At 35.6% G+C, this 72,089-nt stretch overlaps 1 protein-coding gene across 3 annotated transcripts; it reads left to right on the plus strand.

The window, feature by feature from the left end:
• The first annotated feature begins 21,156 nt into the window (after positions 1–21,156).
• On the plus strand, positions 21,157–56,438 carry lin-28 (protein lin-28 homolog). Of its 3 annotated transcripts, none has more exons than XM_074095342.1 (6): positions 21,157–21,476; positions 23,879–24,025; positions 49,342–49,472; positions 51,791–51,948; positions 52,849–52,969; positions 54,576–56,438. In XM_074095342.1, the coding sequence occupies exons 1-6, from the start codon at positions 21,470–21,472 to the stop codon at positions 54,654–54,656; spliced, it is 645 nt and encodes a 214-aa protein (XP_073951443.1). In that variant the 5' UTR covers positions 21,157–21,469; the 3' UTR covers positions 54,657–56,438. The 3 variants fall into 3 exon arrangements, with proteins under 3 accessions (XP_073951443.1, XP_073951442.1, XP_073951444.1); XM_074095341.1 differs by having other exon boundaries at positions 21,162–21,476; positions 51,791–51,963; XM_074095343.1 differs by lacking the exons at positions 21,157–21,476; positions 23,879–24,025 and adding an exon at positions 30,538–31,041 and having other exon boundaries at positions 51,791–51,963.
• Positions 56,439–72,089: the final 15,651 nt, after the last annotated feature.

A 72,089-nucleotide genomic window follows, 5' to 3' on the forward strand; every position in this document is an offset into this window, starting at 1 on the left:
GAATAAGTACCTATTTATTTATGATTCCATAAAAATGTGAAGATGTTGCAAGTAACTTTGTCTAAGATAGTGACTTCGAGTTCACGCGCTCGTTGATGTCGTTTGTATAAGAATCGATCACGACTTTCTGGCTCTTTAATTTTATCGATGTTAACTCTATTGTGAAGTATAATAAAATAAACAGTAAAATGGTATGGAAGGGTTGCTTATTATTGAAAACCTCAGATACCCCAACAGTCTTATTTTATCTTAAATTAATGTTAACAAAAAATAATTGTACGTTTTGCTAAAATTCAAATTGAATCCTAACTCTACACACGACACTTGTGCGTACTTATTTACGTACTACTTTGAAAAAGCCCGTATCTCAAAATCGATAATTTTACTGAGTGAACTTTATGACCCTTATTTCCAGAGTCAATTTTGTTAACATATTGATTTGACATACGAGATACATATTGATTTGAAAGTAGTGACGATATGTAGATTGTCAGCTTTTTCTTAGCTTGATCAAGTTCAAGTGTGGAAGAAAAATAAATAGTTAGTGTATTTATAAAAAGTTAAAATTCACGTTAATGTCACTACAAGATTACATGTATCTAAAGAGAACAAAAGACGTTCACGTGAAAATTAAATGAACTAGACTGACCTTTTCAGTAGCTAACAATTTTTGTGCATCTCTATAATAGAATTTTCTTTTTATATCCTTTTTGCGAAGTGATATTACGCATGTGAATAAAGTTATCCATGTAATCCTAAAATATGTTGCCTTCGAGACTTATTTTTAATAAAAGGGAAAATTATTAAATTAATTTCGCTGAGTATTGTTAAATATTATGATAACGTCGCGTAATAGCGACTGTCACATAATTATCACAAACTATATGAGGGACTTCACTAATCACCGCGTGCACTGAGCTTCGTGATGTGAGGTACGCAGTTGTTGTCAAGCGTAAGGCCGGGAGATTGAGCGGACGCAGCAGCCATATTGCCATCCTATTCTGAAATGCGTTTATAGTGTGTTGTTTTTTTCTGTTTTATAAAGTTAATAAATATCTCTATTCCCTTTAATTTATACCGTCCGATGATGGTTTTTAGGGTTCCGGAGCCAAATGGTAAAAACGGAACCCTTATAGTTTCACCATGTCTCTCTGTCTGTTTGTCTGTCTGTCCGTCCGCGGCTTTGCTCAGGGACTATTAATGCTAGAAACCTGTAATTTTGCACGGATATATAATTAAATTATGCCGACAAAATGATACAATTAAAAATTAAAAAATAATAATTAAAAGACGATTTTTCGATTCAGTGCTTCGTTTGTGAAATATTCAACTTGGAAATGCACATTTTCATTAAAATCGAGCGTCCCCCCCTCTAAAATGTAAACCGATGGGTGGAAAATTTAAAAAAAATTCAGGATGGTAGTAAGTATATCAAACTTTCAAGGAAAACTATAACGGCTAAGTTTGAGAATTATAAGTAGTTTATGAGTAAATAGCAGCCTAAGGTATAAAATATACCTAAACTTGGAAGATTCCGTATAAAATACGAAATCCTCAGAAAAATATTACTTAATTTTTTCGTAATGGCTACGGAACCCTACTTTGGGCGTGTCCGACATGCTCTTGGCCGGTTTTTATTTAAAATTACTTAGACCTGAAGTAGATGGTTGGGTATTTTGACTGTACAGGCTCTTCATCTGAAATTTAGATTCAAGTCAAGATGAAGCCACCCCTTTGAAACCGTGCACTTTGATTGCACATCGACCGTTTCTCAAACAGGGTCAAAAATCCTGAAATAGGTTTACAGGATTCAGTAAAACTACCCTATCAACCAACTGAAATATTCCGAATTTTTAAATACTTTATAAACTTTTTAAAAGTTTAAAAATCCTTTTTTCCATGTACATAACCAGCACTGGTTGGGGTCAAGTTATTTTTGAATTCAATCAGGTCCTGGCGCTTCGCTCGTTCGCTCGGCTCGCGCGTTGTGGTCACAAATGAAAGTCACGACTCTAGTATAAAACACTTTGTGCCCTGAAAACTAGATTAATTTTCAATTATCTGCAAAATTAGATTTTTCGTTGCTTTAAAACAAAAAAAATAGTCGATTGAGTTTTAAAATTAGTGACGCCATTACTAGCTATTGCCATAAAAATGTATGGGAAAATGGAGTTTTCATTGTTTTTAAAAATACGGCAGTTGTTTGGTGACCTCAAAATCCCTATTATCTACTATTCTACTTGAACAAATTTCATGAATTTTCACCCATGTACATATTTTCACACCATTTAAAATTAAACAAAAGCCGTCCCCTGGAGCTATAAATACTAGTGTCAATACTAGCGAGCGGTAAATACAATCAGATTACGTAAGAAGTGGATGTTTCAATAAAACATGGAGTCGTGTAAAAAGGTTCGTTTCCGCATTGCCTGCGCGCGCCTCGCTAACTGTACACACGGATATGAATCTTTACATTTACTTGAGCTTGTAAAGCTAAAAAAACTGGCAGTGTGAGTCGGACTCGCGTACCGAGCGTTTCCTACAAATTTGTAGATATCTATTAAAATTCAATATCAACAGAGTCCCTCTCCTTAGCGAAATGTACCTACTAGGGGTAATTAATGATTACTAACGTAGACAGTTTTACACACCGATTTGAAATCTTAAGATTTTTATTTGTTGGTAGTACTAATACTTCATATCAACTGTAAAGCTTCTATAATTATATTATATTATATTAATTTCTATAATTATAGGGCAACTGGAATTAACCTTTTTAATGACAGTTTCTTTGATTGGGTTGATTTAGAAGTTTGATATTTTCCCTGCTCTAAGGCAAGGGTAGCAGACCTTAGTATTTAAATATTAATTTCAACTTGATACCTCCATTATCTCCACGCGTTCCTCAAAAAAGGCTCTTCATAGACGGACGGACGGAACGACAACAAAGTAATCCTTCAGGGTTTCCATTTTTGCCACCATAAAAAACAAATCTTTGTAATTTGACTCCCAGTGCACAGTTGCTGTAAATGAACTTATATCTAAACCGGCAATCGGTTTGACTTTTTGTCATTTTGTGATGTACACATATTTTTGACCTTGACTGTACACAACACTTCGCGCGCAAGTCTGTCTCGCACTTGGTTAGTTATTTATATTTTACTAAATATTTTAGAGAAATCGATAGGCGTATCGATAATGCCTGAAAGAGCTTCTGGTCCATGAAGACGCTAATGAAGGGCAACCTTCCTCTGTCACTTAAGCGCAAACTCGTCGACATGTGTATTCTTCCTATTTTAACCTACGGCGCACAAACTTGGTCATTGACTGAAGCTCAAAAATCCAGGCTCAAGGTTTGCCAACGAGCAATGGAGCGCAGTATTCTGGGTGTTCGAAAAACTGATCGAATCAGAAACACGGCACTGCGCTCCAAAACTCGTATCACAGATGTGGGTGTCAAGACCGCCGAGCTGAAGTGGGACTGGGCCGGACATGTCTGCCGCGTGCACCCGGACCGATGGGCATGAATCGTAACCGAATGGGATCCGAGGGATGGGCATAGGAGCAGAGGCAGACCCAAGAGGAGATGGCGGGACGACCTGAGCGCTTTTCAGCTCGATTGGCAGGTGCATGCCCAGGACAGGGAAGAGTGGCGGAGAAAAGGGGAGGCCTTTGCCCAGCAGTGGGACATAATACAGGCTACATAAAAAAATATTTTGAGAGTGTTGGTTATGTTTTACTGACAATAATGTTAAGTTAAAATTAGTTTTGTTTCATATTAAAATAACTAGGCAAACGATTCAATTTCTTCGATGTCAGTAAATCAAGAACTAAATTGTAAACAACCAATTTTGAAATAAGTCAATTCACGTGACTTTACTAAGAAAAAAGTTTCCCCTATATAAGTATTTACCATCACTGAATTTTCACAGCTTAAATATTTCCGCATGTTTCCGATACAAAGTTGCCAACTGCTGCATACCAAAAATGGCAGGGGTGCGAAACTCTGGAGTTGTTCTGGAATATTAAAAAGTGTATAAGATGAGATGACGATATTTTAGATTTATCTGGTAGTATCATACAAGTAAACAAGTAATTAAATTATGTCCATAATATCTGAAAGAAAATAATAATTGATCTCTGAAAAAAATTGATTACTAAATAATTGTAATATTGTACCTACTGTTCAGTTACGTGATAGTAAATGTTTTTAGTTTTATTTCAGAATAAATATGTACAATTTCAATGTGCAAACAAGTATTTAATTCTTCATGTGGGTGGATTAGAAAATGTATTAAAACATAGGTAGGTACCTATTTATTTCGTCGCATATTTTAAGCACCTATACAATATGATAGTATTGTTCTATGTTAGCTTTTGTGTGTGTGTTTGTGTATGTGATAGTGACGTCACTGCCACGTGCCCACTCTGTGACGTGTCCGTCACGACGCCCTTTCCGCATAGCTAACCGCCATTGCAGTGATCGTTGCACTCATGGTCTTTCCGCGTGCGCCGGCGCCGCACGATATTCAGAGATAGACAACATAATATTACTACACTGCAATTTAATGTACTCTTATTTTAAACATTTAATAAGGTACATAATATAACGTAGACGTTTAAGGAATCAGGACAGTATGTAGCCTTTTGAAGTGTTAAATAATGACAGCCACTGTGTTAGACATTATTCGGGTCTTATAATCACATTAACCATGCGTTTGTATTTTATATACTGTAGGATAACATTTACAAAGTATACCCATATTTTGTGGTTGTAGACAAAAAACAGCGTATTTTTATTTAAGAGATAAAGAAAAGCTACTTAGTCCATTTATTATTGTAATTAAATCAGAAACATAAAACGCAACTATAACAAAAATCAGTACCTACACTTGTTTTTTTTTTAATTTTGGCACAAATGTGGTTCATATCCTGGATAAATATAACTAACTTTTTATCCTGCCTGGAAAATTGTATTGTTCTTGGCGCGCTAGCAATAGATGGAGTCGCGAGCAAGTACCAGTTTGAACTAAAGCCTACTTCGCGAGTACCGAAGGTTGGTGACAGCTGCCGCCACCGGCGAATAGCGGTTCGCAAGGTTCAGGTTCACTCGCGTTCATTGCCATAGTTTTGTAACCCTTGTGTAACTCGGGCCCTTCGCCTTGCCTCTTGCCTCTCACTTGGGCTCGTTACTCTCGTTATTGCACTTGCTTATTATTTATTTGTTTACCATATTGACGTGGTAAACGCTAAATTATGGTGGTTGTGTTTATCGGGGACGCGTAAAAAGAGTCTTTGTTGGAGGCTTTGTATGTTTGCTGTGAACGACGAAATACTTTCATCCCCGCCAACCAATTTTATTGCAGTATTTTACTTAGTCAAATAATTATGTTTGAGTACAAACATTTTGAATAATGTAATACGATTTAGAGTTCACATTACACATATTTTTGCTGTTCTCCTTCTTTTGTTATTTAAGTGTAAAGGATTATATAGTTATTTAAGTATTTATATTTGTCGTATTTTAGTATGAAAAACTTAATAAATAATGTTACATTGTTGCATTTGTAATTTTTGTGTTGCAGGCAGATTTTTTATCATTATTTTTATTCTATATATAATGTCACCACGTGCAAACATTTTGTTTGTGCAAACATGTTTCTTAAACATAGATGTTCAGGAATTAGTATGGGTTTTAGTATGGTAGATTAAAGTAAATTACGAAGTTTAGTTACAAGATTTTTCAAAAAGTATTTTTCTTTTTGTTGCATACATATAAATGTTCTAGAATCCCGCTTTATAATAGTCTACTCGACAAACTGAATGCAGGTACCTAAATGCGACCAAAGACTAACCTACAATTATACTAAAGCTTCAAAACACCCGCGCTCTTCGAAACTACAATCCACCATCAAAACATTGTACATAAGGCTGTGCGGAATGTTTAATTGAGCGGTAGGCCGAGTCTAGCGGGCGTCGACCCCGCTGCCTTTCGAGAGTATCGAACCGCGCCATTACGTCACCGCGCAAGCCTTCGCGCCGGCAGGGCTACCACAAGCAAAAACTTTTTTTTTACAAGACTAGCATGTTATGTTTAATGAAATAGGGTGGCAATGGCAGTTTCTTGGCAAAAGAAATATCACAGATATATCGTTAGAAGGCGTTAGTATCGAGAGGCCCGTTTTATGTTACGGTCTTGCTTGCAATTGGCTCATTTATTTATTTAACCAATTACAAACGTAACGCGCCTACTGGCCTGTCACGGAAACCCTCATTCAGCAAATGGGACATCAGAGGGTTGCAACAATATGTATCAGTAATTTTACCAGCTGTCTTGATCTCTACGTCACGCCTGGCGGCAGGATTAGTGAGTGAGATGGTGCTAGCGATCCGGACGGATCCGCAAAATTAAAATAATACTTTCCTTATTTTAAAGAATACTTCAGTACTTAGAGATAAATACTTACTCCCATTTAAAAATATGACATCTTATGTTTTTACCTTGAATCATTTGTTCGAGTACTTAGACCTAAGTAGAGGATATACTAGGTGTGGTTCTCGGTTTGATAATGGGTATAAAATATTTGTTAGAATACACAGCTTCTGAGGCCATATTGTCTAACATGCGTCAGTCCGCGATTGGTTTCAATTCAACATCTCTTTCTACCCTCGTCTTATGCCGTGTGACAGAAAGAAGTGGTAAAACTAGTGAGCTTCCAATTGTGTTACATAAGGCCTTTAGGTTAAGTACTATGCTATGCTTTGTAATGAAAGCATGTGACATAGAATAGTTAATATGCGTGCCATTTCCTCGATTATATTTTACTTCTTTGTCACTAAAAGTAACGAAGAAAGGGACTACATGATAAAGCGAGTAGTATAAGTGACCTTTCGAGTTAGCCTGATCCATTATAATGAGTTTTGAAGATCTGAAAGACTAGACATTCCTATTGAAGCTCTCTATACAGTAGATACAACAACACAGAGTAGAAATTAACTAAATGAGAGTGCCGCGATCTAAGTAACTAACTTTTTCGACGTATTTGAATATGGCAACATTTTATGTGAAAAATCTTTTTCATCTGTTTTTTATTATATCAGACTGCATGGAAACGAAACAAAATTCACTTTAACTGACCCTAAACTCTAAGCATACATGTCTCTTACTGGTATTTTTATTTCAAAATTCATATGTTAATATTATTGAGTTGAATATATAATTATCTACAGCGAAACACAATGGTTTGAAAAAAATTGAAGTAGGCAAAAATTACCAGCAAAAATAAGATTTTTTTAAACAACAGAGTACAGTCATGTCTAGTTACTACTTTCTGAATGACATTTGTATTGGACACCGTTAGGCGTACATAAATGTAAGTTTCTTATTTGGTATTAAGTATTCACACACACTACGAGTACCTTATCAAAGATGTATGGAATGTTAACACGACATGTAGGGAAAAGGTTCCACATTGGTACTCGATTAAATTTTTCAACTGTAGGTACACGAAGGTAAATTCATACAAAATCTAAAAGGATGAGGATTGCTAACAACATTGCCACCCTAGTTTTTAAATGAGAAAGATCAACACACACAACTGGGCTGCTCTGATTTTATCGTACTCTCTTCTTGACCTGGCACAGGGAAACGTTATATTTACTTTTGATGCGTCAGAGTATGAAAAGAAAAGAAAAGTTTAGTGACCGAATGAAATTAGTTCTGTCAAGTAACAATCAATTTCAGCCACACTATCTTTGTAATTTCCGAGGGTAATAATATTTCACAGCAATAATAGCTAGTTATGTGTGTGTGTTCATATAAAGGAGGTTAAAATACAAATTTTCACTTCCCATGCTCTAAAAGTACGTAACTTACTATGTGGCAACCCTGCATCCCACTCTGTAATGCCCGCCTAGTGCCAACATGATTGTGGAATATTCCTATCATGAAGCTTTTTGACAAAAAGTATTCGGGGATTTTGCTAACAATTACGTACCTACAATTTTTTTCAGAATTGCTGTAGGTACAGCTAAGATGAATGCTTCAAAAGTTTTAAACGTTTTCATTTAAAAGAAACGGAAATCGACATTGCAGCGATCGAAGATGTTTGGAAAAGGTCCTTGCTGGATAGTACGGGTTACAATTAAGATTTAAAGCAGGGTTAAAACAAATGCTGCTACTGTTTATTCCAAACCCTCCAAGATAGACTTAGAACCAACAATTTTTCTGATCGATGCCAGTTTTTACATTAAACAAACGGGTATAACTACATATGCGGTCACTTTCGTCAAGTCTCCACGCAGCGAAGTTCGGCCGAACTTTCGTTGGCGTCGATAAGGTAAACACCGGAGTCATCGACCCCCAGCTTGCGCTTACACAACCGCGTATGAATAAAATTTTATGAAACCTCATACTTATGGAGCTTTTATTTCGAAATAACGTGGGTTTGTTCATTGAAATTTTTCAACGCGTTGCGACATTTCAAGTTAGGATAGCTTTCAACATCTTTATGTAAGTATTTATTTATGGTTCAAATCTAAATGCACCTAAAAGAAAGGCTCACAAATCATCAATTTAACGAACAAAAATTATGTTAGATTTATATGAGAACAACAAGAAAGACAAGAATTGGTCTACTAGTAAGTTGAGTGTAAATTAAAAGCACTCGTGTCGATTTCATTAAATTTTCCAACAATTTAAGTGTTTCAAAATCGCACGAGCAATTTTGAAATTATCCAAAATAGCCCCGTCATCCTTAGAGCGATTACTATTTTCGAAAGGCAATTTTCCTAGCGTTCTCTCGTTCTCAATCTCGGTAGACTCGATACCGTGAACCCGTGCAGCGGTCACGGAGCGCTCGCGCTACGAACAAAAGTACTTTCCCGAGCGTGTAACGGGACTGTTGGAGAAATGCTCTACGAAATCGAAACACGGTGGACCGTTAGCCGGCCCTCGCCCTATGCGCCGGGATAATCTCTTGCGACTCAAACTTTAAGTCCTATTTTTTTAAACAGCCTGTATCGTATTTTTAAGCTGTGATGAGTTTTTGATCTTTCCGTCTTAAACACATTCATTCAATCATTGAACTGAACACAGTAATTGTTTTTTTTTTTATTTTAATAGAAGTACCTTTTTTGTTACAGATTTATTGGAGAACCGCAATGCATGTAAGTTATTTTCAAAGTTCTTCTGTGTTTATTTCTATTTTTTATACCTACTTACGTTCAACTGACATCTTAACTACTGTCGTTTTTTTATTACTTAGAAAAATAAAATGAAAAGGAGACAAAATGTGTAAGATAGAGTACTTTATTCTTCAAAATTAATTTGTTGTACTTATTAAGCAGGTATGTATATTGCATTTAAAAACTTTGCAATTCATCCTCACTGTTTTTTTTAATACAAATTACATCCAAATACTAATAATAAAAAAAAACTTTATTTCAGACCAAAACAAAAGTCCATATTTTTTGTTAGTAGGATTGGTCTTACAAACTAGTGTTAGTCAATTTATTATTATTATTATTATTCATAATCATAATAAGCAATTGAAAATGACATCAGAATGAAGAGCAAAGCAAAAATTACGCCACAGAACGCAAGAGCGCTATCAAACGCCATCTAGGGGATTAGTTCTAAAACGTTGAGCGAACTCATAGTCGTACTTTGTGTTTCGCTGCTCGCACTGAATCGTAATATTTTCTGACAACCCTAGCAAGAGTCGTCGTACACGTTTTAGTTCAAATCTATGGTAATAGATGGCGCAAGCACAGGCTTATTTCATGCAAATAATTGTTTGGACAAGGTTTTTTTATAGACCTACTTATTATTATGTATTAGCTTCACCTCGTAAGTATATGTTTTAAATATCGTGTTAGTTTCAAATCTTGTAAATAAATTTTAATTCACTTCCAGTTTAAACTATCCTAAGTGCTACTTCGTGATTTAAACTGTCTCCATATTAAATTTAATCTTAATCAGACGTTATTGTATGATTGAGTAACAAAAATCTTCACAAACTCTCATTTATAATATATATTATTGGACAAACCGCTTATCATCATATAATAAAGCTGCATGAGGTATTCATTTAAAAAAAGTATCATATATAAAACGACAAGTTTTATCCATTAATGGTTTCTGTTTTAGTTCTTCTGTTAAAACAACTGTAATGAAAACTTAAGTTTTGACAAATAAATGTAAGAGTCGTGAATACGTCGGCTTTACCTGTATTTAGTATATGTATTTTCTGCTTGATTGAGTAACCCAAGTATGTTAATAAAAAATAAAACTACCATTTCGAGGCGTTGATAATAAAATAAGTAACTAAAATGTACAGTTAAAACTTCTGCTTATAAACTTTAACCGCTTTAAGTCAGTATCACGTCTGACAGTTAGTAAAGTTTGCGACACTAGTCTACTGCTGTTTTTTTGTACAATAACAGCATAACAGTTTTACTGTGCAAGTTAAACACATTATCATAAGAGGATAAGAAGCATAGAGCCAGAAATAACACAGAATAAGTTAAAAAAACAACAAAATTCGAGTACAGGTGTGCACACGCGCAACCATCATCTCACAGAAACTCAAAAATTTATCACGTAGGTACAGTTGCCATCAGATATTTCGGAGCGGCCAAGGTGGTCAAAGATATCGGCACATTATGCACTCTATTATTAAGGCATTAGAGTTCATGTTTCGATATTTTTGATTACTGTACTGTGTACTCCTTACTTCATCGGGCTCACGCCTTTGAGTTTTTCGAAATTCATGTGTGAAATTGCATTTGAAATCTTTACCACAAGCTTTACGGTGAAGGAATACCTCGTGAGGAAACCTGCACAGACCTGCAAAGCAATTCGATGGTGTGTGTGAAGTTTTCATTCCGCACTGGGCCTGCGTGGGAACTATAGCCCAAGTATTTTCATTGTAAGAGGACGCCTGTGCCCAACAGTAGGACGTATATAGATAGCCTGGCAAGATGACTACTACTATGACCAGCAAACACGGCACACTCTGGAACTTATGCACGGAGAACATTTAAGAAGGCACAGCGCGCGAACCAAAGGTAACTGCTTGCGATTAACAACGGTGCACCGACGGCACAGTAGTACGTATACATAGATTGTTGTACGTGACCTAAAATAAAACTTTAAAGTGAAAAGAATGATTACTGGTTTCATTTCAAATATCGGGCATTTGGATGTCATCCTGGTAGTTCTAAGCTTCTGAAATTCGACTACCACCTTTAAGGTTTGACTAGCTTTATCCCGCGGCTTCGCTCCCCTGAAAGAATAAAAAAACGGTAAGCTGTCTTTCTTATTTTTTTTTGAATAAATTTAAGAATACTCTTGTATACCATAACAGAAATCTGGAAAATCCTTCATTAGTGCACTACTATGAGTTTCAAAAAATATATTTGCCAAATTTCAAGTCTCTTGCTCGAGTAGTTTAGACTCTGCTTAATCAAAGGTCACACATGCTAGTTACTAGCACGAAAGCATGCTACTATTGACCATACTACCTACTAGCATGTGTGTATAGGACACGTGCTACTTTTAAGCATGCTTTTTTAGTGGCATACTGGTACTTCAGGTACTAGCATGCTTATTAGCATGCTGGTAACGAGCATGTGTAAGGCGGCCTTCACGTTAATCTTTTATTATAGGTACAGATTGCAGAAATGAATTTGTTGACGGTATAAAAATCTATCAAGTTTTATAGGTACCTATGCTTTGAGAAATTGTTAAATTTTACCGGTCAGTGCTTTTTAACATAGTTCGTTCAATACGGCTATTAATTATGGTTCCAATTTGTCTGTGATTAATGTCTCCTATAAGTATGTAACTATAACAATACGAAGTATTTTCTGTCTGTAAAGGTTCAAGCAATTATACACCCACAAACATCACGCCTGTATTCCCAAATGGGATAGGCAGAGCACACGAAACCTTACCGCTTCGGAGCCACTTTTAGCAATTTTAGATTTTAAGTTTGAGAAAAACGGTACCATAGTGACAGGTTGCTAGCCTACGGCTACGGCGGTACGGCGTGCGGTGCTATTAGGTATTAGAAATTAGTCTTTATATTATAAATTAGTGACAAAAAAGAAAAATATGCGCAAATTAATCTAGCCAGGCGTTCATCTAGAGAACATAAATAAATAGGTAAATACATAGCGTGCCATTATTTTTACATAGGGGTGACTGACTGGATAAAAAAGGCCACGTTTTTTACCATTTGGTGTTCTTTATTTAAAAAATGAGGCAATTGATTGGCTGCGCGGATTCGCGGTGTGCCCCCGAGTTGCGCGCAGCGTCCCTTCGCCGGGAGCCAATGGGGGCCCTCGCCCTTTGAGGGTCCGCACCCTATACTAAGTACTGTACCCGTAAGCGAGGTCTTGCGAAATTTTGTTCAGAAATATAATCGGAATTTTAAATTTTGGTCCCTCTTCTATGTGCTTTAGAGACTTAGGGCTTTAGAGACGAACAAGTGGTTTGACTTCAAAGGCATGATACTCCTCGATGCTCAATAGTCATTGTAGGATTAAAATGCTAGATTTAGCCCTATGTCAATATTCTTGATGTCAAGCTGCATGATCATGTCCGAAGCTCTTAAATATGCCTTAATTTTATTGAAACTGTGTCTTACTTATTCACACGTAATTAATTATTCAGTATGTAACTCGTAACAAAAATTCTTGTTACTCACCATAGTAGGATTAGAAAGGGATTCTTTAAACTTGGCATTACCAATCTAGCTAGTAGTCATTGAAAATTTAAGTATACCTACCGCTTTAAAAATGAAATATTCAATTTTTATTATTGAGGTTCCTACACAGTAAAAAAACTATCATTGCTGCGTCTGCAGTTAAATAAGTAGGTAGTAAAGTATTATATTGTAAAACTCTTTATTGTACATAAAAACACATGAAATTACAAGAAAACAGGATAATAAGACGTACAAAGGCGAACTTATCCTTTAAAGGGATCTTTTCCAGTAAAGTTTTGTACATACATAATAAATATAAATAGATTTAGGTCAAACCTAAGAAGAAGACCTGTTGAATGGTAACCTGTCCGTATAGATGTCGGCGGCCGATCGTAAAATCCGCCAGATCACGAAATTCCTGATTTCATGATCATGATAATGTTTCTGCGAAGTGCCAGAACCGATATGGCGGCATTTCATGATATGTCTAGGAATTTCATGATCTGCCTAAACTGGCCAAATCATGAAATGGCGGCGTTTCATGATATGCCTAGGAATTTCATGATCCACCTAAATGTTACTAGGCAAAATGTAAAAACAGTGAGTTTTGAACGATATGGCGGATGTTCTTTAGCCCATTCATGAAATGGCGCCATTTGCCTATGCGCCATGCCTAGGAATTTCGTGATCTGGCGGATTTTACGATCGGCCGCCGACATGGATAAGTCGACACGTTCCATATTCGAAAAATGACTTAAGCCCCATATTAATTTTGTGCATCTACACACAACAGGTCATCTTCTTAAGTTTTTTATCTTATGCTAATAACAACAAACCCTCTGATTTAATTTTACCGCTTTTTTTTAGTTTTAATTTTACTGTAACTTTTTAACGTTAGGAATGTAATATTAGTAATCTAAGTTTAATTTTATTTGTTATTTTATTTAAATTTAATTTGTAATGCAATTTTATTGGAATACATATAGTACGGTCCATAGTTATTTATTTTAAGATTACAGAAAGCATATAATATGGTAAATCCCTCAATAGTGAGTTTGTTGTGTGAGACCGGTTCGCACTTGGCCGGTTTGTTTTAAAATATTTGTTTAGAATTGAATTGTAGTAACATGGGTTCTGAATTTGAATACAATTAAAACTAAAAATACTTTCCTATCTACTATTTCACGAATATGTATCTTGATTTTTATTTTAAATGTCCATTATAAAGTACCTATTAAATACTGAGTGCGCATAATTATAACTGGTAATCTCAATGGGCACAAGGGGGCAAAAACATATTTATAAACTCCATTTTATCTATTTGCCAAAATACTCAGCTTCAACGCAATCTATCAATGCAAAACATACAAATTGAACCATCATAATTTAAATCATGACAGTGTTCAAGAACCCAATTCCCTAAGCTCGCTAATCAAACATCATGCGACAAACACACTCATCATGACTAGACCTTGTCAGCCAGTTTTGTCAGTTTACAATTCGCTTATTATTAGTGTTATTCATACAAGAGCGCTTATGGGCGCGTATGTAAACGTCGACTGTGAATGATTGAAATGCATTGTCACAAAAAGTGTCATTTTGGTTACGGCGAACGCGAACGCCCCCTCATGCGTTCGCAGCTTTTGCGCATGCGCAAATGACCCCACGTTTTGGAATTGGAAGTTTGCCTCGGCTCTCCCGTATTTTTGAAGAGCTCCGTATTATTGGTAGGTATTTGAAATGAGTTGAAGGAATTAGAATTTTTACCATTTAATTCATGAACGCGTATTTGTTACACTAGCTACTCAAAAATAGGTGTCATTAGAGTTTCTTTGGCAGAAAGAAATACCTATAAATAGTGTAATTATATTTACATTCCTTGTCTAAAATAGGATTAGTACTTTATAAAACGAGCAATATGTATGTTTATTTATGTACTTAGAGGATCTCGAAATTTGCTCTAATTCTGATGAAATTAGCTATGTGGGGGTTTTCGGGGCAAACAATCAATATAGGTAGCTTAGTTTTATTTCTCGGAAAACGCGTATTTACAAGTTTTAGCCTGAGCAAAGCTTGGTCACGCAGGTACTAGGTTTTTATTAAGAGAATAATATAGTTTAATTGCCTGCATAAAGCATAAGTGTGAGTGAGAGATGCCACATCTGTCGGTACCACGTTGAAGTCCATGCTTACAAAAATATTTTCCAACCTTTGTACCGTAAACACTTTTAACATACCTAATAAATATTTTTAATTGTTTTTTAAATCACATACAATACTTAATGTTGTCAGAATTTCTATTGACTCGTGTAGTTACGTCTCTATACGTTACAAAATTAACTAATCAATAACTTTATTAAAACATTTTTTTGGTATCTCATATGACCTTCATTGCACTTATAATAACTATGACAATGAAAGTTAGGTTTAAGCGAGTTCTATGATAATATTAAATTAAATATTCGCATTCTTAAATTCTTAACTTATCTAACACATCCGACCAATTTGAACAGAGTGTAGTAACTGTTATTATCTATGGTGTATAAAGAAAAAGTAACACTTACAATATCGCCACCTAATGGTTGCATGGGAAGTTACTACGGTCATACGATTTAATTTTTAGAACTTGAATTTTAACTCAAAGAGCCAATGCAACTTGAATTTGTAAAAAAAGTTCAATTAATCTGCAATATTTTAAGATTTTATTAGCACGAGGGGCAAATCATGAATGGCCTTCCTATTATTACGGGTTTTGTTCGTATTTGTGATATTGGGATTTTTGGATCCATTGTGTGCAAGAGCTTTTACATTTTTTATAGATGGTCAACGAGGGGTCAGTTTTTTGGATTTGCTCTATACTGATTGATTGACAGTGGACCGTTGGCAGAATTCACTATCAGAATCAATACTAAAATAATTAGAAACTTTACAATAAATTTAAATTATTCTTCCCTTTGCAATTTAATTGTTTAGTATATCAAAACAATCTCTGATAACATTATGCATGTGTATAGCAAAGATATCATAAACAAAATCACAGTACACAGTCACAATCAGTCGTATAAAGAAAGCTCTAGAATGGATTAAGTATGTTTAAGCATTATCAAGATAAACGGCGGTATGTCATGTTAACGTTAAAAAAACCATCGCCATTATCGGCAAGCTTTTTTTTAATTTGCTACACATTATAATTTAATTTGCTACTAATTACATATTGTATTGTATAAAACTGTATTTTTTTTATATTTTTCAGCCGGAGGTCAATTCTCGTCGGGGATAACCAAAACGTTTTAATTTGTAGGCGAAGCCACGAGCGAAAGATTGTTACGATCCGAATAATGCCACAAATTAGTTCTGTCCAAAACGTTCAATGTCCGTCAATCTCCCTCGATCGCGAGGATCGCCATTGTCCACTGCACTGACACGCGCCTGATATGCTTTTTTGTTACTTTCACTATTTTATTCATTTATTTTTTTGTCGCAAAAAATCCCCTATTTGCAAAATAATAGGGACCTTTGATCCATGCGCTTATTAAAAGTAAATATTTCATGAAACATTATCGGCAACGTTTTATACCCACTTTTATCTTTTGAGGGAATGTTGTGGATATGTTTTTGTATTAGTTAAGAACGTAGATTTACGTAGTAACTGATTATTTAAATACTGTAAACTTTCAAGCTAATTAGTTACTTTATAAAAAGTACAGACAACACAAGTTTTTAGTACATCCAAACATTCAGAAATGACAAATGTACATAGCAAGTTGCTTAAAAATAAATGTGTTTGATTTTAATAAACACTGAGTTTTGCAAATGGCACAACAAAACCCCACATTAACACTACGCCTCGCCGTGTGCATACATTTGTACACACACAAGTGAAACTAATCATCGCCAAGCAAACCAGTTGAGTTATGCATACATACAGGCACGAGGCGAGGCGTAGTGAACTATAATCACTTTGTTCCTTACATATTCTAAAAACTTATATACCATCAGCCAAATATGTGGTCTACCACCCTAAAGTTGATAATCGTATGCATGTCATAAAACAATAATGCCAATAGACGTGTCTGTCAACTTAAAAGTTCGACTTTAGCGACATTATTCATTTGAAGTTGTTTAAAAATTGATAGTCCACTTATTTGATTGTTGGTAGGTACCTAACTAACATACATTTATTGTTAAAATACACAAGTTTTGGTTGTTCATGTTTTTGTTCTGAGTTTTGTGTTTTTAAACTTTCGATTTTATTAGGTTTTTGTCATATAACCATGCACTTGTCATGAAGATTAAGGTTTCTATCTACGTATCTATCTAAATATACAACAAATGTCAATGCAGAATTCAATTAGCTATTTAAGTATTTGCACTTAATTTAAATTAAGAAATTGGTAACAAGGCGAATCTAATCCCGTGACATTATTTTTTTGCGAATTTCGAAAAAAATACATTTACTGCCACCGGGGTGTCCTGCAGGGTGCAATACTGTATTGGAGTAGAGTGACCACACTACTGAAGAAATAGATATTTTGTAAATAGTCTTGACCGTTTTGTAGTGACCTTTGAGTATTAAACAAGGGTCAAAAAATTGCCCGACGTTTCACCTAAAAGTATACGAGTACTATAATGAAAAAAATGTAGGACTAGTATTTATACCCGTAACATTAGCTCAGTCTACAGATGTACTCAGTAGGGTTGTACGTGATAATTATCGGTATAATCTTATACTGAGTAATGTTATGAGTAAAGTTCAAAGTGTGTAACTACTGTATCGGAATGCGGGTATATTATGCGACATTTTTCACTGTCACGTTGATTGTGTGTACCTATTCGAGTGTGAGAAAATTACTTTTTGTTTCAATAATTAATAGTACTTCTTGTTGTATTGCATTGGCTATTAACTGGATAATTATCAAATAATTAATCACACAACATCATATAATTATTAGTGTGGTGAACTAATGATTATGATAATTTTCAACTCTACGATAGATATATAGAGCAATTAGCGATATTGTAAGAAAATCTTAACTATACAGAACATCGTCGGGTTTCACATTCAAACTACATTCCATGTTGCAAAACAGAAGCAGCAAAGGCAGTTCAAACGAAAATTATTAAGGAAGGAAATAGCACAAACTGGAAGAACATGTTATCAAGCAACGCTTATGAATTTCTTGTAATTTTTTATACCAACTTACTCGTTTCTGCTATTTATTACATACAAGTCAAAGATTTAGGGGCGGTTTCACCATCCATTGATTAGCGTGAACCGACGGTTAAATGTGATGCCGTCTCCGTCTATTCGAACAAAACAAATAGATACGGCATCACTCCTAACCGCCAGTTAACACTTATCAATGGATGGTGAAACAGCCCCTTAGCCTTCGGCCTGTCAAGCTAAACGAACGTTTTAATAGAATATTATTTTCTGAAAAGTCTTACGTACATATTTCATGTAAGTATTTTTTATTTTCTTTCTCCCAAAATTCTTTAAAGTATAAACGATAGTTACAGTTTCTACCCCTTAAAATAAACGTAAACCGATTTTGATCAATTTTAACTAATATTATAAGCGCGAATGAGAGTACTGTTTGTTCGTTTGTTACGCTTTCATGCCTAAAAAACTCAACCGATCGTGACGAAATTTAGTATGGAGATAATTTAAGACATAGGACTGTTTATATTTCGGAAAACTGTACATAATAGCCCACACGCGGAGCGCGATGATCGAACCCTTCGTATAAGAAGTCGCAGACCATTGCTGGTATACTCGTTTTTCTTTTTAATTTACCTATTTATTAAACTAAGTCCTTTTTTAGTGTTTCATAATTACTGAAATATTGTCATTATCTGTTTATCAAATCTAAATTTAGTTTCGATTAACAACATCTTATCACGGATTGTTCAAACCAACAATTTTTAACATAGCCGCCATTCCCGAAATCTTAACAAAATCATGGTATCCTAAAGGGCATTGTGTCCACGCTGACCAGCAGATGTGCGGGCCGGCTGCGCGCGTGCGCGGCATTCGCAACATGGCCGACACTTAGCCGACATCTTTGTTTGATTTGTTAATCTATCTCGTTAAATTGGATACTGGGTGACCGTAAATTGGATGAATAAAATGATGACTTACATTTTTATATAGTAAAAACTGCATCTAGAATTATAGAAGGATTTTAATATCTATCTTCGTGTAACCCAACCTATAATAAATTGCGATGTTATTTAATTACTAAATAGATGTTGTATGTAGAAAAAATTGGCAAGATGCAGATATTGCAGGTTCAAGCCCAAAGTAAGTAAATTAAACAGTAATCAGAAAGTCACATCTCTATCAAATAAGTAATATTCGCAGTCTGGGAATTGACTAGACTTGTTTGATGTTCAGGATTTTTTTTTAACTGCTTACTTAAGTTTATCTTTTTGTTATAGCAATATTTTAGTGGTAGTTTTTTGAACTTACAGACAATTTGTAATATTTTGTTCTTAGCACTCTGTGCCCCAGTCTAACCCACAAATCGGCATTGTTCATATAGGGTTCCGTACCTCAATCGGAAAAATGGAACTAGAACTTTGTTATTGATTCATCCATCGATTATTTTGTCAAGACCCCTTTTTCTTAGGATTTGAATATCAAATACTCGGGTCAAATACGCTGGACTAGTGAAAAAATCAAACTTCCAAGTAACGCAATCAAAATATACTTAGAGTCATTAAAAAGACCTGTCTAATGCGAGTTAAGGCGCGGCCACATGTTCAGCGGCCACATGCTCGACGATCGGTTCCAGCGTCAAATCTGGTCAGAACCATATAGCGATAAAGCTGAAAATGTCGAGCTTTATCGCTGGAAAAAAAACCTCTTCAATTTCGGCAAAAAGACTGTTTTTGTCCTTCGCTCCAATTTCTTTTATTTGTACCTCTGCCACGACTGCTACTAAATGAGATTAAGAAGTCAGCTTCCAAGACCAAGATCAATCCTGCAAGCAGCCATCTTGACGCTGCTGCTCGACGCCGCGACTTAACGCTACTTTTTTATTTTTCGAGTCGAGGGAAATTCAAAATCAAAAAATGGGGTCACGTGACCAGATTTATCGCTGCAAACGAGCGACGAGCGACTGCATGTGCCCGCACCTTTAGAATCACGCACCGGCCAGATAAGTGGTCTATCAATTTTTAAAAAGTTCCTATCAAATGAATATGTCGCTAAAGTCGAACTTTCAAGTTGACAGACACGTGTATTGGCATTATTGTTTTGCGACATGCAAACGATTATCAACTTTAGGTTGGTAGACCACATATTTGGCTGATGGTAAGTATGTACATTTAGTGTCAGTACCTAAGCAGTATGGGGGGCGGGAAACCCGTTATAATATATTCAGATTTAAATTAAATACATAAGAAATGCTATTAAACTAATGCAAATTATATCCTAAATGATGAAAATATAAAGCATTATAAGTATAAATGAATCACAAACCATACAACCAATAAACACTGATAAACGTGTATCTTTTTAATATCCCAAAAAAGAAAACTTACGTTGTTGTAAATACAGCCTTGGCCAAAAGTATTATCCATCTATGATATTTGTACGCGTAAGTTCTCGTTTTTTGGGCATATTAAAAGGATAATATACATGCACGAAGCTAAGATTTTGTTTTATTGCAAACCAGCATTCTAATTGGGTATAAAGCTACATATGTGCATAAATGAATCACAAACCATACAACCAATAAACACTGATAAACGTGTATCTTTTTAATATCCCAAAAAAGAATAAAACTTGGCAAAATACGCCTATCCACTTGGCCTAAATCGTTTTTTGGGTTATTAAGGTTTTGCACGTTTATCAAAGGGCACCAAGCGTGCCAGTAAAACCGAAAAAAAAAAAGGGTTTTACATTTTTTATTGCAAACCAGCATTCTATTTATTGGGTATAAAGCTACATATGTGTATTTACTAATAATTTGTATATGTTGTATATAATTTGGATGCACATATTTTGTGGATTTATATTTTTTATATAATGCAAATATACTTTTAGCCAACACTGTCGTTTCAAAACTTTAACAATTTGAAACGAACCAGATGAAAAATAGTTATAGGTACACAAATATTTTCAACATTTAGCTATGGTGCTTCCTTGATTCTTCAGTCAAAAAATTAATTAAAAAAATGATTAATACAATAGAATAGGTAGTAGGTATAAAACAATGACTTTTTATTGAACACCACAACAGTATAGAAAACACGGTTAAATAGAAATATACTTGGTTAGTTAGATATAATTATATTTGGCATATGCTTGGCATTAGTTTATATACGCATTATGTAAAAAATATATAAAGCACGACACATTATAAGTACCCATCTAGTGTAGGCCATGTCCCCCACGCGCGCACCCTAACACCGCGCAAAACACACGCAGTCCTTCGCCAATCTCCCCGCACACCACTACTCCTGCGTTCATTATTTTATTTTAAATCAACTAAAACAACACTAAGTAAAACAAGCAAAAAACAACCATAATATTAAACAATTGTGTCGTAAAAAATATCGCGCAGGTCCCGTTTCTTTGACGCTCGCGCTCATACCAATCGAAGGGTGACACGAATGACAAGTGTTATTGTGTATTTTTTATTGCATTGTGTTTTTTGTGTAATAAAATGCCGATGTATCGATGTTTTCGAGTAACATTGTGGTGAATCGGCTGGTTAGCTTACGCTGAAGAGGGGCGGTTTGCGCACATGAAGGGTAAGCTTTAATATGTCTAAACTATTAAATTTGGGTCATTATTTTATCATGAAAATATTCTAATTTAATGTGAGATATATTTTTAATAATAGATTAATTTTGTTTCATCTACACAAAAAAAGAAATAAATAGTCATATGTCACGTGAAGAATGACATTAATTTGTAAGGTTATCTTAGAAAAGCAATTCTTGAATACAACTAACAGATAATGAACTCACATAATGCAAAGCCAATTATGATGTATATTTTTGTCAAAAATTGTGGTTAAAATTTGTTGCAGAAATAATCTAATCTAAATGCACTCTTTTAATCGCAAGCCTTTAGATATTATTGCTATTGAGGCTCGTTCTTTCTTGATTGGAAATTAAGAGTTAGTCTCTAATTCTAAGACGAAACTGCGTGTTATATTAACTAATAATAAAATGCACTACTTCTTTTGTTCTATTCCTTCAAATGTTCAATGAAGGCTGTCAGACTACATATATACAAAATAAAATTTATATTTTCAAGCATTTATTGAATTGGTTTGATTATTAAACTTCGTTGTGTAAGCTACTTTCCAAAATGAGTCATTATTATTTTATTGTAAAATATAAATTATTTTATTGTTCCATAATTAATTATGTTATAAGAATTAAAATGTTATATTTGAAGTAGGTACAATGTAACAGTTTAATATTTTTTGTATTTTTGTCAAACCGTGACCAATTTTTATTTAAGGAATAAATAATTACTTAGGTATCTAAATTAGTTAAGCTATACATTTTATACTTGATTATAAGCAACACACTTCTTTCCAGTTTTAGAACTGAATATACAAATGTTTTTTTTTACTACCTACGTAGGTGAAAAGTCAAAGAAATTGAAAGACGGATGACTGTGGAACAGTAAATAAATATTGGAGATCTTTATATGGATCTTTTAGGCAGTACCTAATAGTAAATGTTTAAATGCAGAGACTACGATAATTACACATGTTACCTGTGTCACTTCTATCTTTTTAAGCACTTAAAAGACATAACATAGTTCATAGCAATAAATAGTACTTATCACAATGCTTCTCAGTTTAAGAAGTTTACCATTTAGTCTTTGTCAATAAACTGAGCGATTTATCGAAGTTAACGGAAACCAACGAAAACACAGTGTAAAATAATAAAATAACCATGTGTTATACATGCCATAATTAGTATGACAACAATTTACAAAACATGCACTATTTCTCTCTAAGCTTTAGTATTATTTTTAAACAATTTTATAATGTATGAATGTGTTTATATTTATGCATTTATAAAGATAAATATTACTTAAACTTAATTTTCACTTCTCATGCTCGTAAAGTTCGCGTTTATGCTGGATCATGCTCTAGTGCATACAGTAAAATCTTCGTCTAAGACCAAGGTACCTAATCATGTGTCAACAGCCACAAATAAAAAAGTTTCTACATTTTTTTTTATAATTTTTAATTTATGTTGGCAGATATTTGTATGAATAGTAGGAATGTTTGTTCTCAGGTCTTGGATGTTTAATATTTATTTAAGTACGTATTTATCTATATAAGTATGTTTATCCGTTGCCTAGTATCCATAGTACAAGCTTTGCTTAGTTTTGGACTAGGTCAATTGGTGTCAAGTGTCCTATGATATTTACCCTATATTATATTTATTTATAAAAAAATATTTTGACTAATTTATTTATTTAATATTGATTATTATTAATCAATGAAATAAGTCAAAATAAATCAATAAAACTAAAAAATATAGTTATATAGTAATGCATGAAAAATAAAAGGTACATAGTAAGTGAAAAATTGTTTCCATTATTGCTATTTCATTAAATTGCAATCGAAGTGAAAAGCAGAGTGTAAAACTCGAGCATTAAGCCCATTTTACCCTCGACGTGTCTATCCACCCTCGCCGTACCGGCTCGGGTAGCTATATGAATGTCTCGGGTAAAATAGCTCGTTCTATGCTCTTGTTAGCATTAGCGTTACTACAACAACTACTACACGACGTTAGCATTACTAAAGTTGAAAAATACAACCTTCTAACAGAGTTCAATTTCTTGAAGCATATCAGTCTAATAATATTATTGTATTGTTTCATTTTATCATTCAGTTCAAGAATTAAAGCATTAAACTCTATTACACTCGTAAACTTACCGCAGAGCCTTAATAATAGGTACAGTCACCTGCGCTGATATTTGCCACAGCGGAGCGTGCAAAAATATCTGACACATCCTACTACACTAGAAAATGAGTCGTATCAAATATTTATGCACGCTTTTTTGTATTAGACAGTGGTGCTGGTGACTGTACCTAACTGCTGGTATTTTGGTAAAGGAACCCCGAAAATAAAATTACGGTAACAGTTGGTTTTCTATCGATTATGGTTTCGTGTTCCAGAGTGCAGCGTGTGTGCGGCGGCGGCCGCAGCAGCAGCGGCGGCAGCGGCGTGGGCCACGCAGCACGGCCCGGAGGCCGGCAAGCTACCGGCGCCGGCGCCGGCTACGCCCAACGGCGTCGTCAACGGCGTGCGGTATAATGGAAATTGTGAGTTTTAAGGCGCTGACACATAGTACGAGAGCTGGCTACAATTTTTGGGTAGGTATTTGAGGCAAGCTGAAAACTTGTCCCATACCTCTCTTATTAACCCCAACACAGAACTGTAGACCTGACTGGTGAGTAGCGAGGCTAAATCAACCTCTAAATTAAAAAAAAAAATTTATAGGCCTATTGAAATTTCAAGTTGCCTCAAATACTTTTTTTATATTTTTTTGCAAAATATTTTTGCACGCGTCTGGCACTGTTAAAATCCCGACTAAATCGTCTGGCTTATTTTTTTAAATTCTTTTAACAACTACAACATATAAAAGTTGCATATTGCCTCAAACATATTTTTAGAAAAAAAAATAGGGGTTGATTTAGCCCCGCTACTCACTAGCCAGGTCTGCAGTTCCGTGATGGGGTATAATAGGAGAGGTATGGGACAAACTTTTAGCTTGCCTTAAATAACTACCACAGAATTGGCGTCAGCTCTTCTACTAACACTGCTAAAACGCAACGCCACGCCACGCTGTTCGACGATTGTTCATATGTGCAACTGACCATAATAAATATATGCGAATGATTAGTACTCACACGCGTCCGATGGCGTATGGATGGTGAGGCGTGGTGTCGCGTTTTAGTAGGTAGTATGTTCGCACTTTAAAGGCATTCTAATCCGCATGGAAACTGCGGTCCAAACCCTCTCATTCAGAAAAGAGGCCTGTGCCCCGCGCTAGGAAGTATATTGGCCGAGATGTGATGTCTGTGATTCTGATTAGTTATTAATTATTATATTACGAGCCGTTACCCAGGACTCCGTCTGCAAAAAAATTGTTTAACACTATCCCACGGGAACTATTCAATTTCTCAGGATCTCGAGCACGAAACTTAGGAGGTTCAGCTAGTAAGGTGCTAAGGTCCTTAATTTTCAAAACTATTCTATGTCCTTCCCAGGGTCTCCAACTATATCAAATTAAAATTTCATTTAAATCGGTTCACCTGTACAAGCGTGAAGAATTAACAGACAGACAGAGTACTTTCGCACTTCTAATAATAATGTAAGGAAGTAAATACTAGCGACCCATTCCGGCTCCGCACAGGTGCAACTTTTTTTTTAATTGGTGAAAAAAAATAGAAAAATCTACAATCAAAGACGGTAACTTCATATTTTTCACCTCCCTTTCCCCAAAACAACCTAAATCCGTTCGGAGCCGAGGTACGTAGTTGTATTTATTATACTTAATCTATAAATATATCTTCCTCTTGAATCATTCTGTTAATTGATGAAAGCCGTATTAAAATCCGTTTCGTAGTGTAAAAGATCTAAACGTATATACACACAGAAGGACACACAGACGGCGGGAAGCGACTACATACGAGTATGTTTTAAACTATGTAAAGGAAACAAGTGCCGTCGAGGTACACAATCTCGTCATAGATGGGGACAAGTAGGTAGTATCTGTAGCGGGCTGCCAACCTCTGTTGCATTTTAAGACCGTGTAACCATATTCATACAAATAAATATTTCTGATTTCTGGCGATTTTGTCTGGGCAGAGTTCGTCGGTCATGGTTATCCCGCGGGAACTATACTTGGTTTGGATAGGTATTTAACTAAATGTAAACAAAACAACGTCAATTGGTGACTACCCATTGAAACCTATTGAAATTACCCCATTAACCCTTTACCAGGCGAAGGGATGGTGATCTCTTACCATCAGGAGACCCACTTGCTCGTTTGCCATCCAGTCGAATAATAAAAAAAAAAAAATCCTCCCACATCTTATATCGGTTACCGTAGTCAGGTTTTAACTCCAAACCTCCTACAAAATATTTTGACGATCCCTGAAAATAGTATTTTATTATCTTCATTCACAACACGCTTCTAAATCGCGTAGTATAATGAACTCTAATTTCAGTAAACTACGGAGAAATTGGAACACTTTCCTTAATTTCTACGAAACAGAAGTACATAGATCGAACAATTTTTTGATATTTTATAGATTTTGAGTGTTGAAAGGTAATGTAATCTTAAACATTGCTAAATATTCATGCATTTTTGTGTATGACCAAAATTAGGATGTGGGTTGACATTATCCCATGGCCTTATTAGAGTTTAACTGTGCGGGAGCTATTCTTCCCATGGCCCGGTAAATTGTCTTGTCGTGTCATAAAAACTCGCGTAAGTAATATAAAACTGTTTTTGTGTTCAACCTAGAGCGAATTCATGTACCTAGCTGTAAAAATCTCCTTTTAAAGACTTTCCCTGAAGAATAAGATGTGGGAAGAATATATCCCTTCGCCTGATCAAGAATATAATAAGAAAAAATCGAGTATGACAGTTAATTACTTAGACAGGCGATGGGATAACCGTAACCCACATTTTTATTTCTGGTTTAAAGGAACATCTCCGACTTTCGTAAATACATTTTTTACAAGGCGTTAAATACGGTTGTAACAGTATATAAAGTACGTATGAAGACACGCTACTTCTAAGCGGCCTGGTAAAGGGTTAAACTATCTAAACATTTACATTTATGTATTGAAATACACTAGTCTAGTTTTTATTACAATAATAGACAAGTAAAATGTTTAAAATCCTTGAATGTACCAAATCTGGCAGCTGAAGGTTGTTTACGTTTAGTTAAATACCTATCCAAACCAAGTATATGCAGTTTTCCTAAATATATACCTACACTCAAGCGAAACTTAAGTTAAATCCGTAGATTATTTAATTAAAATAACATTTAACATGCTACCACGGAAATACATCAAAACTAACGGTGAAGTGCCAATACGTCCTAACTGATAAATCTCGAGCACGAAACTTAGGAGGTTCAGCTAGTAAGGTGCTAAGGTCCTTAATTTTGTATCTCAAAGTTCATCTAGTTAGGAGGTATTGGTACTTCATCATCGAGTCGAGTATGTTTCTGTGTGCGCTTCCTACTGATATGTATGAAGTAAATGCCAATCCCAATAGATATAATGTAGTTAAGGTAGATGACTAGGCCAACGTTTGCAAGCTCGTGCTTAGGCACTGAGTCACCAGGAGTAGATCTACCTCGGTCATTTAGCTGGCGGGACATTATATAAAATAACCAAAAATGAAACAGCTCAACTCGTTCATATCACTTAGGACTGGACTTGGGAACGTTCATAAAAGCTGTAGAATTGTACAATTACATTGTGTCCTCATTGAATTAATCGTCAGTTTTCTTAAGTGAACGTTAATACTGTGAGATACCACTGAAATAACAAGACATGAATGAACTAACTGAAATCTCCGATCTAATTCAGATACGAAGGCTGCGCTTTAATTTTTATTAGAATTTTCGTAAACGAATTTATTATTTCCTTCGTTTTGTTCGTTATTACTAAGATAGTTTGGAATATAGCAAGAAACAATAAAGAAATTCTTTCGTATGTGTATGAGCTAAAGGTACTGTTTACAACGTGTTTATGACGAAATGATCGTTAGCTTTATCAAGTACTACTTATGTATTGAATACATGGGTAGTGCCACCCCATTAGTGGGAACGCCTCTTTAAAAAACCTTGCCAATGGGAAGAGCATTGTTAACTTTATCAGAGGGGAAGAACACCGCTAAAGCTTTTTACGGACTTCATGCGAAGTCCGTTCTCTACTTTATTAGACATTTCACAGATGGCGTTGTAAAACTTTATAGGTGCTGCCATCTATAGAAAAAACATGAAACCAGTTCATCAGCTGATTTATGTAAAGTAAACCAACCCGAGTGTAAAAAAGTTGAGTTACGGTATCTATCATCTTCTACTAGAGGTCTCTTCGACAGTAATTAATCGTTACCGAAGCATTTCGAGACTTGAACATAATCAAGTAGAGTTTGAGGTATTTATGAAATTTATCAAACATTAAGTAGTTTTAGTATGAAAAAATGCTGTATTATCATGGTAGTTCATAAATAATTATTTTTATCCAACTGCGCGACGCTAGCGTGGGTACCAAATTTGTTAAATGTGATATTTTTAAAACATTGTAAATTACAGGTCATTTATTATTCAAAAATGGTTATCTTGTTACAAATAGAACTATGCATTTTTAGGGTCCCGGAGCCAAAATGGCATAAACGGAACCCTTATAGTTTCGCCATGTCTGTCTGTCTGTCTTTCTGTCCGTCCGTCCGCGGCTTTGCTCAGGGACTATCAATGTTAGAAAGCTGTAATTTTGCACGGATATATAAATAAACTATGCCGACAAAATGGTACAATAAAAAATTCAAAAAACATTTTTTTTTACTGTACCTCCCATACACGTAAAGTGGGGGTGATTTTTTTTTCTCATCCAACCCTATAGCGTGGGGTATCGTTGGATAGGTAATACCATTAGGGGTTTGCTAAGACGATTTTTCGATTCAGTGATTTGTTTGCAAAATATTCAACTTTAAAGTGCAAATTTTTATTAAAATCGAGCGTCCCCCTCCCTCTAAAAAATTCAGGATGGTAGTTAGTATATCAACATTTCAAGGAAAACTATAACGGCTAAGTTTTCTTGAGAATTATTAGTAGTTTAAGAGTAAATAGCAGCCTAAGAATATAAATATACGGAACCCTATTTTGGGCGTGTCCGACACGCTCTTGGCCCGTTTTTTACCGAAGCGAAACTTTTTTGCAGCAGCGCGGCACTTTTGATAAATCAAATCGGTGTCTTGAAGGACTTGTCCCAGAGCATTTTGTATTGTAGGAACGTGGTTATAAAACCTACGTACAAATACAGACGACTTTTCCATTTTCATAGGGAATCGACTGTTTTTAGTCTTATTTTAATAGGTACCTGTAGAGTCGAATTTTCTCATTTATAATTTATCAATAAACAACAATATTTTCAATATTTTAAGCGTGGAATAAAATTACTTAGAATTATAGTCTACAGCAATGTCTAAATAAAATAATGGACAAGAGTCATGTAATGGCTTATTTATAATGTTGTTCAGGGCAGGTGCAACCACCCTTCATATACGCAATTGCGACCAACTCAAAGAGAAATAGACAAAAAAAGTCAACTGACTTGTATTGTTCTTCACAATCGCCAAGATTTCGGTTACACGCGGCGCACTGTTCCAACAATTAACCTGATTAGCATCCTAGATAATGTAGCTAACTAACCTAACTCCAACCAGAGATGGGAGAAAGTCCGTGTCAATCGTACTTCATTATTACCAAAACTTGTCTTTCTCGTGAGGTAGGTATTGTTTGGCCATTGTTGGTGCGTAATTGTACGAAGACGCGACAATGGGACAGTAGGCGAGTCCGTCACAATCTGACAGCTTGAAGGGTCTCCCTCGAAAACTAGGGGTGCAGGGACGTTTGAATTTTTACTTAGCTGGTTTGTATTCATTAGAATTAACGTTATTAAAATTAAATTTCAAATGTGAAAACTGAACTCCTTGATTAACGTTGTAGAGAGTTAAATTTTAGTCAACTGCAGTTACGTGCTTCTAGATTGCCGAGTGTTTAGGTATATGTGAAGTAGGAAATATACCGAATTTGGATAAAGGTACGCTTAGATCCTTGTAATATTAGAAAAACTTATGTTTCCAATAAGAACCTTACTTGAATATTACGCAAATACTTGAATATTAGTGCCTTAATAAAATTCATAAGAGCTGTTTTGGTTGCAGTTGAGTTTTATGTCATTGTTTTTGTCTATTTTGATCTTTGACACCATTATCATAGCAATGTTATTTCAATACCACGTGACAAATCTATTTATGAAAGCATTTGCTCCAATAATTCATAGGTAACTTTGCAGATATAATTGCATAATGTATCAAGTTATTACATTGCCTCAAAACATATTTTGCGATAATAACCGCTATTGTAAACGGGCGTTTTCAAAAAAAGTGTGCCATTTCTTTTTTTTTGAAATTGTGGAAAAAATATGGTTTTTCCTTCTCAGAATCAAGAGCACAATCGATTCCCATAGTTCCCAAAAAACTTCTTTTTTTTTTTTGCGACTTTTTTTTCATACGGTCTCAGTATGGGCGCGACAAAACTGACTCATAAAATTATGTATTGATTCTGAGTAGGAAAAAGCATATTTTTGCAAAAAATTCGAAAAAACGGAAAGGGTACACTTTTTTTTGAAAACGCCCAACCACTTTACCTATGAAACGTATAGTCTAAAATCATCCATGAGCCTGCATTTTTACGACACTTATAAAAATATTTACAAGCATTCAATGTTATAGACGACAACGCAATAACAGTTACAGTGAGGTATGCAGATAGATACGCATTATTAATTGAAAGATATACCTATATCGCACGGCGCAATTTTAACAAAAGAAACATCGTAGCAAAAACTACTTATTAGAATCATTCAACATAAAAAAAACATAATAGTACCAAGGCTCGGACATCTCTATAAGACCCTTGCGCTCTCTTCTAGGCGGCAGGCAGTTTGTGTCGGAGAGTTTTTTGTAAAGTTTAGATGTCGTTGACTATTTAAAGTGGTGTCTGTTTGGAAGTCGTGGCGTTCCCTTGTAGCGTGCCCTTTCCTGGTGGAAGTGGCGAGCGCGTTCTCCGCAGTCAAGTGACATATTTCGGGGCAAAGCGGCCGGCGCTTTCGGGCGGTGCACACGTTTCGTTGGCTTCACTATTTTAAAAACTATTTAGTTCTCGGTATCCGGAAAGGGACCAACCGCATCGTTGCGCCACCGTCCACTCCGGCGCTTCGCTCGACACCGCCACTGCCGCCACTCATTTTCGATGCAGTCGACCTGCGTGCGCGTCGTTACGTTAGTCGCTTAACGCGCACGCGCATCCGCTCCCATGCACCTACCTTTTCATTGTTGATATGTTATTATGTTATTTTTAAATGTGCGTAAATTACATCTGTCAATGAACTCGTTGTAAACAAACAAAGTGCCTTATTTTGATGATGGATATGACCAAGAAGAGGTGATATTAAATTTGTTGGTGCTGTTAAGTTTTTTTTTTACACACGATGACCGGGAGGGGAGGCGGAAATGCAGTTCCGTCTTCAAGTAAGTGTCTAAGATTGTTTTCTTATTAGCGTAAATGTCTAGCTGTGGCGCTTGGTTTTACGGAATTTTTAATGGTTTCCGTGACGCTGGTTGTAAATCTATCTTCACACGTGGGTAAGGAGGGGTGCGCCCGCGCCCGCGCACCGTGCGCACATACCCAATCAGCTTACGTCAAAAGCTGTTCTATGCATTGGGACTTGACGTGACCCTTATCGGGCGGATGCGTCGCACAGTATGCGCGGGAAGCCAATCAAAGACATTTGTTTATACCATCATTGAAATTATTCAAATTGAGGTTAATAGAGTCTAGTTCCATGGATGTCGCACATATGCGCACCATGTTTACTTGGTCCGAGCTGATTAACAACACGAATATCAACTTTGTAGTTGTTTTGTGTATTATCGGTCAAAACATAACGTCATGTTTTTGCGCAATAATCGATGTTTTCGCAAAGGGACTACCTACATACACATGTTATGTCTAATTGGTTTCTATTAATGAGTCGTGTTAGAGTTTTATGCATATTTAAATATGATCATTAACGTAAAATTAAAATAAATAAATAGGTACTAGTGGTTCATAATTAGATAGGAAGCATGTAGAAATGCAGTTTAGCGGCATTTTCCCAAAACAACTTTACGCAAGAAGCAGTTGTATGCGATAACACAATACTCCGTTTTGGGCACTTAAAGTGCATGCTGGTATGCATCGTACGTATTTGGTTTGTGCATACTTTATTGAATTCTAATCGGAAGTATTTAAGGTGGCTTTTATAATGGTTTGAATAGTTTCTTTTATCAGTGTGTGTTAGAGCCGACTGCATTTTCGGTGGACCTTAATCTCCAGTCCCCACCACACAACGTGTTTTTGTCGGCGACACGCCGCGACTAGTGACGGACCCGTGTCGATATTTTTACTTAAGAATGAAAATAAAAGCAGGTCGAAGGAGGCACGTTCTAACGAGGGGACAAACTATTTGTGAACAGAAGCGGTTTTGTTTACATTTTAACAGTGATTCATTCTTGTTATTTTATAGTTCGCTATGCGAGTTAACCACGTACGTACTACGGACATTGTTGCTGTGTGTAAACAACATCTACTTATACTTAAACAAGATGATGGATGATGTTGATGATGTTGATAAAATATGAAATTAGGTAAAGTCAAGAACCCTATAAGTACCGTAAACTATTTTAACCCTTCATTAAGAAATGTATATTAGCATAATACAACTGTATGAAAATTTTCGGTGGTCGAATCGGAGTAAAAAAATATACACTTACTACCTTAAAGTCGCAAGTGTAATAAAAAGGGTGAATAACATGTGAGCGAGTGGTGGAAATTATAAGCAACCCAGAGGGAATCTTATTGTTCCGAGGCCATTTATTATCTTTCTTTTTATTCAATCTAATTTCTCACGTCGTGTCCTTAAGACCTAACCTGAACGTCCTTACCGTAATTTTGAAATTCTATTTTATTTGATCACATCCCTACAACGGGGTCCGAGTTCGTAACCAGTCAATTAAATACGTAGAGTGGTACGTTTATTCGTCTCTTTCCCTCCGACTCAAGATTCCCAACCAGGCGCCACTTGACGATGATTCACGTTTGAATTCCATGCTTACGATTGATAACAGCAAAAACTAGTGAATGGCAGAACGTTTTAGGTCATTTACTTGCTGGCCATGCGTTCGGCGTTCATAGAAATGTGTTTTGTTTACTAAAATATTAACTGTTTATCAACTATTCAATGGGGACGTGCTGCTTTAATATTCAAGCAAGTGATTGGACGATAAATCGCAATACAAAATTATTTACTTAAATTGTGTCACTGTTGTTTTTCAACAAAGAATTTCATAAGTTCTACATTAATAAATTACTTACTAGTAAGTACTACGCGTTCACCTAACTAGATTTATATGGCGGCATTGTACCTGTGGGCAAATATTTAGAATTGGCTAGTTCTCTATCCTGATGAAATTTCGAGAAATCCCTAGTGAGAAATCTTAGTGGTACCTATATGATCCTAAAGGAACATGTCTGCTGAATTTCTAGCCTACCCATAGATACCTATACTACCTACAGAAAGTATACCTGTTGCCTGTGACTTCCTCTACAAAAACTCTTCCTTAGGGTCTCAAGCTATTAACCACAAGAAATTTCATAACGATCATTTGACTACTTTAAGCTTGAAAGCATAGCAAATTCGTATTCGCGTATATATAATTAATCAGGATTACCCACCCCTTAAATGACAACTTTTATTCTCATAATTGTTTCAGAACCAACGCATTTATCACATGTCATTCAATCATCAACTGAGAATAATAATATGTTTTTTGAGTGATGAACATTAAACACAGAAGCGTGGGCACTTGAGCCACGTGGTAACCATTAACACTACTATGAGTTGACTAAACTTAATGACAGACTGACATACAAATGCGTCTTTACCATAACAGTCCAGTCAAATGGTTACTAGAGGAATTAACTTATGGGGTAATTTCCTTTCCTATTTTTGTACAAATGAAAACATAAAATGCAAGCTTTAATCGTATGTAGGTAGGTACTTCTGTAACAACGCTTCTAAATGCAAAAACAGTCATTTTTTTTAAATTGTTCTTTTCTTAGATCAATAATTATTATCTTTGGTATTGAGTACCTATTATAAAAATAAAATGCATTATAAAAGGGTTTTTCGAAATACCTGTGGGATTGGGAACTACCTAAGATAAATTTTATTGTTCCTACCGTGGAGCAAAACCGAGAGGATAGGCTAGTGTATTCTTGTATTGGATTTATCTGCTGTCAGCGACCAAATGTGAATAATTACTTTAAAGGCCTATTCTACTATGGTACTATTCTGTGATATAACGTGAATAACTAATAGTAGGTACGCTATACCTCTAAAAGTGGTAATTGATTTGAAATTTTGTGAGTCGTGCCATATAGGTGATAAAAAGTTAAAAATATTAGCGATGATTTCTACACTAAGGATTAAACTATTGTATTCAAAAAGTCAATTGATATTTGATATATTATCTATTTACTCGTAAGTTCATACTGATCGGACGGGAATCCAAAAGACACCCGTCAACGGCATATATACTCCGAAGTTAACGTCAAGATATGAGCCCTTCTCACGTATTTTATATGCCGCTCATAAAATTCGGCATACTTATGCTATTGGAAAGAACTCAAGATATTTATAATGCTGTATTTTTCATCAGAAAATATGTTTGCGGTTAAGTATGATAATCTTAATTTTATTCACTTTATTGACTGCAGATATATAATATGTAAATATGCATTGCAATAATTTTCTGCTATGCTTTCGATGTATACAATACTAGTCGTATTCAACATGGAACGAACATTAAAAAAAAAGATAACGTACGTAATCGGCATAGCGGTCATTTTCCGAATGTATTAAATTTGACCGAGGCAGTATAATTATTGTGCAGTGTTCTCATATTTTATGAACCTTGACGAGCGTAGGAGATCCCCTGCCTTCTCGAATAGCACGAGATATCTTACCCACTTTATAAATAGTTCCTGCAAAGGAGGAGGGAAAATAATAAGTCTGCGGTAGTAAATAGTTTCTTGAACTCTAATGTGCGGCTTTGAGTTAAGGCAAGAGATAGGATAACCTAAGATTAGACAAACATGCTGGAAAATTCACGAAAAAAACATCGCTCAATAAATGTTACTCTAAAGGAGCTACGGACTAGTCACTGGATTCTTGTTACAGATAGTAGTTTGCAAAAGATTGGGATTCGAAGTGATTATGGTAAACAATTCATAACATAAAAGGTCACTCATAAAGGTCAATTCATACCTACAACCTAATCACATTTTTAGTCACGTTGTTACAGGAAAATATATTATGTATGAGGTGAGATAATATGTGAAAGGAAATGACCACGCGTCGTTAAAAATTATTATAATATAACGACTAGAATTCATTAAAAAGTTTCTGAAAACCCGTTAAATTTTTTGACATTAAGTATTATTAGTTTAAGAAATATTTTCACTCAGGTCTATGAAACCAGTTAAATATGGTGAAATGCATGTGCAAAGTCTTCTTAAAAAAACAAACAACCAAACTCGAGTATCGGAAACAGCTTTGACGCGTTTTGGGCACGACTGGTTAAAAGGAATGTAATCAAATGTTACATATGCATTAAAACATTTGGGTGCATTGAAATTCCTGAGTGTATGTTGACTTCGAGTGTGGAATGAGTGTTAAAGGCGGGGACACACTCCTGGCAATAAATTAAGAACGAATGAATGAGTGAATGTAGATCAAAGCTTTTTTTAAAAATTGACAGTATAGTAGATACTTAATTGAAATGATAATAAATTAAATTATAAAAAATATATTAAATTATTGATCACATTTAATGCTCAAAGTCTAATGTTATCTTGGTTATCTCACTTGTGTATTCAGAATCATAGTTTGAAGAACCATATTTCGGATGATTGTTACTTTAAAGCAAAAGATATTATAATTATTATAACGGAAGCCTATATGTATGTATGTAGGTAGCTTACACTTTTAATACTGAAAAACTGAACTTTTTTTTTCGAATTCCTTGCAGATAAATACGTGAAAGTCAGATCACGGATTATTCCGTTGCAAAATGTTATTTTAGGTTATTTCTGTTCATGTAAATGTTTTTTGAATCTTTTGTCTACTAAATCTAGTAATTTGTAACCATTGTACAGTGCTTCTCATGAGGCCCATCGTTAGCGCCCACGTCTCAGATGGCAACACACACACTGGTCAAAGACTTTTGACTTCAAACACTGCGGTAATTTGGACGAAAAGACACGCGGGATCGCGGTGGATGCGGAAAGCACAAGACCGGTCTGAGTGGAGAGACTTGGGGGAGGCCTATGTCCAGCAGTGGACGTCTTTCGACTGACATGATGTACAGTGCTTTACCTTTTGAAGAATTTGACATAATAAATTAAAAGAATCAAAAAACCCGACTGCCTTAAAAATACTAAAAATACAAGTCTACTGGGCTAGAACTCTGTTAAGTAAGTAGCTAACTTAAAATTTAGCAGTCGGGACCCATTAGGTATGTTGTACCTACTAAGAATTTTTGAGCTGGTCACTATTTGAATGGGTCCCGACTGTTGAACTTTAAGTTAGCTACTTAACATAGTTCTAGCCCACTAGACTTGTTTACTTCCTTTTAGTATTTTTAAGGCAGTCGGGTTTTTTGATTCTTTTAATTTATTGTTTTATTTCACATTTTTGATATTTCTCTGAAAATGTTAGATTAAAACTATTTTAACATATATATTTAGAATGGGCTAATTCATTTTGATACATCATTCATCATTGGCCTTAATTTTGATACCCTACTTGATAGGTTTGAATAAAAACATATTTTACAATGCACGTGCTCGGAAAGTGCCTCTTGACGTGGGTCAACATATCCATAGAAAATTAGTGATTCCTGCACGCATCCACAAGTGTGCAGTAAAGTTGTATGGATTTTACTTACCGCACTTGTGCGGTAAAGTAACTTTTTAAATTGCCAAATTATGTCCAAACTATTGTTAAAAAAATAAGTCTAAAGAGTCGGTATAGTTAGGCTTTGAACAAATAAGAAAACGTTTGATGCAACCAACTGAATATTTACTGATAAGATAATACAGATTAATCACGACAGAAAAGAGAACGTTATTTTTTTTTCATGTAAACTCGTATGTTAATTCCGTCTAAAGTTATGAAAAAAAAGGAAATAAATTCTTGAGTCCAATTCGGACCGTGCGACGTCAAGCGCGCGCACTTGAAAGTTAACCAATGAGCTTCCAGTGCGCTCGCACGACGTAGCACGAACCAATCATGGTTACTCGTTCGCGCCTGTCATGAAACCCCGCCAAAGTAATGTCCATAAGTTCAGTCCGGTGAATTAATTTTTGATGAGTAAATTAAAAGAGTTTAAATGATGAATTTATATCTGACTTTACGCCGCCTTACGTCCTTCACGAAGCACATATTGTCAGTGGCAAACTCAATGCTGAACAAAATACGTGAACTATAATATACATAACTAAGTTAATATGCATCTTAAATTGATAGAATAATCTACTTCTACACACATGGATATTATAACATCTACCGGTATGTCTTATTCTTATTTATTTGCTTTTATCTATTAGAATTAGTGAACCAATTTTGATTAATTTACAGTTCCAAAGCTAAAAAATCTCAGATTTACGGTAACTTTTTGTTAACAGCTGGTAGATTAGATACATAATACATATACTTGATGATAATTAACTATTACACGGATTTATTCACGGGTTGCACTGATATTTAGCATTATATAGGAGCGTGCAGGAGATAAGGACTAGCCAATATAAGTGTAGAAAATGTCAAGCAAAAAGGGCTAATAATTAATCATAAAAAATCACGATACTAAAACAAAGTCTCCTTTACCTATCATTAGTAGCTGTAGCTGTTCTAATCTTCTGAGTCAATGATTGTTATGAAAGTTGGTTAATTAAAGTGTATACGTTAACGATTTTGGTTTGGCGTGCATATCGGTATGTATATCTACTGCCTGCTACTGTAGTAAAAGGAGTATGGCAAATAAATGATGTAGTCACTGCCACGATTTTTTTCCTCGCTTCATGCATTGTAAAACGTTGTATGATATACGTGTCAAAAGTAGGAAATTCCCAAATCGTGCCGGCTCAAAACACTCGCTTCGCTCGTGTTTCAAGTTCTCCGCCCACTCGTTGGGAATTGCCTACTTTCCGCACTTGTATCATAAATAACTATTTTTACTTCACTAGCTCGAAAAAGCTTTCTTTATCCTTCGAAATCTGCGTGGAAAGTCGCTTTTTATCCTCTTGGCTGGAAAGAGTTTTTGAAATTCGAACGTTATCCTGAACGGGTGCCCCCTTGAAAATACATATCGACCACTTACTTTCACAACCTCGTATCTGACCACGTTATATTGCTTTAGAATCATCTTTATGGTAAGCACGATAGAGTGTTGATTTGTTGTATACAATTCGGGTAGATACGAGGTTGAGGAAGTAAGCGTTAAATATTGACGTGTTCACAAAGAAAGTTCGTCATACATTGTTGAAGTAGGTAATATTTAAATCTGTTAATTAATTATTTTATTCTTATTAAGTACTTAACCTTTATTTAGTAATAATACAGGTCATTTCTGTTTTCTGAAATTATTCCAAATGCGTCTATAATTACAAAAAAAATACAGAACAAACAAGAAGAAAATAGGATATCAAACTATATCAAATGATGAAAAGAGATTCGGAAACACACCCGAAAAAAAGCACAATGACACGTTCGAAACGGGGCTTGTCATAAATTATTTCATTAATATAAATGCGTTAGTGTTTTCATTCTTAATACCAAAAAAATAGATAACATTTATTTACATTTTGTTCTATTACTTTTTTCGTCTTTATTCACAAAAAATAACGACAAATAGGTAGATAGATATGTGGTCAAATTTAGAACGCACCTACCGGAGGGAAAAAGTGTATTACCAATTCCAGTAATAATTATTTTAACTTTATAGTGTGCATTGTGTCTTGAGGGCGGTAAATATGGAATTACGATCGAGAGTCTATTAGAAGCCCGAAATCGAAGACTGCATGAGGGCTTTAATGAGACGATGTTCGTAATTCTAGTACCGCCCGTGCGACATACAATGTTTTTCATCACATTTGCGAGTAAAATTGTATATTTGTAAAAGAATAACTAATATTTTTTCAAAAATTGCCGATACCGCTGATTGCGCTCTTGGAAGCGCCAGCTCACCGCCGCCCTCCTCCTCCGCAGCATGTGTGCAGCGCTCGCACGGAGCAGCAGTACACCATGCAGTAAAAAACTCGTTTACCGACCTTGGGCTTCATGGCATGAAAATTAGTACGGGCAATGACTCATTTACCGACCACGGGTTTCATGAGAAGCACATTAATGTCAAGGGTTTTATTTGGGGGGGTTGCAACCAAGGTAGCCTGCATGTTACGACACTGTTTACGAGCAAGTGTGATGAAAAGTAGGTTAGGTTAGTAGGTTAGGTAAAATGTAGAAAGTACTGGCTAACTCACTTATCAACGTCCAACCCAAACCCTGGATCTAGAAAGCTGAACTGATTGGACTTCGAAATTTTTATCAAGACAGGAACGTGGATGTATTTTGAGATATTTCCATGGGATGAGAATTCTGGGATTCAGAAGAAGCCACTGGCATATATAAGCTAGCTAGCATAACCTGAAAGTTGTGTTTAATTTATTTTCTTCCATCTAAATTTTTCTCGCTGTCGTGTGGTGAAAAATTGTGTATTTCGCTCGACTGTAAAGTTGTTTAGCATCTCGTGCCTTTGAAACCCTCGACTACGCTCAGGATTTTCCTTTTGAACCAATCTTTTGGTTCAATCTTAGAATCCTTCGCTTGCTCGGCTTTCAATATAAGCACTCGTGCCAAACAGTTACTTTCCAGCCTTGCATGCATAACAAATAACTATTGAAAGCTTACAATTTGGCGCCAAAAAACCGCCATTTTGATTTTCCAAGAATTTGATGTACCTACCCAGTGCCACTCGCGTTATCAAGACGAATCTAATGACGTATCATTTATCAAAATCGGTTCAGCCGTTGAGTAGTTACGGGAGGACATAGAATTATCAACATTCATACACATACATACGGGTGAAACACATAACCCTCCTTCTTCGCAGTCGGGTAAAAGTACAGGTGACATAAAAAGCTTGTAACTTAATACGGATATTTTTTGTTTTGCTGTAATAAATAATGCTAAAGTATTTACTCTAATAAATGGCATTATTTACATTTTCATGGAGCATGCAAAACCGTGGACATACTTGTAGTCCATGCACCAGTTGCCTGCAACTCTCGCGATATACTTAGCTAGTGAGAGGCCACGGTGACAACCGCAGCGTCTTCCGTTTCGTGGTCGTCTCTGGAAGAACTTTTTTCCTAACGATTATAATGCTTTGCCACTTCTCTGAGTTATGTCGGCAATTAACGGGAGTTTACTCGTCGTTAAGTGCAACCCCGCCCTAATACACCGTGATCGCGCGGGCGGCGCATGCGCAGCTGGTAGTCTCGCGCTGACTAAACAAAACTGACACTGCGCACACAAGAGTCAAATCATGTGCGTTACGTTATACGAGTAGTCCAGGCTGACAGCTATTTTTAAAGGAAGGCTTTTATTATTTCAGTTAAAAAAAATAAACCACAATTTTTGGTGGCTACGTATATTTGTATCCAATTTCACGTCTCACGGAAAAAATAAGACAAATTTATCCTGTTAGATTTTACTATACAAGGTAAACACCAACAATAAAACAAAAGCGCATTTTTAAGTAAAAGTGCAAAGCCAAAAACCGCATTATTATGGGTTTAGTAGTTTTTGAGAAATTTGTAGAGACAGATTGATAGTAGCTACTGCACCGCCTTGTGGTGGCTTACAAACAAATCATATTTAAAAAGCTGCCCCGAAATTACATTAATATTAATGCTAAAACGGTTGAATACTTTTTCAAAAAACTGGTAACAGACACACACAGAACAAGCGCACAACAGTACACTCTTACCTCAAATGCATAATTAAGCATTTGTGAGTAAAAACTCCACTACCTGCAAGATGAAGGATCTAAAGCAAGGCTGGCCAACAAATTGTTTTAAGTGGGCATTTTTTTTATAAGTTACTCAATTAATCCAATCAACTAAAGCTAAATACTATCATAATGCTTTTCAAGTATGTAAGGGAAAGCCTTTAAAAATGTGGACGTTAATTAATGATTTATGTTATAATAACATAAAGTTAAAACCTACGCTGTTCAAACTGAAGGTTGGTACAGAAATCACCACAGATGAGTTGGCCATACCTATGTGAGTACTTCAATGAATATTTTGCTACTATAGGCACAATATTAGCTAGTCAATTACCAGTACAAAATCCTACTGTTCAAACCAGTCAAAGCATTGCTGTAAGCAAGGAAATCTCTAGATTTAGGTCAACAACTTCACATAAAGTATCCAAAATAATTGATCAGCTCAACTCAAACACTTCCACAGGACTGGATGGAATAAGTACTAAAATTAATAAAATGAGTCAAAAACTTAATTTGCCATGATTTAACAAGTGCTTAGACGTGGGAATTTTCCCTCATTCTCTTAAAGTTGCCAAATTGAGTCCTGTCTACAAAACTGGCGACAGATTGGATCCCGGAAATCACCGTCCTATATCTGTTCTTCCCATTATGTCCAAAATATTTGAGAAAATCCTCCATAGACGGCTTGTAGAGTATCTTACTGATATCCACTTTCTTTTTGATAAACAGTACGGTTTCCGCTCAAAATCAAATACCCTTTCGGCAAGTATTGACGTAGTCCCCAAAATTAAAGTCAATATTGATGAGAAAAACATAGCACTGGGCATTTTTATAGATTTAAAAGCCACTCTGCTAATGTCGAAATTGAACGCGATAGGTTTTGTTGGTAATGCTTTGCAAATGTAACTAACAGATTACAGGTGACTAAAATCAGAGAGAATAAAAGCAGTGCCAAATTAATCACATGCGAAATGCCACAGGGATCCATTTCGGGACCATTACTCTTCTTAATTTATGTAAATAAAATTCATGAAATCGGACTAAAGGGCCACTTATTTATTTTACTTTGGAAATAATATTGATGACTTAATTAAACAAGCACAATGCGACTTTAACACTTTACAAGAGTGGCTCCAATCTAACTTATTAACGATAATGAGACCAAAACTAAATATATTATGATAATTACAGCAAAAACAAAACCATATGCAGCCATTTACCCTTGACTGTTAACCAAGTTACACTGCAGTCTACTGAGATGGAAAAGTATCTGGGCCTTATCTTAGACCATCGATTGCCGTGGAAGCCGCACATTCAAAAATTGCGATCAAAAATTATTTCCCTTACAGGTGCTTTGCGTGGTATTGTTCGCTGTCTACCAAAAAACGTACGATATACAATTTATATTCTCTTATAAAACTCCCGGTGCAAAGTCCAACCTAAGAGCCCTTCAGATATCACATTACAAAATTATTAGAATATTATTTAATTATAAAAAAGGACTTCTACTGAATGAATATATAAGGGAACTGGATTATTTAATACAATGCAGACATACTTATACAATTCATGCATTTTGGTCAGAAAAAAATTAAGTAAGGACATTCACTGCCATATATCTTTTACCAAAAGAGCGCAAATTCAAAAAAAGGTTACACGTCAAGCAAATATTTTACTCCTTTGCCAGCTTAGAACAAGTTTCGGTAAAAAAGTGTTTTATATGAAGGAGCACAGTTTTATAATAAATTGCCAAGAGATGTTAAGGAGACTAAATCGGATATACTTAAAAAAAGCGCTTAAACGACACATTTTGATGGTTTCCTTATTGACTTCATGGTACATATTTGAGTAATTTAATAATATTAATGTCATTTTGAACATGAAACTACCGTGAGACTCACTCATATTAAATATAATGAGCCGGATAACTCACGTCTTAAATCGAGTTTAGCTCGACATGTTTCGGGCTAATCCGTAGCCTTTCGTCTTCGGAGCAACGCGACTCAGCGGCTGCTGCAACACGCGCACAGATTAGCCCGAAACATGTCGAGCTAAACTCGATTTAAGACGTGAGTTATCCGGGTCATTATATTAATTATGAATATTAATGTCATATTGAGAAAAAAATAAAATAAAAATGCGGCCGTTATTATAGTAGTTAGTGAACGGCAGTTAACTTTGTTTAACTGGCCCTGTCTGTTAACTATGCTCATTGCTGGAAGCGCATCGATATTCTCACGATATTTTATTGTGTTACGCCAATCTACTCGTACCCTCATATGTTTTTGTGTAATTTTAGTTTTATATACTTTGTTTTTAACGTACAATATAACTAAAGTATCCCTCCCTTTTTAGGATTCCGGGGCTAAAATGACAAAAACGTACCCCTTATAGTTTCGCCATGTCTGTCTGTCTGTTTGTCTGTCCGGCCGCGGCTTTGCTCAGGGACTATCAATGCTAGAAAGCTGTAATTTTGCACAAATATATATGTAAGCTGTGTCAACAAAATAGTACTTACAATGAAATAAAATAATTTCCTTGCTCACCCGCGACCTTACGATAGCTAAGCTTATGCAAAATATGCGTGTTCATGCAGTTCCTCCACCTCCATACTGTAAGAACACACACAAATCACACAAACCCATCTATCACCACCACCACACTACACTGACGCGTTTCGAACTCAACCAGAGCTCATCTTCAGAGTGACACAACCGTACACCATGCTACCAGTTGTTAGACTAACGAACCACAACCACCCACATCATCATCCCCCTTCATCTCTCTCCCTTGCTACGGCTTGGATCTAATTTCAGCAATGGTAGTTAATAAAACATGCCTTGACAGTAAATAAATAAAAATCAAGGTAGTTTTGAAGGACGGTTAAAAAATTTATTAATAATTTGTGGGTAGTTTTGTTTTGTTTCATAAAACGTATGTGGGTACTTGGGGAGTTACAGTGACAAGTTAAAACGGTGGCTGTGGTTCGTTAGTCTAACAACTGGTAGCATGGTGTACGGTTGTGTCACTCTGAAGATGAGCTCTGGTTGAGTTCGAAACGCGTCAGTGTAGTGTGGTGGTGGTGATAGATGGGTTTGTGTGATTTGTGTGTGTTCTTACAGTATGGAGGTGGAGGAACTGCATGAACACGCATATTTTGCATAAGCTTAGCTATCGTAAGGTCGCGGGTGAGCAAGGAAATTATTTTATTTCATTGATATGGACCTCCGCAAAGTAACGCCTGATTCAATAAATTAGTACTTACAATAAAAAAAACAAAAAATATTTTTTAGGTTACCTCTCATCTAGACGTAAAGTGGGGGTGTTTTTTTTTATTCAACCCTACAGTGTGTGGTATCGTTGTAAAAAATATTAAACTTTTAAGAAAAACTATAACGGCTAAGTTTGTTTGAGAATTATTAATTAGTAGTTTATGAGTAAATAGCAGCCTAAGGTATAAAATATACCTAAGCTTTGAAGATTCCGTATAAAATACGAAATCCTTAGAAAAATATTACTTAATTTTTTCGTAATGGCTACGGAACCCTATTTTGGGCGTGTCCGATACGCTCTTGGCCGGTTTTTGTATTTTTATATCAAGCTTAAAAATGTATTTCTCTATAAGAGATTTTGTAAAAATCTTTTTAGAAATAAATATCTTAAACCATAAACCACTTAAACTATACCCGAAGAAACAGGCCGATCAACGCGTTAGCGGGCAAATATAAATGCCTTGGTGGGCCACTTGGTGGCCCGCGGGCCTGGGTTTGGCCATCATAAGTTTGCCACAGTGCAGTGCCTACCGTTTAGGATTAGACTTCTGCAGGGCTACAACGAAACTCGAAACTCGAAGTTCGTATCGTACCGTCCCTCTCGCTCTCTTATTAAATAGTATAAGTGTCAGAGGGACCGCACGACGCGAACTTCGAGTTTCGAGTTTCGTAGTAGCCCTGCTGGTTTGGTTTGGTTTGGTTTGTTTCATCGACTGGTAGAAAATTGTTAGTCATAATGTAATGTTTGACATCTCTTTTTTTTCTCTGAAACCATTTATTTTTCAGAATTGTTATAAAACAAACCTAACCTAACCTATAGAGTTCTACAGGATGACCGTTGAAAAGATTATGAAAAACTAGCTTTTTCCCACGCCTTCTCCCGCGTGGTATTCGGTTATCGTGCGCTGTTTTCTCGGGAACTGTGCATTTTTCTGGGATAAAGAATAGCCTGTGTCACTCTTCGGCTCATAAACTATCTCTATGCCAAAAATCACGTCGATCCGGCGCTCCGTTACAGCGTGAAATACGGACAAACATACACACAAATACACACACTCGCATTTATAATATTAGTATGAATGTACGGTTTCAGCGGGAAAAAAAATTATGACTAGCAATAATTATGACAAATATTACATTACGACATATAAAATTATGGCAGTCGAAAGGATCCCTTTGGATAAATATACTATAACGTATCGTGCCATGACCGTAATAGGAACGTGTCAATAACGGAATGTCAAACGCATACATGACACGCGACGGCGACGGTTGGTTACGGAACCTGTTAGTGGGCAGTCTCATCCTTTTCGATACAAAGAATATAATATTTTTGCCTGACACGATGCTATTACGGTGATGGTATGATAACGGTGTAATGGGTAGAGACCTTTAAGCAAGAACATCCAGATTATGCACATTTATATTCTCATTTGGTACGTCTTATTTACTCCACGTGGCAAGGTTCCATTAACAATGATAGAAGTAATAATATAATAATACGTTCGTTAATTTAGACAATAAAGTGAGTAGGTATAATAAGACTTTTAATACATTACTTACTCCAACTTTTATCAAACTTACATGGCATCCTTACGCGTCGTTAATTTGTGACCCTCACGCGAGGGCCTCTTTCATTACTGGAAATTAAATAAACAGTCCATATGTCTTAATATGCAAAGTACTAAAAAGCCCATTTTAAATGAACGTAAACAATAATGTTTCATTATTATGCACGCGCGAGTTAACCGTTACAGCATGGGTTTGTTTGGGCGCCAAATGGATTGCAATTTTGTCGCATGTAGTTACCACCTAAAAAAGTTAATTTAACAAACATGTATATTTATAAGAAACTTCTTGTGTAAGTAAAATAATTCGGTTAATTGTCATGACAAAGTGATGCATGAATCTGTAAGGTAATTAATGATCGCCTAAGCTCTTAATTTTAAGTGAATGGAAATTCGCAAGCAAATACCGATTTATGGCTACAAAAGTATAAGCAATTATAAACGTGTACAGATAGAGCAGTGGTTTAATCCTCTTAAGTATCATTGTTTTACCCCTTTAAGATTAATAAGGTACCCCTAGGCTTGAAGCCATTGAAACAGATAAAATCATAAGTTACGGGCAATTATTAAATTACAATTTACATGCTCTTCACAATGTTTCATAACAAATGCGTCGCGTCGCGTAAGCGTACGAGTATGAGTGAAATTATGCTTAAACCGTTTTGTTTTGGAATGTACCGTACAAATATTGCCTTTTTACATTCATGGCGTTAACAAGACACAGGCGATGTGATAACAGGAAGAACGTCGAGATTCTTGTTTGCGGAACGAAGACAAACTTCAATTTGATTAAAAGTGAATGGTACAACAATAAAATATACATTTGGGTCACACGCAGAGTGATACTATTTTTTCGACTACCAGTAATATTATTGTAGATTGATAAGTAATTGGTGCTGAAAAGCTGAACTGAAGGACTTGAACTTTAACATTTTCTTTTACCTATTATTTATGTATACAGGATCGATGCGAGTATTTTGTAGGTTGATTTGGGAGATGGCTAAGACCTTTTTAGGTTTCCGTAGTCAACTAGGGTTATAGTTTCGCCATGTCTATCCGTCTGTCTATCCGCGGCTAAGCTCAGAGACCGTTAATACTAGAAAGTTGTAATTTGGGATGAATATAAAATCAGTCACGCCGACAAAGTGGTAAAATAAAAAAAAAACAAATAAAAAATCTCGACTAACCCAATAGTGTGGGGTATCGTTAGATTTTTCGATTCAGTGATCTGTTTGCGAAATATTAAACTTTAAAGTGCAAATTTTCATTAAAATCGAGCGTCGAGGATGGTAGTAAGTATATCAAATTTACAAGGAAAATTATAACGGCTAAGATTGCTTGTGAATTATTGGTGATTTAAGAGTAAGTAGCAGCCTACCGGTAGCACGTAGTGTGTCCCGCCGTAAATCGTCACTAGTTCGTGCTTTACACCTAATGAACTCGCTCCTCGAATCGGCCCCAATCTGCGATGTGTTTGCGAGTAGTTGGTTTAAGCTGGTGTGATGAATGTCTAAAGTTCTGCCAGAAGATGGATGTACGACCTTCCTCCGTTAAATTGTAATTACTTTTTTTTTATGCATTTAAATGCATAAAAAAATTCGCAGCAATAATAAATAAATAAATAAATAAGGTATAAAATATACCTAAACTTGGAAGATTCCATACACAATACGAAATCATTAGAAAAACATTAGGTAGGTACCTACTTGATTTTTTCATAATGGCTACGGAACCCTATCTTGGGCGTGTCCGACACGCTCTTGGCTAGTTAAAAAAAATACCTTTTGTGACCGTGTGACATCTTAGCATAACTTTAATAGCCTTGCTACTACCTAGAATGTGGTCAAACAATCTATTTCTTGAAAATAGTCGAAAATTCATGATGGTCTCAAAAATGGCAAACTTTTGGGCCAGGGTAAGCTTGCTTAAAAATACCTAAATGGCTACCCTAAACATCTTATAAATATATACGTCAACCGTCAGTTTATCATATACCTACAATATGTAATTTATCTCGCGCGTGCATCAGACGAATGTTTTGTACTCGTAAAAAAGAAACTATTTAGTAACATTCCATTCCTCTGCCTGATTGTAAATACCTATCTTATTGACATATAGAATGCGTTTCAGAGTCCGGTACTACGATAAAAGCAACCTGCCCAACAAACAAGCTACTCTCTACTGGTCTACGCCTTCCCATCGGCTTTCAACCTTAGAAAATAAATACATAATATTTATTGAACTTTATTTTTATACTCGGCTAGGGTTTTAAAGTTAGAAAAGGCGTTTGAAAGGCAAAGGATAAGTCTACTTTTAATATCATTGAAAATCATCGTTTTAAAGATCATAACATTTTCTTTCGTGTAACTGAAATAAATATATGTATTCAGCGAATACTAAATCATTAACTAATACACCAAGTACTCTTGAATTTGCGTAAGTATCGTTTATAAATTTTTCATGCAAACAGAATAGGTAAAACTGTGCATAGCATGCTTTTATGTTGAAGCTCTACGTCAAACTTAAGTGAATTTTAGGACTAGCTCGGGCCAGCAGCTGTTTTCATCATTGTGAATAAAATTGTATAGGTTAATGTTAAATAGTCACGGCCTTACAACTATGAAACTTGTAGCTGGTAGCCCTACGGAGTACAAGGCAACGAACGCGGCGGCGCGGGGCGCGGGCGGCGCACGAATGCCTGCTAGGTGCAGTGTTACGGCAATGAATGAAGAGGTACCAGAAAAGCAACCTAAATACCAGACATTCCTCAAGCCCCGTCGACGCCACGTGTGCCTGCGAGCTCGCTTTTACCGCTGCCGCCCGAAATAATATGCTAAGCTTACATACCGACACATGGAAATGTGTAACGAATTAGCAAACCTACCGATAAACTTTCATTTATAGTAAGCGGTGTACGAGTCTGTAAGCTACAAATAGTTCAGTGGCTCGCCACATTGTTTTTGTGTTCGATTTAATCAGTTAGCTATATATTGATGTTTTGAGGTTTACTTGGTACTGAAATAAGAGATTAGTCATCTTTTTACTATGCCAGTTATTTCCGAATACTTTTCACGGAGCAACTCTTAGTCACATCATTATCGATACAATGCGGAAGTGGATGCTGATTAGTCATGTTAACGATTAATAAACAGCACGTACTTAACAGTCAATAAAAACGTACTTTCAACATTTTATTTGAAGCTCATATAAAGTCTTTGAGTTCAATAACCATACAGACATGTAAAAAGGCTATTCTTTCTCTTGGTTCCCACGTTTTTTTTTGTAAAGAAGCAGGATAAGGGGAATCGTATACCCTTTCTTAGTCCGGTAAACAAACGCGGACCCTTATTTATTGCTAATAGATTTCCGAACGGAGAAATCAGGTCCCGGGTATGCATTTGTAACAAAAGGGTACCCCACTTAACGCAGCTAAATAACTCATTGGATTAAAGTTTTATTCTTAGTTAATTAATTATCAAATTTAGCGTAGATACGTGGACGTGTTTACACGGTGTCTTTGATATTACTTACTACAGAGCAACCTCAGTTTATATTTTCTATGCTCAACTCGAAATTAAGAAGTTTCTTTAAGAAAACCATCCAAAATTTAAAAATATCTGACTTTAAAAATACCTAATAATTACGTGCAAGTGGACTTAAGTCTAATGTTGTAATTCTGACACCACAAGCAGCAGTAGCTTAAAGGCTAGGTTTTATCTGACGTAAATTGTCCCAAAAAATTTACTTAAATTCTCATTTTTAAATTTTTATATCTTATAATAATAAATATATATGATAATTATTATTTCTTATTCCAGGTAGTGGGGGTCCGAGTTCCGCGAGGGTGACGGGAGTGACGCGGCACGGGCGCTGCAAGTGGTTCAACGTGGCCAAGGGGTGGGGGTTTATCACCCCCGACGATGGCGGGCAAGACGTTTTTGTTCACCAGGTGATTAGCAATTCTTTTATCGAGTAAATTAAATCTAATCTAACATACCTCACCTCACATAAATTAAAAGAAAAAATAAGTAAACCAAAGCAAGGACCTAGTGTCTTCGGCAATTGAGGTAACTCAACCCTAAAAAATACTGCGGAAATGACGATCTTTTTATAAATATGTTAACACAACAAGGTAATTTTTAGTAACGTCCTCCACGTTTTTTTCATGTGGCGTTTCAGCACATCCTTGTACCTAACTAGTTGACCGCAATGCTTACGCTTGCCCTCCTTAAGTTCCGAGTAAAAAAAATGCTCCACTCTCCCCTCCACCATCCCTGAGACATGCCCGCACCACCAAAGTTGACGCCGCATGAGATACGACTCAATGCCACCCACATTGGTTCGTCGCAGCACTTCAGTCTTCCTCACACGGTCGGACCATCGGATATTAAGAATTTATCGCGGACATTTAAGGTGGAACCGGTCCAAGGAGCGAATGTGACAAATGTACACCGTCCACGTTTTTGCGGAATACATGGATATTAGGCAGGACAACTGCCATATTTACCTACCGAAATTTTTGTGGCTAGCTTTAAGTCATGCGACCGGAAAACCCTGGCATCCAGCTAACCAAAAGCTGCAGCCGCAGAGGCAATCCTGCGGTTAATTTCGGCATCAAACTCACACTTAGCAGATACAGTACTCCCCAAGTAGCGAATTTTTTCAACCTGCTACAGCACCTCTGAATCGAGTTTAATAGCGGTAGTATTTTTAACCTTGCCAGATTTATGTCCAGCACAAAAGTTACGCATACATTGATTACCGAGATCATGTATGCGGAAGATTTGTGCTTTGTCGCGGATTCCCCAAGCGATCTGCAACAGCCAGTGTCTGATTTCCATCTGAGTTGCTGTAGATTTGGCCTTAAAATGAGTATAAGGAAGACTGAAGTTATGTCCTTGGACAACAACGGTCATGAAGCACGAGCCAATAAAGTATTATATTATAGTTGTAATACATTCTACATTAGAAATCTCACCTTACTGATATACAGTACAAATTTGAACATTTAATTATTTGTTTTGCCAGTGTCTAGTCAAGGCACATGTCAAAGTGACAGGAAAAACAAATGAATTTTTAGTTGATTGTATTAATGAATAAGGTAGTAAAACGGAAATTAGTACATAATATGTCACGGACCATGTCTCAGTACAGTATTCAAAGATGACAAAACGGTACCGATAGCAATCAGTCATGCCAAGATCAAATTTGAACATGATTCACTTATACTGGTTAGTGAATCATATAAAATATGACTCAAACGTACCCCTTTGATTCAAATTTGACACCGTTACCGTTTGTCAGATAACAATTCATGGAAAAGTACCCTTAGATTATTGATCACAAGTAATCACAACTCACAACTTTATCGATTATTCCTACATAACTTCATTCAGAACCCCCATAAAAATGATCTGTATGATCTAGCTATAAAGTATCGATGCTGTTTGATTCCCGCTCGTAGCCGCCAAAGCATATAGAATATTCTGTGATGAAGTTCAGAGTAATGAAATAAATCCATTCCCAAATAGTGCCATATCTTAGCGGTTGACCTGATAGTGCGCTTATTTGTTTGTTCGGCTTATCAAGGCCGGATGTTTTTTCTATACATTTACACCACTAAACTTGTACTTCGTTCTACGCCGAAGCGGTAAAATTGATATTCATTTAAGAATTGGGTGCCGATGTCGATGATTTATCTTACGAACGATAAGTTCTCAATTGTAATATTTGTAATATTGCGAGCATATAATTAGAAAAAATTAATCCTGAATATTTTAATGTATAATTTGTTTACCGTAAACAGCTACTACTCGTAGAACAATGACAATACAGCATTGGTGTAAAAAAAAAAACACTTTTATAGGTCAGTAGGTATGCCAGTGTGATATAACGACGGCGAAAAAACATATTTGGAGCTTTTTTAGTAACATTATTTTATTTAAATAGAGACAAGATAAATGAAGGTGCAATTGAAATAAAAAATATCCTAAAGTAATTTAAGTATATAATGATATAATTCGCCTAAATCTTGCCTTTACGGAGGAGTTTCCATAAGAAAGAACCCATTCATCAGATTATGAAATCGATGCTAACTCAAAAAAACCTTTATCGTGGTAACGGTGGTGTGCGCAGACCTTTTAGAACTCTCCTGAACAAAATCTGTCACTTTTTTATATGTAGGTAGTAGAGTTTATATAAAACTACCTTCAAACAAAATGTTTCCCTGGTCTTTGTTAAAATTAAAAGGTTATTTTTCGGTTTCAGAGCGTCATTCAAATGCCAGGGTTCCGGTCCTTAGGCGACGAAGAAGAGATCGAGTTCGAGTGCAAGGAGTCGGACAAGGGGTTGGAGGCAACGCGCGTCTCTGGTCCTTCCTCTGTGGACTGCCAAGGGTCAAATCGCCGGCCACTCGCTAAGAAACGGTTCAGAAAGTTACGGTAAACTAATAGACTAGGACAGCTTGAGTAGAAGTTGCGACTTACTAGCGCGCGTGGCCTTTGGTTAGGAGTAAGTTATAAGGCCCAGGCTTGTGGATCCAGTATCGGAATTATTTCCAAATGTCCCTTTCTATCATTAATTTTATAATACGCCTTAGATACTTATGTCTTCATTGTCTTCTTAAAAGTGGATTTGACTTTTGATCGGTAATATTATGTGGAATCCTAATTAATATTATAAATGCAAAAGTAACTGCCTGTATGTGTGTCTGTTACCTCTTCACGCTTAAACCGCTTGAATGATTAAGATGTAATTTGTTATGGAGATAGTTTGAGACCCTGGGAAGGATATAGGGTAGTTTTTATCCTGTTAAAGTGTATAATTCTTGCAGGATAGCGATAAACTAATTCTTCGCAGACAGAGTCGCGGGGAAAGCTAGTTTTGTTAAATACGTATGCAGTTTCCCAGAAACGACTTTCGGGGTTAGGCAGTTTGTAAGAATAAGTTTTCCTGTGTTTCTAACAGCCTTTGGCATGACAAAATTAGTGGAAAAACATTATACATTTTTTCTAACATAAGTACTTACATGAATTATTCATTTGCCATGCCATGTCATAAAAAACCAACGGTTATAGGCGCTTGTAAGTTGCAACAGCTATAACTAAAGTAAAGTTTCAACTTTATTATTCAGCAGAGATTAGGTCTGACATATATAACTGTCGAATCGATCCGCCTTGGTTCGTTGGTATGTTTAAATATTGTTTTAATGTGATATTCAAAACTTATTTAATTTTTCTTGTTTAATTTAACTATTAACAATGACAGTGAAGCAAAAGCTTATAATAATGTATGAATAAAAAAATATTATCTTTTTTCCGTTTCAGCTGCTATAACTGTGGAGAGTTCGCTAACCATATAGCTGCCAAGTGCGGTATTGGGCCGCAACCAAAGAGATGTCACAACTGCAAAAGCGAGGACCACCTTATTGCGGATTGTCCTATAAAGGTAAGAAGAGTCAAATTCATCCACCAAGCAAAATTCGACATCATAATTAGAAAGAAAGAAAGAGAGTTTATTTTGTTTCCATAAGTACCACCACCCTACAGTAATAAGACTAAAACTAGCACTAAAACTAATTTACTTGGTGGCACGACAGGACAGGATACCAAAAAGGGTCTCCACTCAGCATGTGTTGCCCCACTCGTTATGTGCAATAACTCTCGTTTTCTGTGGAGCCCAATTATGCAATATAATGTTGCACACCAGCGTATACTTGCGCTTTTCCAAACGTACCTATCTACTTAACATAGTATACATTTGTGCTTTGTCGCGGATTCCCCAAGCGATCTGCAACAGTTAGTGTCTGATTTCCATCTGAGTTGCTACTTGCTGTAGATTTGGCCTTAAAATTAGTATAAGGAAGACTGAAGTTATGTGCTTGGACAACAACGGTCATGAAACACTAGCCAATAAAGTATTATATATAGTTTTAATACCAACATTGTACATTAGAAATCTCACCTTACTAATTTATAGTACAAATTTGTATATTTAATTATTTGTTTTGCCTGTGTCTAGCCAAGTCACATGTCAAAGTGACAGGAAAAACCAATGAATTTTTAATTCATTGTGTTTATCAATAAGTTAGTAAAACGGGAATTAATACATATTATGTCACGAACCATGTCTCAGTACAGTATTCAAAGATGACAAAACGGTACCGATAGCAATCAGTCATGCCATGATCAAATTTGAACATGATTCACTTGTACTGGTTAGTGAATCATATAAAATATGACTCAAACGTTCCCCTTTGATTCAAATTTGACACCGTTACCGTTTGTCAGATAACAATTCATGGAATAGTACCCTTAGATTATTGATCACAAGTAATCACAACTCACAACTTTTCTCGTTTTCTGTGGAGCCCAATTATGCAATACAATGTTGCACACCAGCGTATACTTGCACTTTTCCAAACATAATATGGAATTTGATAGAGACTAAGGCACTGCTTGAAGGTTGATGCAGGTTTTCTACAGAGTGGTTGAATTGCTTTTTCGGGATAGGTAATCATCAATTTGAATTTTTTGTAAAACTCAATTTTTTACTTTTCTTACCATTTAAACAACCTAGCTACTAACTATGCGTATTATAAACGTGTACTTTTTATTAATATTTTGTGTATTCCCTCAAATTACACCATTAAATGATATATTTATGAAATAAACTTCGGAACTAAAACAAAAGTTCGTTTTTTAAAAGATTTGAAAATGAAATAGAAATAGCGTCCGAGTTGTCGATATGGTGTAATTAACATGCACGATGCATCCTTTGTACGAATGTCTTACCTATTTGTCGATTTTTCAGCACAGTGACTAATTAGTAATATTTGAAAGCGACTCTACAGTCGAGTTCATAAACTTGTGAGCAAAAATTTAATCAAAAATATCTAGACACGCTTCTACGCTGTTAGCAATAGAGTCGTGTTCAGATATTTTTGATAAAAATGTTGCTCACAGGTTTATGAACTTTCTGACTATACTATGTATGTAATAAATGGTTGGGGATAAAATATTGTTTCTTAACATTTTTTTATTGTATGATACAGGTGGAAAAGAAGAGCGACCCGCAAATGAAGAGTTCAGGCAGCTCGCAAGGCAGTCAAGACGACAGCCCCCAAGATACATGATTTGAAACAGTTCTAGTTTCATGTTACTAGGCATTCTAGCAGCATTCGTTTTTTAATTTTACAAACTCGGCCATAACTACGAAAAAGACAGGAATCCATAGGGACGGGAATAAACAAAAAAAATTTAACTGGTTTGCTACAACCAAATATCATAATACCATGTTTTTTAGTACGTCGCAATGTCAAAACAGATAAGTTCCAAAATGTCAAAAATCTGAAATAGATTTATTTTCCGTATAACAAAATGTCATAATTACCTTTACACATTACATTCGAGATCCAAAATAATTGGTAAATAAAGCAACTCCTTCAAATATCGAATTATTATTAAGACTGAAGGTGAAAATGTATTAGTTTCATAATTACCAAAATTCAAATATACCTTTAAATGGTCCAAAGATCAAAATGACTGCCTCATAATACCTAAAATTAGGACTGGGTACTAAATTTTGCGATCGTATTTATGATAATAATAATAACAAGATAAAATTGGATGAAATCTATGTTGATGATTAATTAAATTATTTATCGCTATATTTATAATAATAATAATTCATTTAATTCGAGTAACTTAGTGACTCATACATAATTCTGTTATACATACATACATAAAATCACGCCTCTTTCCCAACGGGGTAGGCAGAGACTACATCCTTCCATAATTGTGTTAGTAGGAACTTATTAGCTAAGTGTTGGTTATAATTAAATAATAAAATAATAATTAATTTCTTTACTTAGTACTTAATTTCTACAATTAATTTTTCAAGAGTGAGGGCTGTGCTCAGGGTGTAAGGGGGGGTTGAAGGTAGCTTTTTTCAGGTTTTCCTCATATCTCGAATATTTGTACGAATAGCATTATGATTACTTCGAACAAAAGTTTCTACATAAAATTTCCTACAAATTTGGTCTCTACGACCAACACTTTAGGAGATATAGGATGCATAAGTTAACAAGGAGATAAAAAATACACAATTTAAGAAATTGTTAACGAAGTAGGTTCTCAAATATTGTTTAAAAAAAGAAAAAGCAAATTAGTTCATCTTTATTATGTTACTCATCGTTTTCTAGATCGACATTACCGTCTTCTCCTTCTATGACATCTACAGGTACACCGTTTGTACATGAGCCCAAGCAGCCGAAACGTATTAGACTGCATTTAATACCGACTTTTCAATTTCTACATCCATATTTTCCAGGGAAAGCGCTTTTGCAGCGACAAAAAATGTAAGTCAGTACGATGCCAGGAGCTGGAGGATCAGTGGTGATAATTGTCTTTAGGGTTCCATCAGCTCCTCGCTTCCAACCCCACATTTCAGGAGGCATTTCGTTACCCAGCCACTGTTGTGTACTTGGTATAATACTGTAATTCGTAATGCGAGATATTTTGCTGACCTTTTAGTATGCGGGAGAGAGAAGAGATCACTTTGGACTTGTTGCTTGATTTATAACAAAAAGCGATGAGCGAGACAAGCAACGAAAACGTTTGTTGATATAAATTTTGTTGCTATGACTGTTCAACAAGAGTATTTCCTATCAAATCGGAAGCCACAGTAAAATCAGGAGAAACCTGGAGAAACGATGTTTATGACGATATATGTTGCGCCCTCTATTAAGTTTGATATTTTTTATTTTTATTAATGAAAAACAGTGATTTATAAATTTATAAATTTTTCCATAGCAGCTACGAGTTTTAGTTATTTTGAGAATTGTACGTTTTAATCTTGAGACATTTTTGTATCAAGTTAATTTGAATTAGGTACGAGTACAGTCATGTCAAGAATACGATAAAGTGTTTTAAGACGTAAGTGTAAGTCATTTCAAATTTTAGACATTTTGAAACTAATGTTTTGTGGCGCTTTAGGAACTTGGTATTATATTTTACATTTGGTTATATATATATTGGTTATAGCAAACCGGTAACAAATAATTTAACGTAAATAGACCTATCTACCTCAAAATAGTTCTGCAACTTTTTACGAACAAGACTGATGAGTACAAATCAACACTAATTTAAATACTACGATTTTGTTATTTCTTTATTTAGAATCATTAAGTTATTGTAAGTGCGCTATAAGATACCTGAGTTTTTGTGTTCATCGATATGTTTCCGACTTGGATAAGAGTGTTCCATTACCGTTTGTAAAATACTGAGATCCCTGATTTATTTCATAAAATTCAATCGTCAAAATAATATAGTTATAAATATAACCATTAATTTATCTATTGATGAACTGAAAATTGTGTGACAAAATTTTACTATTCAGGGTTCCGTTACCAAAATAGTAAAAAGGGAATCATTAGTTTCGTTCTATCTGCCTTTCGAGATGTAGTAAAAACACTGTTCTACTTGAGTACGGTAATGTTTAATGGTTTAAATTAAAGTACGCTCGTTTGAATTAGGAGAATTGTAGTAACTTTCTTTCATTTTGTGTGGTCCGAAACACACTTCGCGGTTTTTTATGTGACAGAGCTTGTATGATCTAAGTAGAAGTTGGCGTCTTAATTTTTAAAGAAACTATAACATAAGTACAAAGTTTATGTGTTCGAGTGTCAATATTATAATACAATTTACCTATATCATATTTACCCAAAGTTAAGTGTGTGTTTAAATCATTATTATAATTATTATTAATTTTATTGCTAAATTCTATTAATGACAAACTTTATGTAATTATAAATATGTAGCCTACAGTTCGTTGTTAGAAGACCAATTGAGCTACTTAAAGTTCATGGATTTAAACTACAAAAATGTATTGTAACGAAAATATAGCGTTAGTGTTCTACATAAAATTACCTATACTTTGTGTCATCACAAAAATTTAGACTTACATCGTTAATTGCATTTTTCTGTAATAAAATTGATGTACTCGTAACTACATAGCTTTGGTCAGACAGAGGAATAAGAATTGATAAAATTTGTGTTAAATATACTTCACCTGTTACTTATTTGGTCTTCTAACAAGAACAAGTTAGCATTGAGGAAGAAAATAAAAGCTTTTGTTTATATAAAAAAATAACAAATAATAATTATTCTGACTAAAAGATATTTAAATATTTTATTCTAAACTCAGATATTTTTCATTATAACTTGATAACAGGACATAAAATTCTTGGCTTTCAGTGATTGAAAATTTTAGGTGAAATAAAAACAACGTGCCAAAGTTCCCTTAGCATTTATTGCAATAATTACTTTAGTTTAACGTAAACTATATTTTTTTCAGAGCGTCATTTAAGCTAACTTGTTTTAATTATAAGATTTGATTAAAAAAATATACTAAGCCAGCATTTACAATCATCTTAAATCAAAGTACAAAATTAAATAACGCCATGATTAAATTTACAATTTAAGTTTGCTCAAAAGCCTAATAATAAGAGTAGTTTTGATAATTTAAGGTACTTAATCATTCTGAAAATTATTTTTTAAAATAAAGTCTGAATAATTTAGTTCTATTAAGTGTAAACAAATAATGACATTTTACATTTTTTTTAAGTCTTAAAAGTTAGAAACGGTCGGTTTTGTTTAAGAAGTTTTTTAAAACCGCCAAAGTAATTGAGTAAATTTCTAAAATATTTGTTTCAGAGTAAAACTTCAAAATTGTCCGTCTGATTATGTTCGTAACATTTAAATTTCGGACCAAATTAACAACAAAACTCATTTCACATTAATAAATTAATTTTAAGGATTAATTTACCACGTTACTGGGCTTCTACCGGGTGTGGTCTGTAATATGAGCACATAATTAAAACTTAGGTCATACTCGTCAAACTGAACAACACTAGTTCAGCGACTTTTAAAAATAATTAGTTTTTTTAAATTTTTATTACAATTTTTAGTTTATGCGAAGAAGCAATGTAAAGCAAAATGCTTGTTGTTTGTAGGTTGGCAGGCGATGTCAGTTGTGTTCTAGGATGGCGTACATTGATAGCAGTATTTAATTTTTATGAAAAAGCGAAAATCTAAACTCCATTATTTTTAAAAGTCGCTGAACTAATGTTGTTCGGTTTGGCGAGTACGATCTATGTTTTAATGTTTTGCTCGTATGTCGTACAGGCCAGACCCGGTATACTATAACTAATAGTTATAATTATATAAATGTGTTCATAATTTTATTTTTTACTTATGGTAATTCCAAATTGTTTTTGTAACTACCAAAAATGAAGCTCCAGAGTAAGTATTACAACATACGGGTCTTTAAACATTAAAATAACTTAAGAAATATAATTAAGAACAGTTGGTATGCTATCGGCGGCAAAGCAATATTATTTTAAATTTATTTGAAATCAAGGAATATATATAAATTTATTTTATCAATTTCATTATAAAAGTTTCATTTGTAGGGCTCATTTGAGATTTTTGTAATAGGCATATGACATACTATCTGATTCTATCTGTCACATTTAAACTTAAAAAAAGCAAACCAGGACTGTTTGCCATTCTGTAAAAGCTGAGTCGATGTCTAACAAATATACGTCAGTATCACGAAATCACGAAACACCGATGCATACATCTTTAACAGATGAGCAAACCTTGCCTTATATGCCTAATTATTGGCGTCAAGCGCCCCTGTGGCTTTAGATTAACAATTAAAGTCGCCGCGGATAGAATTTGTGGGCAATGTAAATATACAGTTTAGCCGTCTTTTTTCCAAAAATCTGCGAATCAGACTAGCTTTTTAAATATTGCTATATTCATTAAATATAATTTTTCCTTTAATTATACTGTAAGTAGAAAACGTCGACAAAAACAGAAGAAATAAGCTAAAGCCGCGCATCGAACTCAAATAAATAAATAAATGAATTAAACTTTATTTCAGACATCGTCATGGTTCCGTGATGAGTTCTTTCCTTAAACACCAACTTTTGCAGTTAACTACTAAAGCTAGTGTAATGTGTGCTAGTGGTAAATTTAGTTTATTTATCTCTTTTTTTTCGATGTTTTCTAATTAGAGTAAAATTGAAAAGAAAATGATTCCTAAATGGAAAGGATTTGTTTTTGTTTTATATTCAATATTGTCTATGAAAATCTTATGAAAAGAAAAAAGTGATGAGCTATTTTAAAATAATTAATGAACGAATAAGGTTTAACGTGAAGTTTCTGTCGTTGTTTTGAAGTTTTCTTTTAGTTCAGTATTTTATTTATTTATTTTTGTTTCAATTTATATTATGAAAAATAATTCAGTTTACAATGTGCGCAAGTATTTTAAAAATATCAATATCTTAATAATAAGCGTGAACTAGTGTGCACATCACTAATCTTCTTAAAATCATAGACAATTTCAATATGCCAGTTTATTCATAGATTCACTATTATTATATACAATAGGCAATATAGGCGTTACAGATAAGTAATAAAAAAAATCTTACGGCGTTTATTGATACGCCACGGCCACAATGTCCCAGGTGCCAACTTTTTCAAGCCACTAGGTACAATGTATGTAATTTAGTTTTTAGAATTTATTAAAAAGACTCTGTAAACAACTACCTCATAGATTAATAACGTTTAATGTATTATATTCATAAGTCAATTTAACATTTATAAAGTCTTCTGTTTAGCAATTATATTTCCTTGTAGAATGCCGAATTTTTTGAGGTTTTGTATTTCTTATGTTTAGAGTTTAATTTTTGTTTTTATTTTTCAAAGAAAAATAAAGCCTATAATGAAAAGCTGTTTTATTACATGTCATCATCATCATATCAGCAGTAGGACGTCCACCGTTGAATATACACAGGGGAAGGTGGCCTTAAGCGGGTAAGCTAAGGTGCTGGGTACAAAAACGGCAATTATGGTTAAATTATGTAAAGATATTTTACAATATTTGGTAGGTTATTTATCGTACTTGAAAATAAAACAACTTGTATAGGTATTTCTTATCAAGTTTTTATTAAATAACAAAAACAAAAAATCTCTCCTAAAACCCGCTAAAGCGGGTATGTGCCTTGGGCAAAGAGGGTGACACTCAAAAACAACATTTTAAGAAAGAAAGTAACGATTTTATTAGTTTTCAAATTATATTTTATGCGTAGGCAGTTTATTTTTGCGGGTGTTCTAGCTGGAGGTCCCGGTTTTGATCCCCGGTCGGGGCAGATGTTTATATGAAAAATACGAATGTTTGTTCACGAGTCTTGGGTGTTTAATATGGTTTTAAGTATTTATCTATCCATTCCATACATATGTATTTTATGTATGTAACTATCTGAAAAAAAACCTGAATTTTTGTATAGCGGGTACCTACTCGCTTTGCCCTACACGCTTTGCCCAAAGAGCACATTTTTTTATCGAGTAATAAACTTCAAAATCAAAGCTCAATCATGGCAGTTTTTTATCTTATTTCAAAGTTAAATAATACTAAAATGATACCGTTATGATACCGTAATAGTAACATCAGAATACCCTTAAAAAAAACACTAATTAGAAGACACTTATATTTTATATCCTGTTGATTTTTAGTAAAAACACCATATTGCATATAGCTTAACCAATATGCGACCATGGCGTCCAAGTGGAAGTGATTGAAACTAATGCTCCTTCGGTCACTCGCGACGCATGCTCACATTGACACTAATGTTTGTTACTACTGTGTAAAAGCGCTTACCCGCTTTAGGCGGGCTACCCGCTTTAGGCTACCTTCCCCTAGGTATTTCCCATAGACTTCCAGTTGCTTCGGTTGGAAGCAGCCTGCATCCACCGTGAGCCTGCTGCTTTAACCCAGGTCGTCCGTTCATCTCGTTGGTGGACGTCCTACGCTGCGCTTGCCGAGCCATGTTCTCTATGCGAGAACTTTTCGACCCCAACGGCCTAAAACAGACGTATTCAAAGATATTAATATTCAATATTTTTTAGAATGGACCACCAATATAAAATAGCAGCTTAGTGGTGCAACGGGCCGCAGAATTGATTATAACAGCTTAAAGGTCTCTTTACACCGTATCATGCCATGATCGTAACAGGAACGTGTGAGATTAAGTGCCAAACGGAGTGTCAAACGCATACATGAGTTACATGACACGCGACGGCGACGGTTGGTTACGAAACGTGCTAGTGAGCATAGCCTCATACTTTCGATTCAAAGAATATATTTTTGCCTGAAACGTTGCCATTACGGTCATGGTATGATACGGTGTAATGTGTGCCTGTGTGTGTGTGTGTATGCCTGTGTACCTTAAAAGTCATAATGGATGAAAATCTATGATTTTTATGTCAAGCGGCCTCATATTATTATAGCTTGGCTAGCTTGTGCCTGTGGCTTTGTTCCATTGGATATATAAAAAGTAGCTTAGTTTGTCCTCAATCCAACTCCAGTGGCCCCTAGATATAGCCAGACACTTTAGACCTATCATTGTTACTTTAGGAACCTGTCCATAAGTTATAATTATGGTTCCAAAGTTGCACACCAAAGAAAAAAAACAGAACTTTACTTTAAAATAAATAACAATTATAACTAATACATATAATAAACGATTATCCTTAAACGATCAAACTTTTTAAATTGGATTTCACATCACAAACAAAGACGTATTGTAGAGAAAAATAAATAGGTATAGAATAATGGCTATTTGCAATATAAATCTAGTTTTAGTCATTAAACCTAGTTTAAACAAACCAAAATTATCTTATCACTAAATCGAGATTTTTTCAGCATTCACTTGGAACCATTGGATACCTGTTTTCTAACGCCATCTATATCCCGAAAGGCGATGAATAGGGCATATTAGGCAAAGCTCTGCGCAGGGGGCGACACTATCGCAAACCCATGATAACGTCAGTTCTCTTTATATTTTGTCGCCATGACAGATCATGACCAAGAGAAGATTGATAACCAAGGGTGGAAAGTGACCCATTTCACCCGAGCGCCAATAATTCGAGGGGAAATGGGTAATTTCACCCGAGTTAGACACTACTTTTCTTTTCTATTAGGTCATGTACGGTCAACAAAAAAGTAGAGTTCCAAGATGAAGTCCCACTAATATTATAAATGCGAAAGTTTGTAATTCAGTTTGTGTGTAACCTCTTCACGTCTAAATCGCAGAACCGATTTAGATGAAATTTGGTATAGGTACATGTAGTTTGAGTCCCGGGGAAGGATATAGAATAGTTTTTGTCTCGGAAAATTGCATAGTTTCCGCGCTGCCCCTCTGACCACGTGGTTCTACTGTCTTTGTCCTACCGATCGGACCACATGTCATTTTTGCCGGTTGGTTCGATTAATCGGACTACCAGGAATTGTATTTCAGCTTCGTCCTACCGATCGGATCACGTGAACTTTTGATTTCCTGTTGGTTCAATTAACTAATCGGACTATAGAAACAAAGCAAAAAAGCGGCACAGTCATACCATCCTTTTTTCGAAGCAGTTAAGGCCATTTTTGACCCTCTATAACTTCGTTGTGGATAAAACTAAAAGCCTGGATTTGTAGTAACCAAGCACCGTTTTTTTCTCATATCACGTAGTCCCACCAATCGGACCACGCGTTTTAGACATGAGTACCTATTGCGACTTGCATACTGCGTATTAGATTACCTTCTTAGGAAATTATATAAAGACAATGTCAAATGTTAAAATTTTATTCATATTCTTTATTCACTTAACTCTTCAATGAATTAATAACAACTAATTTCATGTAATTTCATTTTTATGGTCGTCAGTTTCTCTGACCAAAGCACATTACCAAACTACTCGGATAGGTTACAGGAAAAAAAATGTTCATGTGGTCCGTTCGGTAGGACAAAGGCAGAGGAACACGTGGCCAGAGGGGGTTCTCGCGGGATAGCGATAAACGACTTCTACGCGGGTGGAGTCGCGGGTAACTGCTCACTAGCTGTACCTACCATTATTAATAGTTGCACTTGATTGATAATGATGATGTATGCTCATAATGGCTGCCAAATAACTTAGTTGTTCTGAAATGAAAAGTTTTTTATTATATTTTAGGGTTAAATCCCGCAAGTTTAGAAATTTTGCTGTGATATTATTTGTGGAAATTTGCCGCAGTGGATCAAGGTCCAAATCAAAAAACTATAATAGGAGGCACGGAAATTTTATTGAGTGTATTTTCCTCCAGGACCGATGTCGCCACTCTAGATATCACCTCTCTATTAATGCACTCACGTATTGTGTTTTCATAGGTTTTAGGAAATTATGGTAGGTACTCCAGTGAAACGTAATTGTTCAAAAACCCATTTTTGACTGAGCTGGGAAAATAGACATGGTTTATTAGCCATAAAGGCACCTAGCAGTCTACTCGCATGATATTTCTATTTCTCTTATTACTAGGTCTGTGGTCCAAGTAGTACGTACCTACCTCACATGGTCGGGTCATCAAAATAGCAAAATGTAAAGATAAAATATTAAACATAGCAAGGAACCCGTGCTTTCCCGGTCGCATAAACATAGGATTTTTACGAGGGCACTGGAGAGGTGGCCCGCATTACAACGAAATATACTGTTTCCTTGACGCAGGCGGCTTCCTACTAAACTATCGCAACTGTACGGAAAAATCTCGGTATTCTTTTTCTAGTTTTTATTTGACTAGCACTGTTCATTTGTATGTAAGTACGTAAGATGCCCATTTTGGTTCCATATTGGCTCCATTATTATTGGAAGTACCTAAAGTTTCATACTTGATGACATAGGTATGACTTACTCCATAATGCGACAATCATAATCAAATCAATATAATGTAGTAATAAATGCATGATTTTAATTGTATTCAATATAAATTTGATACAGTGTAATGTTTAATTTAGTTTTATATATTTTTCTGTGCCTTTTGGGCGTCATGGACTGATTTATGCAACTGTAACATGCTTTTGAAATGTATACATGACTTTACAGTGAAATATGTTCTTTATCTTTGTATTCTTTATCATTTTATCTGTTTTCTCCTTGTTTTCTCTGAATCCGCAAACCTAACCTAACCTATAATACAAAATATCACCCTGATCGCTGTTTTTGAGCAGGGTGCCCATAAGGCTGACTGCGTTTCCTCCTTGTATGTCGATGCTGACCAAGGAAAGAGCCAGCCCATAATCACCTGCAGATTGATCAAGCTTTTTTTTTCTGTAAAGTTTTTAGCTTCGGATTCCCACAGCACAAGATTCTCAACAGAAAAAGCCGCAAATGACCTAGTCCGCCGAATTGGCATATTTGCGGCGGTTTGCTCTATCGGCCGTTGCAACCGCCGCGGTCGCCTTTATTGACGTCGTAGCATGGTGGGACGTAGACATGTGGTATCCTAAATAAGTGATCGTTCCATTTGCCAAGGAATGAACGTCGTTAATAATTTATTTAATTTATTGAATCAGGCGTTAGGTACTTTGCGGAGGTCCATATCAATGAACCGTTCACCATGCGACCTGTTGTCTGAAGATGAGCTCTGGTTGAGTTCGAAAGGCATCAGTGTAGTGAGGTGGTGGTGATAGATGTGTGTTGTGTGTGTTCTTACAGTTTGGAGGTGGAGGAACTGCATGAACATACATTTCTTGCAGAAACGTAGGTGTCATAAGGTCACGCACGGGTGAGCAAAGTAATTACTTTGCTCACCCGCGATCTTATGATCATTAATGAATTGATACAATCATTTCTTAATTTCTTGTTGTGTTTCGGCGTGGAGAGTAAGAAAGCCGGTGAAATTACTAGCACTTGAGGTATCCCATCTTAGGCCTCTAGGTTGGCAATGCATCTGCAATACCCCTGGTGTTGCAGATGTTTATGGGCGGTGGTGATCTCTTACCATCAGGAGACCCACTTGCTCGTTTGCCATCCAGTAGAATAAAATAATAATAATAATCTCCATAATCACAAAACTGTAAATTCACGGCTGTCTGGTAGAACTCATCCTTCCTTTCCTTCCTCGCCATTCCTACTCATCGTCATCCTCTCTGCACATTTCATCAGGTGCGATAGGGGTCAATGACGGGTCAGTCAGTTTTATGTAAAAAAAAACACTATGTGTGTTAAAATAACATTGGGTAAAAACAGTTATAGGAGACTACCTCACACACACAGTTTACAGGTCCCGCTGGCACGCTTTGGTTAAGGAACTCTAAAAATCTTAAGTAAAATCTTTACTAATAATATAATGATTAACTTATAATTAACTGATAACTTTGAATGCGGCAGTTAGTCATATGCATGTGATATCGTCAAGGTAACGAGTTGCTGCAGTAAGTGATCGTGCCTATGTGACGGCCCTAGGAGCGAGGGCGCGGAACGGGGACGCGGGACGAGGAGGAGTTGCCAGGTTCATAATTACGAAATGACATAAGTTTTGTAAAGCCCAGTTTAGATCTGCAACATAAAACGTGCAAGTTTTTTTTTATATAAGAAGGAAAATGAGCATGCGGGTCTGATGGGAAGCAATCAACGCCGCCCATAGGGGTATCACAGGTGCGTTAGTTTCAAAAACGAAGTTTCAAGTCTAGCTATGCGTTATATATGAATTACCTGCTAGTTATGTACTTATTACCTTACCGACTAATGGTTTTGCTTAGGGAAAACAAGGTAAAATAGCCTCTTGTGTATAATGTAACAGTTTGGTGAACTAAAGTTTTTTTCTACACCCATATAGTAAATCCTATCCCCGGTGCGGTGGGGGGTGCAGGGCGCACGAGCAGGCCCAGGTCGTCGCGCGCGCAGCGGGCACAGCTCGTGGGACAGACATACCTAGTTCTCGTTAATGCAGGCCATTCTCAATGGTTCTTGAACGCATGATAGAGGATTTATTATATGGATTTAGATTAGTTATTTATGCAACTGTATCGTAATAGGGGTCGTTACAACAGGAGTGTGGTTTTATGAAACTAGGCGTAGCCGAGTTTCATAATAGGGTCACATGAGTGCTTTAAGGCCTAATTAAGTACAGTTGCATACAATATTTTATCTAAATCCTCTATCATGTGTTCAAGAACTATTGAGAATGACCTGCATTAACGGGAACTAGGTGGTATGTCTGCCCCACGAGCTGCGCCCGCCGCGCGCGCGACGACCTGCTTGCTGTTGCTGGTGCGCGCGGCGCAACGTGCCCCGGTACTGCAATGATGTATGAAATCTCATTACGATACAGATATCTGTAGCGTAATGACCATTACGATACAGCCGTGTTCATAATAGTATCCAATGTAATGTCGTAATGCTGGTCATAAACTATGGTTTTTGAACGCATAATGGAGGGTATTGTATGCAACTCCTGCATAAAACCATACTCCTGTTTTAAGGACCCCTATTACGATACATTTGCATAAATAAATATACTTAAAATGTAGGTACATAACTTTTCTACAATTGAGAAATATTTAGGTTTCGCTTGACTAACCTAGGTAATACCAGTACAGTATATTAGGTAAAAAACAATAACTTATAAATATCTCCAAGCAATTAAAAAAAATATTTTAAGTGACATAAATAATAATTAGGTATACATATTTTCAATAGGTCACTGTTGTCCGAGTGCTGCTCAAAGGCCTCTTCTTCTGATTTATTTAATCAGGCTTTCTCTTCAATTTCGTTTAATTTTCTATTTAAATTTAAGATATGGTTTTGACAAGCTTTTATTTAGTTTCACCTGTCCCGTTGTCTGTCTGTCTGTCTGTCTGTCTGTCTGCCTGTAGTCAAATGTTGCAAGTTAAATTCGACCAACTTCCAGTAGTCGGATTGACTTGAAATTTGGCATACTTATGTAAATCACGTGACAATACAATAATCTAGTAGTGACATCATGACCTGAGGCTTGACCTACGGGCCACCAAGCAGAGGATCATGAGATCGAACTGTGTATTTATTTACCTTTTTTTTTCGTCCAAAGAAAACATCGTGAAGAAACCTGAATTCGCTGACGCATTATTCGGAAAATTCGTTTATTCGTTTATTATATTCGTTTATCTCGTGAGAACTATAAAATTTTCTAGTTTAAAAATAGTGCGTATGTCCTTCATTAGGACTTAATCCTCTCCGTACTAAATTTCATCAAAATCAGTTCCGACGTTATTACTGCATGACGTTATTGAGACGTTGTTGTGATTGTTAGTAACAAACATAATTATTCACAAGCTTCATAATTTTCAATATTAGTAGGAGAGGGAGGATTAAGATTGTTTTAAAATAGGTTTATGAAACTTCATCAGAAGACGTAATTTCGATGCATAATTAATTTAACATTCACCTGCATGATAGACATGACACTTCACCCCGCATTGCCTGTAACCCCCGCAACTGCTCGTTCCTGGCAACACCGCGGGGAGATGTCACGTTTTCAGCGGAGCCGGGCGAAGATGGGAGGATGCAGCAGTGCGGGGCACCCCGCGCCCCTCGCTGACGTAACGCCGCAACGGCCCTGCCCCAGTGTGTGCTGCGCCGCGTTACCGCTCCCATCGCGTACACCCGCGCCCGCCATCAGTGCAAATCGTTTGACGTTTACCCTTCTTTCCCCCACGGTAACCAGCCCTAGTGAATGAGCATACGAGCACAACACACCCTAAAACGCAACGTCAGATTCAAGACATACGAATGCTCCCAAAGACAGGATGCATTGGTGTCATTCTGCATTAACTTGCCCTTAATAGCGACGGAAAATCTCGTTTTCAGCTTTTATCGATTCACTATTCCTAAACTAAATAATTAGAATATACTGGCGCACTAGTCTGAACTGGGATTAGAATTTAGGTAACGTTTAAAAATTTGAGTACAGAGATTTCATTTCATCCCAGTTATTGATTGCTTTCTTGGCTCTGTTGAATTATTATGATCTCATTTATTACATTAAAATGGTCACAGGTTTATTTATTTCACAATAGTATAAATCTTTACGAAGTATTTAGAGTAGAATTGGTTCGTGTACGTAAGTACATCTAACCTAGGCACATGTGACGCTACGGGATGTTGGCTAACTTGTTACTTGATCGGGTTTCCATAGGTATTGTTTACATTTAGTTTAAGGCCTGATAAATCAGATATTATATATTCAATTGGTCGTGCTACTAACTCAGTGTACAAAGTAGACCAGAAATCGGTTGTACACACATACCTTTACGTATAATTGGATAAATTGGCATTATTATTGCCCACGGTAAGTTGTATGTTAAAGAGCCTGCCAGCCGTTAGTAGTATTGACATCAATGCTTTTTAGTGTTTAGATGCATCATAATTGCATTCTCTGTAAAACTGCAAGCTCCCAGGCCTGGTCTTCTGGCGACAGACTCTGCCCAATCATTCATCTTCATGTAGTTTTATTTATTAATGCAACGATATTAGATATAATTAGATACGCATTGGATTATGGACTTACTGGACTTATTCTTAGATGACTGTTGTTTCTTTTAGGTACTCTTCTAGAAATTTAAGTGACAGGCGGGATCTGGGATCACAAACCTCAAGCAGGTTTCAAAAGTTCCAAATTAATCCAGTCATTTGCTCAAATTGACAACGATTGGTGATTGCAGAAAATCAAGTAACCGCCAAGTGAGCATAGCCACAGAATGACAAATATCTGTTATACCTATAGTTCGGGTCATCATTACTTTACAACACTTGATTGTTGCCTTATTTATAGGATTACCATCTTTGAGCTGTCCATTACTTACGTGTGACGTGTGACAGAGTTGATGTTACGCGTCATGATCGCAATATTTAGTAGTATTCAATAGTTATGCTGTGTATCTACTCATACCGCTGTATAATTTTAATGATTATTAAAAGAAACCTTTGGTAACAACATCATAATTCTAAGCTTCAGTCAATTGCCATGAAATTTACAGATTCGATTTCGATTTCAAAAAAAAAGTACCTACCTAAGTTGTAATAATATGATTTCAAGTGATTCTACTGCATATTGAAATTTTACACATGTATTTTATTAATACAGTCATTGTCCTGATTCATCATCATCATGTCAGCAAAATACGTCCACTGCTGGACATAGGCCTCCCCCAAGGCTCTCCACTGAGACCGGTCTTGTGCTTTCCGCATCCACCGCGATCCTGCGACCTTAACCAGGTCATCGCTCTATCTAGTTGGAGGGCTACCGACAGCTCGTCTCCCGGTCCGCGAGCGCCATTCAAGAACCCTCTGCCATCGGCCATAAGTCCTGCGAGCAATATGCCCCGCCCACTGCCACTTCAACCCTTAATTGTCCTAATTACTGAAAACTATTTCAAAAATTTTCGTTTTTATACTATATTATTTTTAGTATTTTCCTATCATAATCAAGTGAATTCTCGATATTTTGCTTAAACACCTTCAAATTCACAATATTCGTAGTTTATTTACACATAAAGAAATCTTTAAACTACGTCGTGCCACTAATCTTTAACACTACATGTTTCTTATTATTATATTGAGTATTACTGCTCAATACCCAAAACATTATAAGAGTTGCAATTTTTAACAATTATACAAATGAGATATATTTAGTACGGGATGTAGATCGTTATTACAGTCGAACAAAATGAATCACATACCAGGGTTGCACCATAGAGCTGCTAATGTCATGTTGACATCATGAAAATTATAATGCATCGAATTGCTTTGAAATATTGGGAGCCACTTCAAGATAACCACGGTTATATCCTAGTATCTACCCAAAGTAATATACTAAAGCTAACTCTACAGAAATATTAATGATTTTCAGTTTATTACTTTGGAGAAGCCTATAATACTACAAATAGTTGTACTGGAAACTTAGTTTTCTAAGTTTTTTTTTTTACAAAATCTATTAGAAGTTCTCTAGACACACTGTAAATTATAGTCAAGATGAATTTGTAATAAAATCGTGTTGCAATTTTCAGTGTCCTTCCACCACTTTCACCGCCCTTGAGAGGATTTGTTGAAGCGGTTGTCATATCTAGTTAAAAAGCTATAGAGTCGAAACAGGTGGTCGTCGTATCACTTTCACGCATACGCACTGAATAACATGCAAATCTTTGAATGGTCATTAGTTATAATTTACTGACCGCAAAAACATTCTAACCTCCATATTATTCGTATTACATTGCGCTTTAAAAAGGAATAGGTAGGTATGGTATATATAATAAGTAAAGATGGTATTTTTGGTATTATGATTTATTTGATTTTGCTAGAGGTGTTACACCATTAGATAGCTATGCCTCATCATCAGGCATACAAATGGTTTACAAAGCGCTTAGCAGGAGGATGTAACTTAACACTACAAACATGAAGCAAATTAATTTAAAGTAGTCACATAATCAAATAATTATTAACAAGTCGCCGAAAATGATTCAAATAGATAGTGTGTCACTCAAAATCATTAAAATTAGTAACTAATTATGGCACTTTAAATAAATTGCATGAAAAATTACATTAAGTATCATGCAAGACATTTCTAACTATTAAAAGTAGAAAATGGGTTATTATTATTTTTGACATACAATTGCAGGTTACGAGCATGGCAGTGATAATGTTTTGAGTTTAATAACATGTAGTTAACACAATTCAGTGGTCTGAATACCGCAAATTACACCGCGAATTTTGAAATTTTGTATAGGTGTCGTATGAAAAACACCTGTACCAAATTTTCTGCGGTTGGATTTTGTGAATTTACATGCACCGTACATCCCGATAACTTAACAATGACAACAAAAACTGGCAGTTGTTATTAGTTCAGAGATCCAGTTATGGACATACCAAATACCATCCAAATTGGTGTAGCCGTTTTAGCTTGAAATAGGAGCACATACAAACACACTCACAAACGCACATTTATAATTAACTCAGTAAAGTTTTAAAATGTATCACACGTTGATCGCATTCATAAATGAACGCAAACGAACGAAACTTAATTATAATTTGTAATATTAAGAAAGAAAGCAAAATATTCATTTATGACATATTATTTATAATATTAGCATATTTAATGTTTCTGTACATCTGAAAGGGTGACGAACGATGGTGCGGGAAAACTTAAAACCATAAACATAAATAGGTATATCAGCTTGTTTGCTTGTGTGCAGATATGCTAGGTGAAGCGGAAAGAGCATTACGCTTTGAGGGCATTAAAGGGTGTGCAAGTAGTGTAACACCTTTGGACGGGGAAAAGTGTTTTAAGTGAATTTAAAAAAATCATCACTGCCAGACGTTTATATATTATTTATTTTTGTTTTAGGTCAATTAGTTTTGGGAATAACACGTTAGGCAGTTTCGTAAAAAAAACCGGCCAAGACCATGTCGGACACGCCCAGAATAGGGTTCCGTAGCCATTACGTAAAAATCAAATAATATTTTTCCAAGGATTTCATATTGTGTACGGAATCTTCCAAGTTTAGGTATATTTTATACCTTAGGCTGCTATTTGCTCTTAAACTACTAATAATTCTCAAGCAATCTTCATCATCATCATCATCATCCCAGCCTATATACGTCCCACTGCTGGGCACAGGCCTCCTCTCAGAACAAGTTGGCCCAGTGCGGATTGGGAACTTCGTACG

Source organism: Choristoneura fumiferana, chromosome 12 (assembly GCF_025370935.1).
Source record: "Choristoneura fumiferana chromosome 12, NRCan_CFum_1, whole genome shotgun sequence".
NCBI lineage: Eukaryota > Metazoa > Arthropoda > Insecta > Lepidoptera > Tortricidae > Choristoneura > Choristoneura fumiferana.

Excerpts from the sequence above, each read along its gene's own strand:
- lin-28 (XM_074095341.1), top strand. Across the intron at positions 49,473-51,790 it reads AAGACGTTTTTGTTCACCAG|AGCGTCATTCAAATGCCAGG; the intron begins GTGATTAGCAAT and ends TTTCGGTTTCAG. Across the intron at positions 52,970-54,575 it reads TTGCGGATTGTCCTATAAAG|GTGGAAAAGAAGAGCGACCC; the intron begins GTAAGAAGAGTC and ends TGTATGATACAG.